This window comes from Nuphar pumila, chromosome 3 (assembly GCF_984573655.1).
Source record: "Nuphar pumila chromosome 3, dmNupPumi1.hap1.1, whole genome shotgun sequence".
Taxonomy (NCBI): Eukaryota; Viridiplantae; Streptophyta; class Magnoliopsida; order Nymphaeales; family Nymphaeaceae; genus Nuphar; species Nuphar pumila.
This window is the reverse complement of record NC_143251.1, coordinates 25339276-25411364: the sequence shown is the minus strand read 5'-3', so window position 1 is coordinate 25411364 and position 72089 is coordinate 25339276. Positions and strand designations below refer to the sequence as shown.

The 72089-nt window shown below is 36.5% G+C and overlaps 2 protein-coding genes across 4 annotated transcripts; one reads left to right on the top strand and one right to left on the bottom strand.

Annotated features, from left to right (window-relative positions):
* Nucleotides 1-22849: 22849 nt before the first annotated feature.
* On the bottom strand, nt 22850-35056 carry LOC149842340 (uncharacterized). 3 transcript variants are annotated; one of them, XM_090001394.1, is made up of 5 exons: nt 34750-35056; nt 33828-33948; nt 33611-33714; nt 25487-25596; nt 22850-23440 (listed from the first exon to the last, which is right to left on the bottom strand). In XM_090001394.1, the coding sequence occupies exons 4-5, from the start codon at nt 25584-25586 to the stop codon at nt 23217-23219; spliced, it is 324 nt and encodes a 107-aa protein (XP_089857520.1). In that variant the 5' UTR covers nt 25587-25596; nt 33611-33714; nt 33828-33948; nt 34750-35056; the 3' UTR covers nt 22850-23216. The 3 variants fall into 3 exon arrangements, with proteins under 3 accessions (XP_089857520.1, XP_089857522.1, XP_089857521.1); XM_090001396.1 differs by having other exon boundaries at nt 33851-33948; XM_090001395.1 differs by having other exon boundaries at nt 33828-33922.
* A 23832-nt stretch (nt 35057-58888) lies between these two features.
* LOC149842339 (alpha-galactosidase-like) lies at nt 58889-70381 on the top strand. The gene is made up of 15 exons (XM_090000640.1): nt 58889-59046; nt 61676-61734; nt 62469-62525; nt 62649-62683; nt 64182-64285; nt 66377-66452; nt 67116-67174; nt 67305-67370; nt 67718-67801; nt 68237-68301; nt 68808-68890; nt 68993-69083; nt 69203-69252; nt 69899-70039; nt 70134-70381. Exons 1-15 carry the CDS (start codon nt 58889-58891, stop codon nt 70227-70229), a joined length of 1224 nt encoding a protein of 407 aa, XP_089856766.1. The 3' UTR covers nt 70230-70381.
* The last annotated feature ends 1708 nt before the right edge of the window (nt 70382-72089 follow it).

Sequence of the window (72089 nt, the reverse complement as noted above, 5' to 3'; positions counted from 1 at the left end):
TGGCCAGAATCTGCCTTTCCCCCCTTTTCTGTTTCTATAGATTGGTCATCTATGCAGATCTTTTTCGCAGACTTGGTTGTCTTGGCCCTACAAGTTTTTGCAAATCATTTTCATAGACTTGGTCGTCTTGGCCCTGCGATCTCATTACAGACTTGGTCGTTCAAGCCCTACAAGTTTGTTGTAGAGTGGGTCGTCCAGGTCCTACAGCCCTTCACTCTTTGGTCATCCAAGGCCTTTTTATGTTTTAGTTGTTCGGCTCTATTTAGTCGTCTGGCATAGTTTGGCCATCCGGCACTGTTGGTCGTTTGTCTCTATTTGGTCATTCGGGACCCATTATCCTGAACTTTGATTTCATTTAGTTTTTTTTAATATATATATATATATATATATATATATATATATATATATATATATATATATATATATATATTAGTTTCATGCATAAATATTAGGTTTAGGCTTTTATCACATTTTTAGATACCATTGCTGGAGAAATTGCATGACATTTAAAAATTAGGAAAACATAACCTCCAACCATTTTAGGATATTGTGTGAAAACCTTGTCTTTTAATTGTGTGCTTCCTGTTTTTTTCTATTCTCTCTCTTTTAGTATTAAAGATATCCTTTTGTTTTGCATTTTCAACTATCTTCTATCCTACAATTTGGATCTTCGGATCCTCCACCCGTACTTTAAAGTTGTTAGCTTGGGTATATTGGTGGTGGTACCATTCAGAGCCATAACATCCATAATGGTGGTCTTAAATTATTAGCTGGTGTACATCAGGTATTGGATCTAGAAGGGAACCCCTATCCTAAAATCTGAAGAAACCACATAGATACGTGGAGTGGTTTTTCAGGAGACTTAAGATACCTTTCAAATTTGAAAATCTCTCTTTATTTATTTGGGCTTCTTTCAATCACTTGTTTGGGGTATTATGAATACCTGATCTCGGACCAAGAAGACCAATCGCCTATCTATTCTGAAGGAACCACCTAAAAAAAATCTCACTCATGGGATGTCATATCATATGTTTAAACCCATGTATAGGATATCACAAAAGATGTTGTCAAATGCTACCTACGATGTGGATCCAGATGAAGAGACCCACACTGATGTCCCTAGAGAGCTCAAAAATGCTCGAAGAAAAGGAAAGGGTCTAGTAAAACCAGAATCCAGATCTCGTCAGTAGTCCTGAGTTTCTTGTAACATTCCTCCAACGAATTACTAGACTGACGGCTCTAGCATAGACAAGTCAGTTATGAGATGAGTCCCCAGAACTCCCTCGAGTTAGATCACCCATGTGAACATAGACCAAAGGGGGTATTCTATGGAGGACTTCTTACCTTAAGGGTATGTTAAAGACAATGAAGCTCCTCCTAAGTTTTTGAAATTCGGATGGAAAGGTGACCCGATAACTCACCTACCACTATTTATAAAAATCATGGCCAAATATCAAAATAACGATAAGAGGTTGATCAGGCATTGGATTGGTTTACCATCCTAAATCTCCAGAACATCCGAGAATTCAAGTAAATTATTAGCATGTTCATAGAGCAGTTTCGTTTTAACGTAGAGGCTCTGACCCCATCAACCAATTGTATGACCTCAAGCAGAAGGAGGAGGAGGGTGCCCATATAAACCGATGGAGGTCTATGGCTAGCAAGATGAAGGAGTCGATCTCAGACTCGCATGCGTTGGTTATAATAATGGACAATTTCTCCAAACCTCTAAGGAGCCTGATCAGCATAGCTTAAGTGGAGACTTATGTCGAGCCCATCAAGAAGGCGGTAGGCATTAGAAGGGAAATGTATGATGGGTTCCTGAAGAGCAACAAAGACAATAATGTCTATTAAAAATCAGACCCATCCAAAGCCCAAGTCAATGTCGTTTGAACCTCTAGACAAGGTCAGAAACAAGGTCATTAGTGTAACATCTGTGATTTTGCTTTAGTTTAACTTTTAAATTAAGGTCAAAATCATTTTTAAATTTAGGCGAAATTCGAGAGTCTAAGTTAATCAGGTTGTGTTTGGGACTCAAACTACGATCCATGAGAGGCTTAGAGGTGTCACGCCCAGTCCAGTGGGGTGCCTGGTACGATTAAGGTGGCTCATAGGGGTTTAAGGGTGACTCAAGGTTATATAGATCTTGGATGGGTTAGGTTCAGATCCAAACCTAAGTTTGGATCCAATGTTGATTTGGATCTGAACCCAAGTGGGATCCACTCCAGGTTCTGGAGACCTCATTATGAGGGTCTTTAAAACCCTAGATGACTCTAGAGAGGGTGGGATTCCCCCCTAGTGGACCCCATAACTAATTTGGCTAATTAATAATTAATTATGATAAAATATTAGTTAATTAAATTAGTTACTTAATTAATTAAGTAGTTAGTTCATATATTTTTAGAATAGGACTCTTAGGGATTAGCTTAGTTAGTTTGATATTGGTTTTGGACTCTAGGGAAGGGACCCCCCCCCCCCCTCCCCCACCCACCCACCTTTGGTGGTTTTTCTAATATAAAAAGGAAAAAAAATAAGTCACTCTTATCTATTCCTATTCCTATTCCTATTCTTCTTCTTTTTCTTCTTCTTCCTCTTCTTTTTTTCTTCTTTCTTAGAGCTTTTCCAACAACTATTGAAGTTCCTTTAAGGTTTGAAGACGAAAGATGAAAGTCAATCTATGTTTGAAAACTCGATTAAGGTAGGTACATCAATCGCATAGACATAGATTTTAAAAAAAAATACATGGATTATGCGTGAGACGATTTTCAGATCTAAACTAATGAGGATCAGACCTTGAAACACCTCTCTAAGATTGATTTTCAATCCAAAGAACACATTTTTATTGATTCATGTTACCATGGAATAAAAAATAAAAATGATTTTTGAAACATGATGATTTTCAGGCTTCTAATGTGAAAAATGATTTTGGGAAAGTTAGTTTCTAGCTACTTTCTAGATCTTAGTTGTTTCAACATGTTTAAGATATTATTATTAGGTTATACTGATGAAATATAAGTTCTATAATTCTTAAAATTTGATATATGCTTGAATCCATGTTCTTGTATGCAAAAAATTATTTTAAAGAAGGTTTTGGGAAAAACATTTTTAGGGTTTTGATGTTTTTGATAAAAAAAAGTTGATCTAAGCATATAGGGCAGATTATTTCATGTTTAGCATGATTAAACAATATGTTATTGCATAAAGAAAGCAAGTTTTATTTGTTTAGGATTCTTATGATTCTTGCATAGAAAAAATTATATTTGAGATATTCTATGAAGGTTTTGTGATTCTTGGATGATGTATATTAATGTTTTACCAAGATTAACATGAATATGATCAAATATGTGTTATATGATAATATAAATATGTTTAGAGCATCAAAAATTATGATTGTATAGATTTTTACCTTGAATCTTTTTCTTGCTTAATGGATCTTGCATGAGTTTGAATCTTGACTTTTCTGTCTTCATTTTTTATCCTGACCTATTTCAGAAAAAAAAAATATCTTTATGAAAACAAAGTCAATAATTTAAAATAAAAATACTAAAGTGTTCTAAACATCTTGGGCTTGAATTTAGAATCTTGTTTCATTCCGTTTGAATCTGTTTTGAGGTTAAACGTCCATTATAATAGAACACATGTTTTCTGTCTTGTCTACAGAATTATTCCGACCAACAATTTTGATGGTTCTAAAGACCCAACCAAAACTAATCAAAATAAATTATAAAAAATATGAATAAAATTTAATATGTATAAGAAGATCTTGTAAAAAGGGTTTTGTCAAAATATGTCTTTGTAGGTTTGAAAAAATTCCCCAAACCGGGATGAATTTCTGCAGTTGATAGGATTTGTCTTATATCTTTCCTGAACAAGGTTTAGTCCCAGATTTTTTTTTATTTTATTATAATAAATTTTCAGTTTGATTTTTTGGATTGTGTTCCTAAGAGATGGGGGCAATCCTAGTAAAATTGAAAGAGTGTAATTTGGTCCCTGTAATTTGTGGTGGGTTTTCCAAAACTGGGTTAATAGGGATCCAAATTTGCACATTATGACATGTATGGATGACTAATTATATTTTACTTTATACAACATGGTTATGGATGTTTATCTTAAAATTTGAGCTGATATGCATGTGAACTGAATGTATTACATGTTAAATTTTATTTATAGCCATTCATATGACATGCATGTTAATAAATCATTGTACATCATAAGGCATGATCAGTGTAAAGTAAATTGTTACACATGTTGTTTGTTTGTTTAAACATGATCATGATTGCATGTGATTACAACCTTTATGTATGCATGTGGGCATATGACATGGTGATAATGATGTGTGATATGAGCATGTGTGTGGCTCGGGTATGAACCTGGGTTCGATGAAACCTATGGGTGCTTGTGGTGCAACAGGGAAAGAAAAGATATCCATGTACATAATTACATAATTGCCTCATGGAGGTCAGGCTCATAGTGTGAACTATGGGTATTTGAATGGATTAAAACAGACTTGCTTATGGAATCTCCAGTGGAGAGATTGGGCTTGTGAGTCAAGGTGTGTGTTGTGAGCACATATAATTTTAATTGTTGAGTCTAATAATTAAATAACACTCATGCATTTAGACCAGGTTCATTGGACCGGGGACCACTTTGGAGAGAGTGGAGGTACACACTACCCGTTGACCGTTGTTTAGTTTTGGAGGGTAATGGTGTCTCTCTAATCTCCAATCTTCGATCGTAGGGGTATCAGACTACCAAGTGTCTTAAGTGGTTTGTTCAAAAATTTTGTAGAATAGAAATCGATTTTGTGTTGGACTGCTAAGAATTTGTCTCAGTCACAGACTGCTCCAGTGGAACCTCAGTGTGAGGTTGTAGATTCTTCAATTCAATGAGGTTAATAAAATACATGGCATAATAAACCTCTCATTGGATTGGTTGAATTGAAGTTAAGAACCTAGGAGTATACCTTCGGGAGGAACGAAAAGTGAAACATAAAAAATCATAATAAAATCATTACAATATTTCAGTTTGTGCATAAATTATTATTTTATTAGCATGATGCATTATAGCATATTTATTTTTGTAATATGAATACAAGCATAATTAGTTGTATAAATGTAAATTATGTTTAATTATTATATGTTATGTTGTCTGTGTTAGATGTTATCTAAAAAAGTGTCCATTGTTTATTTCTGTGATTGGAATATTTGTGTTCACGTGTTTTGGTAATTACCTACTAAGGTTGTGGATTTATGTCTTATTTCTGTGATTAGAATATTTGTGTTCACATGTTGTGGATTTATGCCTCTACTTATAATATTTTAGGTAATGAGTGAGCTGGAGAGTGATGACAGTAGGCTCAGGGTGGCGCCAAGAGGGTCACAGTTCTTTAAGGTTTTTGAGAAAACTTGATACATTTTGTTATTATTTGATTTGTTTAAGTTCTGTAAACTCTGATAATGGTTAAGACTAGTGTTTGATTTATTTTAGTGCAAACTATGATTTGATTTAGATATTCTAGTCTTACACGTGTGTGTGTGTTGTATATGTAACCCACCCAAGGCTTGAACCGTATTTAAAAAAAGAGGTTTTCATTGTGTTTTTGAAAATCATGTAAAGGAGTTTTAAAAAAAACCAAAAAATTCGGTTTTAAAAATTGGGGCATTACAATTAGGGCCAGAAGCAAGGTCACCAAGACTAGAGGCAGGGCCACCAGGTCCAGAGGGGAGCTAACCAGAGGTGCCCCTAACTAATAGAACGAGATGGAAAGTAGGTACGGTGGAAATCCAAAGTGGACCAGGGATAGGAGGTTTACAAGGTTCAAACCAACCCGATCACAAGTTTTGGATTTGTTGTTGTAGGATGGTTTGATTAAATTGCTCAAAATATCAAGCCCCCCGCAGATGAAGGGTAAGGACCCATCTAAGTATTGTTGGTTTCACAAGGTGGTGGGCCATGACACTAAAGAGTGTTATGTCCTCAAGCACATCATTGAGGATAATATTGAGAGTGGCGAGTTATTGGCTGATGAGAAACCACAAAACTAGAGCAACAATGACCTCGACATTTTTTAAGAGCCTTTTTTAAATCACAATTCAGAAGAGGAGGTCCAAGCCTGTGAACAAACGAAGAATTGGCTCCCATAAAAGGATATAAAGCAAAGACCATCTACCAACTCAGTGATTTACATTCTTCGGGTCCTCACATGCAATGTTAGTCCTCTGCAACTGCCTATAACTCAACAAATGTGTTACCTAGGAGGGGTGAGAGTACAAGAAAGGCAGATTTCAAGGAAGAAAAAAGAAATATAATGAAAGTCCATTCAGATAAGTGCAATTCACTTGGACCCTCCAGATAACAATTACACCAAGGTTCCTCCCTTAGTGTCCTATCACAGAGACACTCACATAAAAAGGGATAGTCTCCCTGCACTCATTCTTAGGAAGAGTCAACCAAAAAATGATGTGAGTCAAACCACACGTCTAGGGAAGACTTATCAGTCGAAAGTCATGGAGAAAGTATGGCACTTTATGCCTCACTAAATTGCCTCTCAATATAAATTTGGTAAGAAAAAGGCAACCTCATTCCCAAGCTAAGTGACGAATAGGTCATCATCCAGTTCAAGCCAAGCATCAATTGTAGACCCCTCTAAAAGGCCTAAGGACTTCAAGCACAGAGGAAAGATAGATTATTCTCACCTGAAGCATCACTCCTTATTCCTGCATGTATGAAAATGTGGCAATGGATGAAAAATTGCCATGCACATGGGGTACTAACCTTTTCAAGGACTGAGAAAAACTAGGAGGGCATAAGAGAGCAAGGTCCATAAAGGACCTGAACAGAAAATGGGTAAAACGAAAAAGCTCTCACGGGTCTTAAAGAATCACTTCAGAAAGGAGTCAACCATTATCAGCTCAGTAGAGAGTCAGATTGCTTCAGAGAATATAGGTTGGCACTTCCTTTGCATCAACTTTTGGACTCACAGAAGTCAAGTAGCCACTCGAGCTCCTCTTCCCCTTTTTCTGAAAAAGGTTGGCATGCACAGAAAAAGGCAACTACAAGTCAGCGTAGAACTACAATGGTATGGAGGAGAAAAGATCTCTTGCATGGATTGTCATCCCACGACCCTAGGTAAGTCTTCAAAAACCTCAATTTTGTAAAATAGTATTTTAAAAAAACAAAAAACCAAAAATTTCAAAATTCAAAAAAATAAAATATTCCAAAAATCCAAAAAAATGAGAAAAGCCAAGAAAATCCAAAAATATTTTCTTCTCTCGGGATCCAAGCTATCCTCCTCGTTGCAGGAGCATGTTATTCCTCTTGATGAGACTAAGAAAATTATTGTTGGACCATTTATCAATGATGCTTTCTCACAAAATCATGTGGGGGTAAGTCAAAGGAGTCTGAACTTATCCAGAACTCAGAGATAGGGTATTGCAAAGTCATCCAAAGTTCAAACCTCTCAGAAAAGAAGGAACCTCTATCATCCTAGTATCCAAACATCTAATCTCAAACCGACTCGACCTTGTTCGATGAGACTCAGATGGTCTTAAAAGCCTAGTTTACCTCTAGATACTGGCTCGACCTTGTTTAGCGAGACCTGATCATGCATATATTTTACATTTTATTCATACTATCTTATGCATGATCCATAGAAAAATTGCATTAAAAAACCATTTTTATCATTAGTTTGGAGAAATTGCTTTAAAATATAAAATACAGAAAAATCACACAGTTTAAAGCTTGCCCTGCATTTTTTAGTGTTTTGGTTAGTTTAGGATTTTTTTAACTTGTAGTTTAATTAGATTAGGAGTAATTAATTAATTTTAGTTAGTTTAAAAGTTTTACTTTTTGAAAAACACATTTTCTAGAGGAGACTCCTTTTAGAATTTTTGAAAATTATCTGAACTTCCATAAAATCATGTAAACCTAATATTTTCAATATAAATAGTATGTTTTCAACCAGATCACACATTTTTGCCTCTAAGAAAAATGCCCCCTCCTCTGCCTCTCTCTCTTCTTTCTTCTCCCTTTATTCTCTCTTCCTACCGGTTCCTTTCTTCTTTCTCTTCTTCTAAACCCTTTTATCACCGGTATTTTCATTCTTTATTCATCGAGGAGGCATCTGCAGCTCGAGGAAAAGCCATATTTTTTTTCTCAACCCATTCGTCAGAGGTAAATCACAAGGTTTGCTTCTTCTCTCCCATTTTCTCTGTAGTTTCGTAGATTTGTGTTTTTGCATATCATAAATCATATCACTGCATGTAGTTTTGTTGATTATTGTATATTTGTCATATTTAGATTACATTAGTTTAGATTTAGCATCTAAAAATATTAATATATATATAATAGTTTAGTTTAGCAATTTTTCTTCATTTACGTGTAGGATAATAATAGTTTATTCTAATCAATAGTTTTAACATAGAGTTTTCTTATATTTGCTTGAGTTTTAATTCAGATTGTGTTAGATCTAGGTTTAGATCAAGTTTAGCTTAATTTAAAATTGATTTTTAGTATTCCATTTTGCATAGTTTTAATTAATAGAGGTAAGTCAATAAATCATTTTAGTTTTCTTTTATTCAGCCAACTAGAATAGAGTTAATTATTGTTTTTGTTGATTAGTTAATATTAGTTTTAATTCCAGAATTTTTAATTTCAATACCTAGATTAGAAAATAGTTGTTTAGTGTTAAATGTCGTTCTTTCAATTAATTATTTAATGGTTAGCCACATTTAGTCGATTGGCAATTCGGTCTTTACTCATTAATTTTTTTTACGTCAGTTTATGTTTTCAAGTTAGTTAGATCAGTACTACTTTTAGTTTAAACACATTAGAACGTGAATTAGATCGTTTAGTTATTTTCTAAAATATATTATCTAAATTATTTTTAGCCAAATTTGTTCTCTTGATTAATTATTGGTTTTCCTTTTCTTTAATAGAATAGTTAATTTTTAGAACAATCGTATTTGTTGTAGTCACTTCTAGTTTAACCCTTTAGTTAAAGTTATTCAGTCATTGATGTTAATTTAGCTTAGATTTAATTTTAATCTATATTTACTTGTGCCAAATAGACATAGTTTGATAATCAACTAATAGCCGATTTCCTGTTCAATGTTAATTAAATAAATTAGTTAGATTAGATTTTTTTATTTTATGGTTCCAGATTAATGTAGTTCAATTCATTAGATAACTTAGGCTTAGGTTATTCAGTGGTCTAAGTAGTTTAATCTTAACCTTGAAAGTAGTTTAGACTAGAAATAATTAATCAGCCAAATCTTGTTTCTTGAATTAGATCAATCGATTCTTGTTATTTCAGCTAGTACTCTTGTGATTAGTTTAGATTATATAGTATAGTTAGTTTGTTTCAGATTTTGTTAATTATTTAGTTTGGATTTTCGTATAGCAACTTGTTAAAATTACTTATTTTGTTGGTTAGTTAGTTAGCATGTTTCTTTAGTCATTAGTTTGTTACATGAATTAGTTTCTTGATTGATTCTTAGTTAGTTTTGCTATTTTGTCTTTTAGCACTTTAGTTTGTTATAAGTTAGTTCATAGTTATTACATGTTAGATTAATTCATAATTTTGTGATTTTCGGCTAAAACTAACATTGAATTTCTGTGAGTTTTTGTGTTTTGTTTTGTGTTTCATCTTTTGATTCTTGCAAAGAAGTGTTTAGACGTGCGGTGAGCCCTCAAAAGTACCTCAAAAGAGTCCTCTTAGGACCCTAAAAGGTTCCCCCAAAAGGCCTGTAAGGCCCCTCAGAGCCCCTCAATGAGCCCTTCAAGAAATAAAAAAGAGATTGGTGAAGAAAAAGAAGAGAGATCATAACCACCGAACGACAAAGAAAGGACAAGAAGCTCAAGCACTGAAGACCATTTTTCATTTTTTTTTAGTTTAGGCTTTTAGTTTATTTAATTCAATTCAATTCAATTTGAGTTTATAATAAGGCACTTTATTTTTATTTATTTAAGCCCTTCGCAGGGGGTCGCACTATTACTTAATTAATTAATTATTTTTATTTTCAAGGCAATAAAGAGTAATTTAGCTTTTCTGTAGAATACAAAGTATTTTTTTCATTCCCTAAGATCGACCTGGACTCACCACTCGTGCAAGCAAGTTTTTAGTATTTGATGTCTGACTTTCATACTGTTTTTATTAAAAATATTATTTTAAAAAATCTATTTCATAAAACTTACACCAAGACCCAAATGATCTCCACATCCTAGTTGTCTTGGACACTGGCCCAACCTTGTTCGAAAAGACCTACAACGGTCTTGGTAGTTTAGTTCACCTTGACTCTAACAATCATAGGAAGAGGATAAAACTTCATCATAATGCTAGGCATACCATTGCATCAATCATTAAAGGTCAGGGATCTTCTCCCAAAATGGATTCAGCCCTCATCAAAACAGTCATTCGCTCAAGTAGATCCTTACACCTGAGAGTCTAGCACATAAAGCATCCAATTCTTAGGGTAAGATAGGAAGTGACACAGTGAGGCCAAGGTATTTTTAATTCAATAATTTTAGCTCATGAGTCTATAAGGATGAATTATAGGGGCATGTGATTATTATCAATGCATAAATGTAAAACCTTTGAAAGCTTACCTAAGTGACCAACTCTCCAAGAAAAGAGTAGGGTAATGAATACCTTCAATGTTGATCTGCCTCATAGGTTGGTCCCAGAGAGGCTTTTCCTTCTATCTCAATAGAAAAATATTGAAAAAGCATACACAAAAAAGAACAGTGCATTTAGGCTACTACTTACCCTTGGGACCATGGCATGGTGGTAGGCTTCGATCATGAAATGGCCTTCGGGATAGGGTTTGAAAATAAAAGTGTGTACTAGGATAAATCCAATACTTACCTTTGAAACTTATGACAAGGAAGTTGACTCCGGTCAGGTGTTCTTGGAGACAAAGGTTGGATAGATAGAGGCATCTCTCCTGGATTGGATAGTCATGAAACCCATGATTGTCGGATCTCAGTTCGAGGGATGGAATAAGTAAGGAATAAACCTCTTACGAGATAAAAGCCGACGCTAAAATGAGACTTACCTAAGGACAGAATCTATATTGGAGCATATTATCAACTGAACTCTAGTATTTCAAAGTTCAAGCCTTAGTGAAAACCATTAAACCCAACAGAAATGTCTTGAGACCTAATCTCATGTTCCTATAACTAGTTGCTTGAAACCAATGTGGAAGTAAAGAAGAAACCAGTAAATCCAAGTGTCGCTACCTTATACCAACCTAAGAGGAGAAAAGTCTAAAGTTTAGAAATCTCACGTGCATGAATCAACTTGTTAGGGAGGTTCTAATTTTTTTAAAAAGCGCAAAAAAAAATTATGACCTTATATGATCAATCATTCATAATTGTTATAGGCTACTCATCTATTACAAATGCATGAGTCTCACTGCATAAAAGTTCATTGCATATATAAAAGAGTCTAACCATAGATATCTTGAGTCTAAAAAGTATACAGAAAGATCTGACCTCTTATCATCATTACCAAACCAAAGTATGTCTGACTTTCCTCATTGGGGTAGAAAATCTTTGCTTACTGAGGTAACTTCATCCTATCCATGAACTCATAAGAAGTGTAGGACTCCTGAAAATTGTCCCCACAAATTTTCAAAAGAAAATTGTTCACATAGGCATCAAAAATCAAAATGGTCTAAAAGGCATGAAAGAGAATCACATTCCTCTTGTGTTACCCCAACCTAAAGCCCAACATTTCCTCTCTTTATTACAAATAAAGTCTTTTTGGCACTGACACCAACCTTACTCGGCAAGACTACCAAATGGTCTTGGCAATCTAGTTGTCCATGCACTGGCATCAACCTTGCTCGATAAGACTAAAAAATGGTCTTGGCAATCTAGTTATCCTTGGACTGATCCGACCTCACTCGATGAGACCCATAATGTTCTTAATAGTCCAACCCCACTTCAGATGTTGGCACCGACCTCATTCGACGAGACCAATCACGGTCTCAATAATCCAACTTTTCTTTGAACACTAGTCTGGCCTCGTTCAGTAGGACTAAATTCAGTCCCAACAACCTAGTATTTCAAACCTTGAGTATCGACTTCTTTGTCATAAACCAAATCACATCGATTAATGACAAAGAAGGGCATCTATAGACACTCAATTTTTTCAAAGATGCGTAAAATACTAACATCTTTGGAAGAATTAAGTTGCAGGTTGGAGTTCACAAAGAAGACAACACGAGAAAAACTAGAGGATCAAGTGGATGGTTATCTTAGTTTAGCAGTCTGACACCAGATGGCTATCTCAGTTTAGCCGTCCGACACTGGACGGCTATCTCAGTTTAGCGATCTGACTCAGGAAGGCTACTCTAGTTCAACAGTTCAGCCGCCTTGTCCTTCCTGAATGGCTATCTTAATTCAGCTGTCCAGTCAATCCAACATTTGGTTTATCCTCTCTAGTGGATGACTAAGCATGTTTAGCCATCCATAGTGGGACGGAAAAACCAGTTTAGTCATTCAATCAGTTCGAGCAAATGAAGCACATTTGCCTCATCTCCAACTATTTTTGCACGATTCTAAGGAAATATTTTTTTCGGATAAAACCTCATTTCTTATTCGACGTGAACACAGATCTATTTGGACCAAATTCGAACTTGGAAAGTCCCATGATCTGCATCTGTTCTGAATGCCTACAAATAGAGACTCACCCCTAAGGTTGGAGGATCCGAAATTTACACGTCTGAATGTTGGCCTTGAAGAGAAAGAACCATAGCATTGTCATACTTGTGTAGTGTAAAACCTGAAACTTTTCTTTGGCAATTAAAATGAATAAATGATGAACTTTATGTGCATATGTGACATGAGTGTAATTTCTTGGTTTTCTTGAAATTCTTGAAATTCTAGATTTTCTTGGTTTTTTTATTTTGAATTATTATGAAATTAAGTCTCAAAAACATTGCAAAATTAATTAAACAATTTAAAATATGTGGACTAAACAAGAAAGTAAATGATTTATATATTTTTAGATTATGGATATTAGATTTGGATCTAAATCCTAGTATTCAAGTCAAATATGGAATTGGATCTTAAATTAGGTAGTGGATTTAACTAATGGTATTTGGATCCAACCCAATTAAATTAGATATAATTCATGACATTTGGATCTAATTAGGGATTGATTGAATTGGATATAACTCAGGATATTTGGATCTAATCGCATTGGATCTGACCCATAGGGTAGGACGCTCTGAACAATCTCATTATTGTTTCGACAAAAATTTTGATAGATTAGTGACTCACCTATCAAATTGGATTCAACCTTGACATTTCACATTTCAAGAAAATCAAAATTGACTATCTATATGTCTAAATTGGTGTTGATTTGAGCATTTTATCATCTATCGAAGTTTATGCCTAATTGTAGGTCCAAAATCAAAGTTTTTTGGTGTTGACTAAATTTGTTTTGCCAATATGTGTGAATATGATTAAATATAAGACCACCATGACGATGTACGTTTTGAGGGCTATCGAATCGACTATTTAAATGTCAAATTCTATTAAGTCTTTGGGTCTGTAGGCCTCTCAAAAGGTTATCATGTCATTAGAGCCAAAGTCAGGGTAAGAAGTCCACACTTTTTTTTTAGCTTAATTAATTTTGAAATCTAATGAGTTAAGACCCATAATTTATTTTTTTGTTTTATTAATAAAAAAATTAATAGATATTAACCTCTTATATTAGAGATATGACTCTTGTCTAAGCTCATCTATAAATAGAAGTCCTTATGAGGAAGATTAATAAGGTTAGTTATCCCTCACTTTCTCATTCTCATTAGAGTTCTCTAATCTCTCTCTCTCTCTCTTTCATCTTCTTCATCCTTCTTTCTTCTTATTAGAGCTTTTACAACAGCCATTGAAGCTTTTCCAAGGTCTAAAGATGGGAGATGAAGGTCATTCTTCATTTGAGAACTCGATTTTCATTCAGTTTAACAAATCTATCGATTTTTCAGGTATGATTTATGTAGTAGATACTTTGTACATATATCGAGCATGCATATATATATATATATATATATATATATATATATATAATATTATTTCATATGTGTATTTACATGTTTAGATCAGTTATACACATTTTTCTTTATGAAAAAATTGTTATTTGGATTTGCAAAGTGTGAATCATGGATTTTTCCTCAAAACGATTTTGAAAAGCATGTCTAAATAGGGTTTCATGTTTGATTCGGGTTAGATTCAGTCATAACGTGTTTATGTTTTATGATATTAATAAGTTAACCCTTATTAGATCAGGTTAAATCTAAAATACTGAGATTTTAAAGGATTTATTGTCTCAAGAAGATTTTTAGTAAAAACGTTTTTTGAGAAACCTAAGTTTGAGATGACTGATATATTATTCTCGACTAGTTTCAAAAATAATTCAATATATCATCGAATATCAGTCCAAAAAATCTAAATAAAAATATTGGGTTAATCTACTCATCTTGAGACTTGATTTTTTAATCTTGTTTTACCTTATTTGGAATCATATTTAGAAAAAAATGCCCATCCTACCAAAACTCCAGTTTCAAACTTTGGTTACAGGGTTGTCTCGACCTATCTCTGAAGAAAGTTATAAACGCTAAAGCAAATTCACTTTGAATATTTTATAAAAAAAATGGGTAAAGTCTAACATATAATAAAAGACTGTGTAAAAATGGTTTTATTAAAAATGTTTTATATAAATTCCAAAAAAAATATTAATCTAATAAAAAATCTTGCAGTTTACAGATTTTGTATTTAAACTCTGTCAGAACAGGGTTCCGTAAAAGATTTTTAATTTTTTGTCTACTCATTATTTTTTAGATCGGTTTATTGAGTTGTATTTTTGATAGGTACAGGCAGCCACAGTAAACATATGATGATTTTATATGCAATCTGTTATTTTTTGGTATATTTTGTAAAAATGGGTTATCGGGGATCAAATTTTTTCTGACAATTTGTCTTTGAGATTAGATAATACCATGTAAAAATGAGTTTTTTGTCTACCTTAGAGAGGGTAGGAGGTATGAAACTCTCTGGGCCTTTTCTTTTTTATTATGCTATGAGAGGCAATACCTCGACGGTCCCCCAACCTAGAGAATTTAGGAAGACCAGAATTGCCTCTTTGTCCTAGGTGGGTACGTCCATGCGTCTTCTGCAAAAGTGTGTGATCATGATCACCGTATGGCACAAAGCCATTCTCCCAGATAGATTCTTTCAGTGCATGCCATTATGTCTCATGGCCTGACTCCGCTCTTAGAGAGATGACTTAGCCAGTTACATAAGAAATTAAAATAATAGCATAATAAACACCAAGTAGTGTAGTTTGTTTGGTAAAAGGCTTACGCATACCCAATAGGCTTTTTAGTAATCAAGTAGAACTTAAAATACAAGATCACTTTACTTTTTTGCACTTTTATATATGCTCGTATGATAATGTGGATTCATGTATATGGTTAAATGTTTTGATTTGAATTATACTGGTGTTGTGCATGCCTGAAATTATGATATCATGATTGTGCAAATCTTGAGAATTATGAATTCATGAACTTTACTATTTAGTCATTTATCTTCATATTAAATGTTGAATTTTGTATAATGTGATTGATATATGTTATACAAGCTTAGTGTGTTGTATATTTGTATTATCTGTGTGAATTTTACTAAGACTCTTCAAAGTCTCATGCTTTCAAAATAAAATATTTTTCAGGTAACATGGGATCTATGGAGCGAATGTAGGATGTTGTGAGGGGGCTGTGAGTGACTGATGTTTTCGAGATCCCAGGGGCTACTTGTTTGATTTTAATTTGATACTCATTTGACTATTTAATTGTCTATTTTTTAACAAATACTTGAATGTTTTGATATTTAATTGGATTGTTCTATATTTCAATTAATTTCTTTTATGGGTGGTTGAATGATAGTTTTTTAAATATAATGTGTCCAGAAGGTTTAACAAAAAAATCAACATATTAAATTGATTTCAAATCAATATTTTTCGCTATGTTTGCTCACATAAAGTAATGGTATAAAGATTTTGTCATTTTTTATGCCTTTATCTTGAACTTTGTTCTAAGGAGCTATTAAACGCCGGTGCATACGCAGGCTGACTCCTTAGAGCTTAATTCGATTAAGGCAATGTCAATGATGAAATACTTAAATTAATAAAAAAAATTATGTAGTAGTTCAATTGGATTTGTTAATGGTGGTTCTGTACTGGATCTGGTACTAAGAGGCTAAGACACGCTCTCGCTTGCGCTCAGGCAGACCATCTAGTACTTGATATAGTTGGAACGTGTTCGTTGGTAAGACTGTTGTATTATTACATATTAGAAAAAAAAAAGTAAACATGTTACCTTTGAAAAAAATAAAAATATTTCTAGTATTTTTGGGTTAAAATATATCGGGCCATTATACGCAGAGGTGATTTTGAAGTCATTATCAATCCTATCATACCTGTGTGGAGGTGTTGTCGGACTAATTGAACCTAAAAGCTAAACAGACCCTCGAGTCTGAAAAAAGTATATTTTTTTATCAATTTCCTTGTTTTATTTTGGCTTTTATATTTGATTCATTCAAAGATACTTATATATTCTATTTTATTTGATTGCATAAAATTGTTTGGTGCATTTCGAGCTACGAGAGTTAGAAAAACATATCTTGGCTTTACCTTCCCTTTGGAGAAGGATGGCAGAGACTTGAACAACATCTCCACATCTTTTAAAAAGGAATTTTTAGCAATTTAAAAAGTAAGTCTCAAATTTTTTATCAACACATGGCAATATCTCTGAAGAGGATGACCAAGGTAGAGAGAAATCTCTTGATGTATCACATTAGAGAAATTAAGAAGAAAATAAATATAGGATTCAACACATTGTGGGATTACAAGATACATTTTACAAAACATTGTTACAACTTCCTAAAAAATAGATATACTTTCCTAATAAACCTTCACGGATGATGAGCCTTATCTCCTCTAAATGTCGACCTTATCGACATCTCAACACTCCCCCTCAAACTCGAGAGTGGATATCCAGAACTCCCAGTTTGAAGAGATAAGCAAGCAATTTGGTCTTTTAACTGAACAAATTTTGTTTGGATAACTCTTTTGATAATCTTTTTTCGAACAAGATGATAGTTGATATCAATGTTTTTGTCCTTTCATGAAATACTGGATTAGCAGCAATGTGAATTGTTGCCTGATTATCACACATCAAACAGCAAAAAATGATAAATCAACTTGAAGATATTTAAATAGAAACGTCAACCAGGTTATTTCACAGGTAGTGTTTGCCATAGCATGATATTTGGTTTTTGCAGATGATCATGAAATAGTGATTTGCTTCTCAGTTTTCTATGACATTGGACTTTTTCCCAAAAAAATGCAATAGCTTGCGATAGATTTTCTAGACTTAGAACATCATGCCCAATCTAAGTCGTGATACCCTTTAATGTGTAGTTCTGATGTAGCGGACAATAGAAATCCTTGACCAGGGCTTTTTTTCAAGTAATGTATTATATGCAACGCTGCCTCTAGATGATGTTTTCTTGGTGACTGCATAAATAATGTAAGGACATATGATTGTCAAATATATCAAATGTCCAACTAATCTTTTGTATGTCAACATCAATAGAGGTTAACATCAACCTTTGTTCCATTGGAAACTCGACTAGCTTAGCTCCTAACATTCCTGTTTTATCCAAAATATCTAAGGAATACTTCCTTTGAGTTAGACATATTCCAGCTTTAGACCTTGACACTTCAATTCCCAAAAAATATTTTTGAGGGCCTAAATCTTTCATATGAAAAATTTGACAGATATTTTTTTAACTTTGTGATGGTTGTGTCATCATTTCCTGCTATCACAAGATCAACATAAACCATAATGGCTATAAAGAAAGTATCTTTGAAAAACATGAACAAGGAATAATCAGTCTTCGATTGTGAAAAATCATATTGGATAAGTGTAGTGGAGAACTTTAAAAACTAATTTTTAGGTGCTTGCTTGAGTCCATATAATGACTTATTTAGTTTGCAAACAGAAATTTTCTCATGTTTGGCAATCACTAGGGGCAGTTCTATGTAGACATCTTCATCAAGATCTTTGTGCAGAAAAGCATTGTGAATGTCCATCTGATGGAGTGTCTAATTTTTTAGTGCAGCTATGGCAAGAAGACATCTGACGAAATTAATTTAGCTAAAAGAGTAAATGTCTCATGATAATCTAGCCCTTATTGTTGAAAGTAACCCTTTTCCACTAGCCTGAACTTATAGCGTTCAATGTACCCATTAGACTTATATTTTACCTTGTATATCCATTTACACCCTACAGGTCTTACTCCTTCTGGGAGAAACGTGATGGATTAGGTGTTGTTATCTTATAGAGCTTGTATTTCCACACTCAAGGCATCACACCAGCCAGCTTATTGAATAGTTTGTTGAAATTAAGTGAGTTCATCAATCGCAGATATGGTTAACAAAAATTTCTAATGAGAAGATAAGAATTTTTTGGACACAATTTATTAAGAGAAATTGTGTACCTTTTGTTTATTTGCTCGAAGTGAGAATTAAAGTAGACTTGGATTGAGTGGATGTACAGTAAAAATCTCTTAGAATAACAGGCGGTCCTTTTTTTTTCAATAGATCTTCAAAGATTACTCTCGGTAATGGGGGGATCAGGTAAATAAGGCTGGTTTTCATTTTCAAGATTAGGGCTATCAAGGATAAGCACAGGAGTTTGATGGTTTTCATATTATTGCTCAATAGAAGATTCATACATAGGTGCAGGGATTGAAAACACATCATTGTCACCATCATTTATCGTATGATAAAGAAAAATAGACTCATGAAACATAACATCGCGACTAGGAGAAAACCAAGTTAGAGTCTAAATCATATACTTTATAAGCCTTTTGACCAAATGGATAACCAATACACACATCTTTTAGCTCTTAGATCAAATTTGAATTTGATTTGATCTATGTTAACAGCATAACACAGACATCCAAAAACTTTGAGATGATTATATGTTGGTTTTCGATTGAATAAAAAATTGTAGAGAGTTTTTTCACCAAGGTGAGAAGTAGGAGTCTTATTTATGAGGTAAGTTGCAGTCAAAACACATTCTCCCTAAAACTTAAATGGTGGATTGGCTTGAAACATGAGAGCCTTTGCTACTTCCAATAAATGCCTATATTTTTGTTCAATCACACCACTTTGTTGAGGAGTGGACACACAACTATACTGATGGTGAACTCACTTATCTTCAAAGAATCATTAGATTTCATGAGAAAAAAATTATGATCCATTGTCAGACCTAATGAATTTAACATGACATTGAAATTGATTTTAGACCATATGAAAAAAAATTGCAGAAGATATTTAGCTTGTTTTTTTGTGACACATCAAATAAATCTAAACACATGGAGAAAAATCATCTAGCATAGTAAGTGAGCCCCACATTGAGTGTAGGGTCCCTAAATATCAACATTCAAAAATTTTATTGGTAGTAATCTCACTAGATCCAAATGACAATCTGGATTGCTTAGCACGATGACAAACATCATAATGTCATAATTTTTTTGCAAAAATTTTAGAGTCATATTTAAAAAAAAGTTTCATACGACCAGATGAGGGATGACCAAGACGTTGATGTCAAATGTCAGGTTGAGTCACAAGTGAGGTCAAAGAAGCAACGAGATTTGAGACTTTTAACATGTACAACCCATCTCGCTCCTCACTGGTCCAATCTTCATCTTTGATGCTCACATTTGAGACTTCTTCAGCTCCTGGAAGCTCTCTCCATACTACTGAGTCTAAACAAACTTGATTCCTTTACGAAACAACTTCGTCATTGGAGTCACGATCTTTGAGAAGTCTTGAATAAATCTTCGATAGTATCCTACAAGTCCAAGAAAACTACGAATATATGATACGCTCTTAGGTTATTTTTCATTTTAAGACTGCTTTCACCTAGATCCAAACATAAGATTCAACAAATCAAAATAAAGATCCAAACAATTTTCCCCAAACATAGTTGTCAAGGTGTAATACCTTAGCAGGGTCTACTAACACCGTCTTTAGAGATCACGTGTCCCAAAAACATGACATACTTTAGCCAAAATTTGCACTTTGAGTACATAAAATACAATTGATATTGTTGAAGTGTCTCGAGAACAATTCTCAAGTGTTCTCTGTGGTCTTCCTCACTCTCTGAGTAGATCAAAATATCGTCTATGAACACGATCATGAATAGATCCAGGTAAAGTTGAAGGCTCTGGTTCACCAGATCCATAAACGTTGTTGGAGCATTGGTTAGCCCGAAGGGCATTATCGAGAACTCGTAATGGTCATACCGCATCCTGAAAGCTATCTTTTGCACATCTAACTCTTTGATCCTCAATTGGTGATAACCCGATCAAAGATCTATCTTGGAGAAGACCTTGGCATCACGAAGTTGATCGAACAAGTTATCGATCCGTAAAAAAGGGTACTTGTTCTTGATTGTCACCTAATTCAACATGTGATAGTCAATGCACAGGGGCATCGACCCGTCCTTCTTCTTGACAAACAAGACTGAAAAACCTGGTGGTGATATGCACGACCGTATAAAGTCTTTATCTATCAATTCTTGCAGCTGCTTTTTTAGTTTCTCCAACTTCGCTAGGGTCATAGGATAAGGAGCTCTTGATATTGGGGTCGTATCGAGCACCAACTCTATGGCAAAAATGACCGCTCTTGCAAGCGATATGCCTAGCAAGTTGTCTGGGAATACGTCTGTGAACTCATGAACCACGTCCAAGTCCTCCATCGAGGTCGTGCTGGATCTATCAAAGACACACTGGCCAAGAAGGCCTCACAACCCTTTTCCATGTATCGTTGCGACTTTATCACTGAAATTATATGTCCTTTACTTTCCTTTTTACTCGCCTTGTACTCAAGTACAGGCTTATATGGGCGAGTAAACCGGATACATCGCTCATAACATATCATACAAGTATAGTTTTCGTACATCCAGTCTATGCCGAGAATGATATCGTAGCTCACCATGTCCCCAATAAAATTAGATTGGCATAGAGGTTCTACCCTAAAATTATGACTTCTATATTATGTAGAAAGGTATAAGCGATAGAGTTACCGCTTGATGGTATGATAATCTCCAAAATATAACTCAATGTGATTGGTGTGATGTCAAGTAACTTAGCAAATCACATAGATACAAAGGAATGTGTAGCGTCAATATCAAACAACACCTTGTCATCAAACTTTGTGATAGAAATAGTACATTCAATTACGTTCGCATCCTCTTGCACCTTCTCTGTAGAAGTCGCAAAAAAAACATGACATTCAGCTCTCCTTTGTCCCTAAGCTTGGGATTGTTATTGGCCCTGATGTTGGGCCGTTGGGGTCATTGTTGTTGTTGTGGCTGCCCTCAAGGTGTAGTGGTTGCTTCATCCTGAGTCAACTTCTTAGGGCAGTCTTTGATGAAGTGCCCAATCTCGTCACATCTTAGGCAAGCTTCCATTGACCTATGGCACACTCCTGTGTGAGTCTTCTTACAGTACGAACATACTTCAACCATTTGTTGTGGTCGAGTATCACTTGTTGCACTATGGCCTTCTTTGCTGGCGGCGTTCTACTTATCTCGGCAGCAGGTCTAGAGCCTCTGTTTACATTGCCCTTTGACCTGTCAAAGCTCTTTAGCTAAGTCTTTTCAAAAGACTCACTGTCATTTTGCGACACGAAAATCGTTGTTACTATCTATTTGGGAGTTGTCCTTTGATAATAAAAGGATCAAGTTTTTATTTTTCCACCTGAAGTACAGTGGTCATCCCGATGGCCTGATTGAGGTTCTGAAGACGACTAGTAAGTACGCAAGTCCTCAATTCATCTTGCAATCTATAGATGTACTTCTTTGCCCACACCTCATCAGTAATGTATGTGTACCGATAATACTTCTCCAAGTGTTAGAATCATGTGGTGCACTCCACCACCTTCATGCAATCATGCATCTTGCAATTTCGAGTGTACTAAAGAAAGTAGGTGTCCAGGAACACCTTAGAGAACTCCTCTCAGGTCAGTGCATGTCACTCCTCTGGTGTATAGCACACCTCTCAAGTAGTCTCACAAATTCTTGGCATCAACCTGGAACCAATAGGTAGCCAAGGCAACCTGCCTATCAACAGAGGCCTCAAGAATCCTACAGATCTTGATGATGGTACAAACCCACTCCACTGTTGCGTCTGGATCCTTTTCAGCGAAGGCTGAAAGACTCAATTCAATGAAACATTTGCAGGACACTCCATAGGTCGCAGCAGTGGGTGCTGCATGGCCATCAAGCTTATGGACATTTTCATTGTCATTCCCCCATTATTGGTGAAGTCCTAACCGGTGGCAGTCAAAGTCGCAAGAGCTTCCGGGAGGATTTTGTATAATATATATATACACTAAAGGTGGTCAAATGAAACCCCTTTTCATCAAATGAAAGTAAGACGTGCAGCGCACATCCTGTTTTTTTTTTTTTAAGGTTTTTAGCTACAGTCAAGACCACAGCTAAAATTATAATTTTGGCAAACCTTTTGCCCCGCTGATCAAGCGATGTATGATACACCCTACTATATAAATAGTAGTAAATCAATCACGCTGAATACAAGAATTTAAAAAAAAAAAACTAAAATCAAATAGAATGTTTAGCAAGTTTCCATATATATAAAGAAACTATACAACGTTAGAAAAGTGTTACTGTCACGTTAATATCATGATATAAATCAGGGTTTTTCAAATATCATTGATAGTTTGAGGGTATCACATTTTTTGGTATTTTATCAGCTTTTGAAAATGCCACCACAGAATCAATTTTTTCAGAATATCACTGATATTTATGACTATGGCTATTGGCATCACCACATGTTAAACAGATATGGGGATTATATCACCTTCTCCAATGGCTACAGCAGGAGGAAGGAAAAGAAATGCTAGCTATTCAAATGAAATGAAAATTTAAAAGGAAAAACATCAAGTTATTGGCTTTGGAACAGAACTTTAGACCTTCTTAGCTTCAAGATAGAGAATGGATTAGAACAAGCGTGAAACTTGTTACACCTGTGAACAAGAACAGCAAACGTACATTCTTGCTGACATAGCAACGTTTGCACATATGCATTTACGTACAGTCTTGAACATGAGTACCCTTTCAATCTTCTTTGTCAGAGACCTGAGAATGAGATCTATTTTCTGCAGGGGACTGGTTAATGCTGGCCTTGGCCTGAGCAAGAAAGGCTGCATCCGGCCTATGCTCGTGGTGCAAAGGTTCCTTCATTGCCATGAAAATATAAATTCCAATGACAAAATTCACGGATATGACAGCGAGAAATCCACTTAGTAGTGTTTGTGAGGTGGCAGATAAATGGGATATACCTTGCAGGAAAAAATCATGGTTCCATGAGTAAAAATTATACTTTAACACCATAGAGAACGAAACTATGGACTAGAATTCTATATTTTTTTTCCATCAGGAAAAGAAAGCCCCACTAAGCACCCGTTTGCATGCTGTGGAAAGATGGGGCTTTACAGGGAAACGTACAACATTGGATGTGTTCCCGGAGGGGCCCACAGCAGTAACGCAAACATGAGGCTCCCTTTCTGCAAGGAAAGGGAGCCCCAAAATCAACGTCAGGGCAAAAAGCAATGCAAACGTGGGGCTCCTTTTCCGTTGTTTTGCTTTCCGCGGAATATTCATAGAAGCATAGAACCTGTCACATAGACAAGGGCAGGCATGTTAATTAGATGAGACATGAATACAAAATCTTTTTGAAGACTAGGAGAGGAGTTGAGACAAATTCATTCATTGTTTGATAAAGAATATATTATTATTTTAAATATATAAGATATATTTGTTATTTAAAATATTATTAAAATTACAAATTAATGTTTGGATATGTGAAAGCATGCTGTATGGCATGTCCACGTGTCATGTTGTGTCTAGGGTAAACAAGCCGAATGAGCCAAGCTTGGCTCATTCTTGTGGCAAGCTAAATAAACTTCGAGCTCATACCAAGCCTGAGCTAAACGAGCCAAATTCAAGCTGGTTTATTTACAGAGAAAATTTATTATTTCACAACTGGAAATAATAGGACTACAAAAATTACATTGTTTCAGAGCTAAAAGCAATATACAATGTCATCATTCCTGACTGGGATCCTCCACAATTTAACCATTGAAAATTTAGAAGTGCCTTAACCTTTCAATGCCCACTATTATGAGCACAATGACGGTTGAATGCATCATAGATATCAGATCTGCTAAACATCCAACGAAACAATGACAATATGAAATATTTTCAGTGCTTTCAATTAGGGCTGGAAAATGGGCGGGTAAGGTCAGCCCGGCCCGTTTACTGAACGGACTTGATCAACCCATTGACCAACCTGGTTGGGGCTAGGCCCGGTTTGGGTCTGGCCCGGGTCTAATAGAAAACCCATGGCCTGCCCGTTAAGCCCACGAGCCTAATTCGGACCAGCTTGCAAGTCATCGTATATTCACAATATTTGACTATTTGTCACTCAATTTCATGAATTCATAGATTCTTTTAACAAAAATAAAAAAAACGCAAAAGAAAAAATAGAATCCAATATGGATTCATTTTTTGAATCTTATACTTCACCCAATTTCAATATATATATATATATATATATATATATATATATATATATATATATATATATATATATATCACGCGGGCAGCCTGTTAGCCTGTGGGCTTGCCAAAAACTAAGCCCAGGCCCGACCCATTCAGGCTGGGCCAGGGGCCACCCAGCCTGTTGTCCAGCTCTATTTTCAATAACTGAAGAGGAACGCATCTATCCTATAACACAATATTCAAAGAGAAAATCACTCAGATAAGTTGACATGATTTTACTGAACAAAATACACAGGTGCTCCAATAAACCAGATTTCATCGTATCGTCAAACTCTTAGCACTTTTTCACTAGTCCGTAAAGATGATCATAACTTTCTAATTGCAAGACGTCATAAAAAGGGATAACTGATCCGTCATGAAAATGATAAAATCAATAGTCACAAACATTCCATTCATCATCCACAAATAAGGATACATCATCACATCACATTTCATGTCCAGGAACTAGCCCATACATAGTACAAGATTTTATGGGGTGTTTGTTCAGACCCTCATTTAAGTTAAAATGCATCTAAAATTAGCCATGTTTTGAAAGTTTTATTCGTTTGCTAAGTTCTTGCTGCTCACGCACGTTTGACTTGGCATGTCAGCACAATGTGAATGGGCCAAATTTAGGATAGGTTTTATCTAATTCCATACAATATGTTTTCTATCCAAAACTATTCCTCCAAATGTGCAACCAAACACCCCCTTAACATTTGCAGACTAAATTCATGTGAGAAAGAACAAAGAAAAGCAAAGCTGCAAGCAATGAACAAACTTACCAGGGAATATCTTATGGTTAAACGCATATAAGATAAGAAGAGGAGTAACCCACATGAACATAGATGTCAAGAAGAATTTTTGGATTACTCCTACCATCATGAATACTTGTCTGTAATCAACATAAACAAAAAGTCAATGATTAATCACAGGAATTCCTGTTTGCTAAAAAGTAAACACAACCAAAATTAATTCAACAGATAGGACAAACTCATCAAACTGATAATAGCTGATTAACTAACCAATATATGGGGCAATCTAGGAGTAAAACAAGCTCTAAAATAATAGTGGATACCCAACTTAGATTTCAACTAAGTAGTTACATCTCAATTAACTAACTAAATAAATAAATAAATAAGAAACAGCATTACCCTAGCTAAAATTAAAATAGGATAGCATACGAGAATGCACAAAACTATGGCATACATGTGTTTGTGTCTGAGTCTGTGACTGCATGTCTCTTCTACGTATGCATGTGTATCTCTGTGTGGAACTTCTACAACAAAATTACCAACCCCTTCATGAAGACCATCCATAAAGCGAAAATTTATGACCACCTGGAGAAAAGTGTTCATGTGCAACATATATTGTGCACATTCTTGTACCCAATCCACAGCACAACACATTTCTCAGATTTACTCAGCTATGTAGCTCTAAAAGGAATAATTGAACTGGAAACATGCTGGTTTTTTTTTGTATTCACACGTGGATTTATACATACATATTATTATTTTATATTTCTGCTTCCAAACTTTATATGGAAGCCACAGTAGTTGTAATTTATTGTGTTCGTGATGGAACAAAAAAGAAGAGGCTAAGATCATTTATCAGTTGCACAAAGAACAGTACCATTATTGAAGTAAGTTTTTGTCTACTTCATGCACTCTCTAGTCTAGCTAGAGCATGAACTTTTCCTGAACTACATGACTGAGATTTGAAAATGAGATCATCAACCTAAATCGAAAAGTAACATTGCAAATGGTATAAGGCCACCAGATGATGGATTGGATTGACAATGATCCACATCAAGAATTAGCACCTAATGATTGAAATGCCAAGTGGAAAATGGATCTCTCTCTCTCTCTCTCTCTCTCTCTCTCTCTCTCTCTCTATATATATATATATATATATATATATATATATATATATATATATATATATATATAACCACAACCACACTATCACAAAAAGGGATACAGGGTATATGTGGTCAAACAAGACGAGCATTCAAATCAAGCTCATCAATCACATATGCTTAATCAAGGTGGGAGAAAGAATGAAGCATTCATTCCCTGGATGCAAGTAATCCAACACTTCACTTTTTAAGGATTGAATTGCATTGAAAAGATAAACTAAAAAAACTTCTCTAGATTTGCTAACAAGCTATGTCACATGGACACTTAGCATGTGTATCTTGTCAACATGACACAACACTCCGATATTCGTGGACAAGACAATTCATGGACATAGTCAAACCAGTTTCACACATAGTCAACATTGTGTCATTAACTTTATCTATTTTCTTTTATGATCAATTTTGGTATTCACTCGAGTTCTTTTTCTTTTAAAATTTGTTATCAATATATATATATATACAATTTAACACAGACATACTCCTGATTCCTGACGACATGTTAGGTGTGATTTGGGAAACGCAAGTTGCATGATATGGATATAATGAAGCACCAAAACTCACTAGACATTCATCTCAAAGAACAAAAATTGCATAACTTCTTCACCTCAAAGAACAGAAAGTTCATAACTTCCAACTTCAGGAAGGATAATGGAAATGATAAAAAGAACACAACCTGATGAATTCCAATAAGTGTTTGATGCCTCAAAGAGAAATCTCTTTTATTGGCTATATATATGCCCATGTTTAAAAAAAATGAGATATTGGTGTATGTGAATTCCAAGAAGTGTTTGATGCCTCAAAGAGAAGTCTCTTCTATAGACTATATATATGCCCATGTTTAAAAAAAAATGAGATATTCTGCATCTACCTCATGGCTAGGCAGCAGTCATGGTTTGTTGGGACTACCATAGAACGTCACTTATAGAACATCATTCTGATTCCTTATGGTTGACCTCTTGTCACCAAGTGGTCACTCTCTTTAGCTGTCTCTTTGTTTGCACTTTCGGTTTTCATTCAATAAAATCTTTTACTTAAGAGAGACAGAGAAACTGTCTTATCATCCAAAACTAATTTGAGTATAAACACAAGCAAAAGGACATCCTAATCTAGAAAAAAACAGTAACATCAAAGATGTTTCTATTTTTTGTCATGACAATGCAAAAATAGTCATGGAGAATGCATCCATCAACTCCCCGCAAACATAAAATAAGGTATTAAACGATGGGGATTGCACTTCCCAGAGAAGTTTTAAAAAATAAAATAAAATAAAAAGAGCATAAATGGAAAGGCATGAAAGCATTGAAACCACAATAGAAAGCTGAAAACTGATTAACCCAGCAAAGATGAGTTTGTCCTTGTGAAGAGAAAGCAGTAAAGAGAAGAAGAGGACATTGGATGCTAATCTCTTTCATACATTATTATGTGTCCTAGCAGTTTTTTGCAGTTTCAAGACAAAAAAATCCACTTTTCATCGACAGTATCTTGGTCGTGTATCCACTAAATTATTTTATACGATTGGAAGCATTTGATAGTATGGCTAGTAAATACATACTTGAAGTTGGCTAACAGTTTTAGGGCAACTATGTCAGCATGAAAGGATTTCACGGTTTATTTTATTCACAAGCAGGACCAAAAGGCCTTTAAGTTGGTTGTGTTAGTAGAGCAGGAACCTATCTACATTAAAAAGCCCAAGGTTAAATGGTCAATATAGTTTGGGCAGTGAACTGCAAACCATGACATGGTGTTCCAAATGCACTGGCCACAACCAATGAAACAATGTCTTTCCAGCTTTCCACATGACACATTCTTTGGGGGCATGAGGTTAGCAAATAATGGTCACAAAAAGGTTAGTAATCTAGCATATGTACATAGATGACAAGCATGAATGTTTCAGATTAGAACCCGAAAAGTACATTTTGGAGTCAGAGCATAATCCATGGAAATAGGAGGGTAAATGGTACTCAGGACTGATCAGAGCACTCTGCTAAGCAACTGAATGCTGTCCAGGAATGGGCTCCAAATAGCCTAGTTGGTTCATTGTACAAAATCCAATGAGCATGGATGTGGCTTCAGGTAACCTACAGCAGTTAAACCACAGAAGATACACTAGTCAAACTTTTATATGATCTAAGCATACCTTATGGGCAAGATTTTGGGATTCACAGTTGAAGATGCAGCTCAATATGCAAGCCGCACAGCAGTGGCTGCAAGCAACCTAACCCTTAACGTGCAGCCAGTGGGGAATGGGCATTATTGGAGAAGTTGCAGACCTAGTGCTAGGGGGGATTAAATATCACTATTCTTCAGAATTGAATGAATGCATTCAAATCTTCAAATCTTTAAGGAAATTGGGATTGTGATCTTGCCAAGTTGGAAGTGCTATCTGCTTATGAAAATTTATTCATAAGTGCATCCTATGTTGCTCAAGGGAGAACCCGAGAAAACAATGAAGGAACATGTTTTACTGCCAATCACCAGAAAACCACATCATCTTTACCATCTTCCTTTGCTGTTGCTGTCGTTACAACAACAACAACGAATGAAGATTACGATGATGATAGTGGTAGTGGGGCAGACCATCGTTATCCTAACAATTAACCAACCATAATCCCAACCCAATTCAAGAAAAAGAACCCTAGTAATTTTTAAATAGACATCTTAATATTCTCGTCTGAAATTCCAGCAAAAACCATAAAGTCGAATGAAAAACATTCCATGAAAGATGGCAGAAAGCTCTGTGGTCAATGATGTTCTAGAAGTGAAGTTCTATGGTAGTCCCAACAAACCATGGCTGCTGCCTAGCCATGAGGTTGATGCAGAATATCTCATTTTTTTTAAACATGGACATATATATAGTCTATAGAAGAGACTTCTCTTTGATGCATCAAACACTTCTTGGAATTCACATACACCAGTATCTCATTTTTTTAATACGGGCATATATATAGTTATTAAAAGAGACTTCTCTTTGAGGCATCAAACACTTCTTGGAATTCATGAGGATTATGTGTTTTTTTATTCATTTCCATTATCCTTCCTGAGGTTGGAAGTTATGAACTTTCTGTTCTTTGAGGTGAAGAAGTTATGCAATTTTTGTTCTTTGAGATGAATGTCTAGTGAGTTTTGGCGCTTCATTATATCCATATCATGCAACTTGCGTTACACAAATCACACCTAACATAACGTCAGGAATCAGGAGTATGTCTTTGTGTTAATTTGCATATATATAAAGCTGTATATATATTTATGTATATACAATATAGTATACATATTTATGTACATATATAAAAATATATAATTTTATATTCCTTTTTATTTTTTCTTTCTTTCTTTCTTTTTTGACTTGGACAACCTAAGTTGACTAGGACCCAACGGCTAAGTTTCTACCTGTTGGGGAGGTCCCTCCCTCTCTTTCCTTTTACTCTCTCTCTCACTCTCTTAACCCCCTCTTGTATCCCTCTTGTGTATATAAATAGGGGTCTTACCCTCTTGTAAAGGTATGCTTTTTGCATACTTATGATGTTCAATAAAATATTATTCTTTTATATTGTGAGTAGTCTTGTGTGCACCCGTTTGTGGGTTTTGTGAATGTGTTCCTTAGAAAACACTTGTATGTTGTTCACTTGATATTGGTGGACACTTAGGTTCGTGATTGAAGGCTATTTGGTTCTTCACATTGTGTTCCAAGCATAATCTTTATGTAGCATTCCAGTTGAGATGAGATAGTTGTCTAATATACATGAAGTTTTAACTCCTTTATGCTATGTGTTTGAACATTCATAGATTTAGGGTTTTGTTGAGAACTCATGAGAGAGAAACCTCTTTGTATTTAAGTCACCTATCAAAAGAGAGCCCAGTCTGCATATATATGTCGACCCTCACAACATTACAAATAAAGGTAACAATAAAAAGAAGAAAAGTCTAAACTACCCCTTTACAACATTATAATGTGCAAAAGAACTAAAGAAAGAATGGTAATATACATATATTACATAAGTTTCAACACTCAACTTTAAACTTGGGATGATATAATGGAATCATTCCCAGTTTGGAAAGAAAATAATTGAAATGAGATGGAATAAGACCCTTTGTAAACACAGATTCTTTGAGCTCATGCTCTAAAGCAATAATTTCATATTCATAAGCCTTCCTTGTATAATATCAATATATTTCAATGTGTTTAGTTTGCTCATGAAATTTTGGATTCCTTGCAATATGAATGGCACTCGTATTGTCACAATATAACTGAGTCTTGTCCACACTGGAGATTCCCAACTCTTCCAATAACGATCGTATCCAAATGAACTCAAGAATGACTTGAGCCATTGCTCTGTATTTTTCTTCTATTGTGGATAGAACAACCCTCAGTTGTTTCACGCTTTTGCATGAAATGAAATCATAAAGCTTCCAAGAAAAATACATAAGTCAGTATTAGAAAGCCTATCTTGAGTAGAGCCTCTAAAATTAGCATCACAAAAGGCTCTTAACACGGTGTCATACGGGGATGAGAAGAACATACCATAGGGTATTGAGTCTCTCACGTACCTGATGATCCTGAGTACAATGACTAAGTGAACTGTCCTGGACTTATAAATTGACTGACTACATAAACTGCATAGGTGATATCTGGCCTGGATATGATCAAGTAATTGCATGTATACTACAAAATCTTCTAACTCAATACCATCTGCAACTCTCATCTTTAAATTTGTTTTCATGAGAGAATCGACTTTTTTTAAATCATCTACTAGTCTTGCCTTTACCACCAAATCTTCAGCATACTTATGTTGTAACGACCCCAACTCATCCCTATTGAAAAGTGAATTTTTTTCTTTTAAATAATTGCGGAAACCATACACAGAGATCCAGGGCATTACAAACATAACACAATCCAAACCACAAGAGATCTTACATTAACCTAATAATCAACTAATTAACTTTACTCATCAATAATTAAAGTTTAAGAACATAATCAAATAAATGTCAATAATAATGGAGTCACACTGTCCCAAAGAAAGTATCAGAGAGTAGTCATGCAGCCTCGTAAACCCATATAGCATGCGCCCTCATCACTCAGTTTCAGGGCTTGTGAAAAAATATAAAAGGTATAGGGTCATAATCAAAGATCCTGCGTACAAATTTCTCTAAAGATCCAAATAGGCAAAAAAAGCATAAATCAAATCCATGCAATATTTTTAGAGGAACGTAACCACAACAATCTCACAACTCAATAGATATTCAGGCATTAAAGATTAAATATCATGCATTGGTAATAGCTAACAAGGAAATAAACAAGTAAAATTGCATTAACTAATGCAGAACAGTAAATATGCATGATATCAATACACATATATGAGTAACTTATTAAATTCTTATCATAGTTTTCTTTTGTATGCATGTACCTATTAAATGCATACAATTTTTAGTGCAACTTTTTATTAAAACCCACGGATACTCAAAACGGCCACAACAATTCGTGAAGATCAAGATAGGTTCCCAATTGTAGATTAACACATAATTTGTATTTTATTGTTGTGTTTTACACTTAGCTCTTGACCAATATCAGGAATCAACACCATCCATCAAAACATTAAAAATCAATATCTAATGTCGGGACACCAGGAAAATCAACATCCATTGATGTCACTTTCTTGGTATACAAATAACAACGGTTGTGTCTACACATCACCCCCAGGCAAAGTGGCACAAACTCTCTAAAACAGCCAGGAGGTGAACCACCATATCGGGTTCAGGGGCACACGATTTTTCAAAACCGTCATGCTGGATTCCCCCAGCCATCTCAGAGAGTCCGGCCTTACCGACGCCTCAAATGGACCCATGGTCCGGGGTTATCTTTATTATTAAGTCATAGGTCAAATCAAAGCATTATAATCTCACAAGATAGCTCTCTCATACCCTCATGCATGAATTCAAAAGTCTATACCACTTGTATAACTTAAACTTGCATGCTCTCATGCATGATATCGAAGTTCATGTTACTTGCATAATTCAAACTTACATGCTCTCATGCATGATATCAAAGTCTATGCCACTTGCATAATTCAAATTTATATGCTCCCATGCATGTTCATAACAAATTTGTAATTACTTTCAAGAATGATCCTATCATGTCAACTGTATATGCTCACATGCATGATTCATTTTTATCATGCTTTCATGCATGATTTGATCTGAACATGCTTAATGCAAGATGCTCTCACATGAGGTATTATGTATGCATAGGTAATTCAACATTTTCATGCGCAAAACACAACACATCATAATTGCACAATGAATAGAATATGCAATAAAATGCATGCATATTTACAAGCATGATACATTCATTTTAGGCATACTTTCATGATAAAAATTTTACATGCAAGGCATACTTCATTCGAATATAATTTCATGAGAGCATTTAATACAATCATTTCAAACACATCAATTCATACAACCATACATTTGACAAGGCATAATAAAACATGTACCAACAACAAATACACTCCATATCCCGCTAACTAAAATCATGACAAGCATGATCTCCAACGACAAAATAAAATCATTTCTATTCTCATACATTCAAATCATACTCAGCATGATCTCCGAACTACAATTGTCAACAGTCTTAAATATCCACAACTAAGTGAGTGTGTAAGCAGGAGAGTGTTGCATTCAAGAAAGTAAATAACTTGTGATGTTCTTGCACCACTTACTTACCACGGGTGTTTACCCGATTTGCATACTTTTGTATTTGCATTTCTTTTTATCTTTGCATGGCATTTCTAACCGCATGCGATGCTTAGCATTAAGCATTGCGCAATTTGCTCAGCTACTCACCTGCAACGCACATTTATATTGACAATACAATACAATTCTAAACATTTTCTAACAATATGATTGTGCTATGAATTCAGTGTACGTGCACACTAACTTTTAGATTTCTATCATACGACATGAATTATATTATAAAATTTTAGTTTAGGAATCCTACCTTTGCAATGCGACGAAAAGTAAAGTGGAACTCGAAAGTCTGAAAGTCCAACGCAACCGCCACACGAATAATCTAGTCCCTCTCACAATGAGAGATCACTACAGCTGCACACACAACGATAAACTTATCTAAATCCGTTCACGCGTATCAGCAACCAAAAATTAAAACACAAATCGGTAACCCATTGGCGAAGAAAATCAAGAAGTAATCCACTGACAAGTCCAAACAAGATTGAACAACCGTGTCGAGTAACTCCACAAGCTGCACGCTGCCCAGTGCATCACCCCAGTGATGGCACAAACATCGAGGTACCTGATTCCAACAAAATTTTTATATACCTATGGGAAACAAAATCCAGAATAAGTAAACCATACCAGGGAAGAGTTATCAGAGTGAAGAGTACCCCTGCTGTTATGTGACAGCAACGGCACACAAAATGAGGTAACAACAAACATAGAAATCGGTAAACAATACATAATCCATGGTTGAAAATTAAAGGATGCACATAGTTATTATTTTAAGCAAAACAATTCAGCCCCGAACGATTTAACTTGACACTCAAATCTGATTTATGTCTCAACCGAAACGTGAACACCTCGCTTGATTAATCACAGGAAAACCCCAATTTCCGGATAGTCAAGAAAAATATAAGGACTTACTTTCAATAAAAATCAGGTCCATGATTTCAGGAAAGTGAAGAAAAAGAGGAAAGAGCAAGGTGTGCTGGTCACGCAGTCGATGACCCAGGCAACACCGAGCATAGACCGAGAAAAAAAATACTACACGGCAGAAAAGGGTGGACGTCCCTATCTCAGCGATATCCAGTGCCCACATAGCGCAAGACAGAATGTCGAGACAAAAAAATTTGCAGCAAATATAAAGCATGCCTACGATTACAGATGGAATGATTCAACAAGATGAACTTCGTAAATTGATTGTAGAGAACCACCCTGGTTCTCAGAAATCGAAGAGGAAAAAGGGGCTTCGTTTCCCCAATGCGCAAACCCCACCAGTAGCATAGAGAGAGAGGGAGAGAGGAAGAGTCGGGTGTTTCGGTGATGGTGGAAACAAAAGGAATAAGGGAATACAGGATACAAAACGAAAAACAACACGAAAGAAAAAAAAAACAGAGGCCATACCCTTTCTGCGTTGGTGAATCGTTCAGAAATGGCGGAGAAATGGACGGTCGGAGGTGATTGGGGTTCCCGATGGTGTGGCAGCAGCGTCGGGGTCGCAGCACCGGCTGGCTTCCGGCGAACAGGAGGAGGACGGCGGCGGCACGACGGGGTTTCCGGTCGGCACCCGAACGGGGGAAAGAAAAAGAGAAAGGAAGGGGAAGAAAGGGGAAAAGAGGAAGAGGAGGAGGAGGTCGTGACGGCGGACGGCGGTGGCGCAGGGGAGCTGGAGAAAAAGAGGGAAGAAGGAGGGGAAGGAGGCGTCGGCTCAGGTTTGGGGAAAAGAGAGAGGAATAAACGAGAGAGGGTTTAAGGTTAAGACTTCTATGCGCATGGTGTTGGGTCCGGTTCGGTCCCAACCCAAAACCCTAATAAGTAATAAAAAAAGAAAAAATATAATGGAGGAATAAAATCTAAACCTACTCAACGAATGAAATATATTTTTAGACAAAAAATTGGGTTCTAAAACAATAGTTTATTTAATTAAAATATTTTGTGTAGTTAGTTTTATGACTAAAATACCCTTTTTACGAAATTATTTGGAGAACCATCAAAATGTGTCATGTTAAGTTCAAAAATACACTTAAATGTGTTCATGACTCTTATGATTAAATTCCATGATAATTCAATATTTTAATAACATTTTATTTACCACAATTATTGAAATAACTATTTTACTCGTCTTTGTCAGAAAAATATAATTAAGCATATAAACCCACAAAATTTACAATAACATATAAAACATGAATTATAAAATAAGGCAATTACTTTATTTATTTTCTTTTAAAAAATGTATAGGTTTTACAAGAAGGCACATTTAGGAAGAAAATATTAATTACACTATTTTATTTCTTTTATCTTTTTATCAAAAGACATATTCTTTACACAAGATTCGTTTTTCAATTCAACATGCAAAACACAACATGGGACCTTGGCCCGTTATAAAATTTAACAGTGTAATTAATTCAGAAATCAATGGTTTCAAATGAATTTTTTCAATGCATAAAATAAAACTTAGAGCAACACCTGCTCGTGACCCTCATGGCCTACAGTGGTTCACATCGGACCACTTATGCATCTCATGCAAAAATCACAAAGAACATGTAACTACTCAATAACTCATGTCAACAATTACGTATTCATTTTGAAACAATATGAATGTACATATAAAACAATTTACGTATGCATGTGAACACCCGCTTGCAACATACATCATGTCTCATGATTCATCTCATGTATAATATGCCAAAAAAATGCACATGATCATGTGAATACAACAACAATATAACTTCAGAATTCAAGTTTTCATAACATTCATATCTATGCCAACATAATATTAAATTTTATGAGCATACATGACAAATAAATCTTCTTACCAAATGCAGGCATGCTTGGGTTCCAAAACATAACCACTGAGCCAACGCTATGCTGCCCCCGTACTTAGATGAGCATGAGCATACTATTGACAACATGTTTCTCGTGCTTAAACATGCAGCAAAATAATTTTGGACATCAGGCAATGCTGCACCAAAAAGTGCAGCGTTGGTTCACCTCACAGCAACCCAACAAAAGCCGAACGATCATGCGATTTAATACATCTACATATATAGGAAAATGACATGCTAGAATACTATGCAGATGCATCTTTGTGCAAGGAAATTTCATGTATGCATACATCTATACAATACAGTTACTAAAGATGACATCATTATATGCAAAACTAGATCAACATATATTTGGGTCTATTCTGTACCCAATACAACATGTATTCGGGTTTGACCAGCCCCTTGAAAACAACAATTTATCAGGTCTAATCAGCACCCGATACTATTCGTATCAGGGTCTGACAGCCACCTAATTTGTCATGTTATCGGATCCATTATCATGCTAAGATTACATCCAGCCCAAAGTGTATATGATAGTACTAGATCAGAAAAAAAGAAGATTACGTACACAAGCACATATATTTATTCGAATTGAACTAGACCTGAACTATACTCACATTCACATCTTACTCTAAAAATCTAAATCCAGAAGTTACAAGTTAAGCTCGGGTTGGATATCCGATTATATCCGATCCATTTGCAACCGCAATATCCAATGTTGCAAGTGGGTAAGCTTAGAGCAGTATTGGTAATTGGCAAACAAAATCAATTACACTGTCATTTCAAATCAGTAACCATATGTACAGGTGAATAATTTTTCATTTTTGATTCGAGAATTGTGTTATGCAAGTTAAAAGCCATATGACAAATATGAACAGCAAAACCCTTTGGTTTCAGTTTCTCATATGTAATAGATAGTGACAATATGATATAAAATGTGTAGACCTACCGATGTTTGTACCCAAGTCAAACGAAATATGCATAGACTGATTGCAACTCTCAAATATTTATAAGTAAGACTGTCAATACAAGTTTCCATTAGGCCCTACATAATTTCAATGCATCCAGGAGGCTCAAAATGTTATATTATTAGATATAAACGAAAATTCATAAGCTTAATTGGTTACTCTCTCAAAGAAATTGCAAACAAAGTATATAAATTATGTTTTTGTACCGAAGACTATTTGAAGGAAAAATCTGCATAAGTGTTTCCTCACTTGACATATCTAATTCAAGTCGGTTGTGCTTGAACACTGTATGGTCAGATTCACATAAAAAAATAATCTTAGCGGATCTGGACCAGATCTTTGCACTCCCTCAAAATTGGCAGAGTGCTCAGAGATCAACAACCTGTATAATCTATTCTGAAATTTATTTCATATATATATATACATTCTAAATCGGATTCTCATTTATTTATATGGGACTCTATTTCCAGCCCTCCCTTCTTAATCTCTTTGTTGACTTTTTCTACTTTTTACTTCTTTTTTTTTTTGTTTACTCAACCAAATTGGGCTCTTCTAGAGACCCCACTATTTGGTAACTACCACTGAAATTCTGAATTTAATTATTTTTAATATTAATTAATAAATATTCAAAAAATTTCAAAGGGTGCCTTATCCCTCTAAGAGTCTGTTTAACTTTAAATTTCCTTAAATTAAACCTTTATACTAAATTTAAAGCTTTATTTTTGTTGGACCTGGATTTTGAATATGGATCCTGATCCGGATCTAAAATCCAAATCCATATTCAATACCATATGGATCTTGAACTTAATATCCTAAAACTATATTTACACACATATATAATTTTAGATTTGAATATCCTAGAACTATATTTACACACAAGGTTAGAGTGTGCCTTACCTCCACCAAAATCATTGGAATCAAGCACCTTAAGAAGAAAAAAATGTTAAAATCCAACTCCCTCCAAAAATGTTAAAATCGAGCTCCCCAAAATCATTGGAGTGGAGTTTTTAAGTCATCAATATCGAGCTCACATCCACGACTGCACCACCAAGGTGTCTTCTCCAAGGCATGAGCGAGAGGGATAGAGATTGAGAGAGAATGAAAGAGACATTGAGAGAGAGATGGGAGGCGTGAATTGATTAAGAGAAATGAGAGAGATGAGGGAGGGGAGGGCATGAAAAAGAAAATGAGAGAGAGAGGGTGGCTGCTAGAGAGGGAGTGAAAGCATGAGAGAGGCTTTCATACTATCATCTTTCTCATCTTTTTGGGTTTTCCTAGGTGTGGGCCCCATTTCTCATAACCTCTCACTTGAGCCCCTCCCTACTTGGATTTTCATTTCAAATAGATAAAAATCCAAATCCAAATGGGGTGTCTCCAACTTGGGTCCCCACTGGGTCCAATTACCATAGTAGACCCAATTTAGTTCAAATGGTTATTCCAACCTAAATAAAAAATTTAAATATGATTTAAATACTATTTAAAATTTTAAACAACATTTGAGACTTGTATTTTATTTTATTTATTTAATAATTATAAAAAAATTATAGGTATTATATCCTTCTCCCCTTAATAAATTTTTCTTCTCAAAATTTGATACAAGGACTACTCAAACAAACTGGGTATTTTTTCATCATACTACCCTTAGGTTTTTATGTATATTTTTCAATATTATGGTGTTGCCAACACACTTTGATGAGAGAGATAATGTTTGATCTCAACACTTATTCTTGTTGGTCCATGATCTCCACTGGCTTCTCCTCTATAGTCAAGTGTTCTCAAATATCTACATCCTCATATTGAATGACATGTAGCAAATCATAGACTTATTTTCTTAACATAGATACATGAAAGACATTATAAATTTGTGCATACTGAGGAGGTAGCACCACACGGTATGCTGCTTCGCCAATCCACTCTAGGATTTCAAATGGACTAACAAATGTATGACTCAATTTCTCTTTCTTTTTGAATCAGAACACTTTCTTGGTAGGAGATACCTTAAAAAAGACCAAATCTTCCACAATAAAAGTGAGTTTCTTACATCATTGGTCTGCATAGTTCTTCGGCTGATTCTGAAACATATATTGTCTATCCTGAATCATTTGTACATGCTAAGTATAATGCTGCAACACCATTGGCGAATCAATCGTTTGCTCACCAATCTTATCCCAATATAAAGGTGATCGACATGGCCTTCCATATAAAACCTTATAAAGAGTCATTCCGATGCTAGCATGATAATTGTTGTTATAAGCAAATTCGTCAAGTACGACGTGCATATCCCAATCACATTACCAATCCAACATGCAGGCTCGTTGGTGTGAGTTTTATGAAAATATTTTTTAAAATAATATTTTTAAGAAAAACAAGTGTGAAAGCGAGACACCAAATACTAAAAACTGGTTCGCTCGAGTGGTGGAGTCCGGGTTGATCTCAGAGAATGAAAAATACTTTGTATTCAATCACACAATCTAAACTACTTTTTATTGCCAAAAAGAAAATAATAATAATTAAATAAAAGAATACTAAAAGAGTACCGCCCTACGCAGATGGCTTAAACAAATAATTGAGTGGCTTATTACAGACCCCAAATGAATTGAAATGAATAAAATAAAGCCTATTCTAAAAATAAAAGAAAATGTCTTCAATGCTCTAAGTCCTTGTGTCCCTTTGTCCTTCCCTCTTTGTGTATCTTCTTATCGTATGCCTTTGATTAATGGCTTTCTGAGGGCTCCTTGAGGGCACTTTTGAGGCCTTGAAGTGACCTTCGAGGGCACTTCTAGAGCACAAAAAATGATCTACCACATGTTCGAGCATTCCCTGCACAAAACAAAGATACAGAGCACAATAGTACGGATAGACTTAAAACAAATCTAAGCTTAAGAACAGTAAAAACAAGATCTAAACTACTCTAACAAACTACTACAAGACGTATAACTAACTAACAGACTATGAATAGGAAAGACTCACCGTGTAACACTAAAAACTAATTATGAATCCAACTTAAACAACTATAATGTCATGAGTCATCTAGTAACTAAGAAAATGTTAACTTAGAGACACAACTTAATAAAAATCTCAAAACACTAATAATCTAAACTAATAAAATCTGACTGTAATATGAGCAAGAGATTTAAACTAGAATGCAATGTAAGAGACGTTATCCTATTAATCTAAACAGGTTAATCTAACTATGGTGCAAATTAGACCCAGTCTAAGAAAAACAAAACCGAACTATGCAGGCTGGCGACAGCGAGTTATGCCCGGATCTGGAAACAAATCTGACTGACTGGTTTAGTGCAATCGGATTTACGTTAAATACCAGATGCAGACCCAGCTGATTCTAAAATATGATTGTCTAGGGCTCGGTCTGATGCAGTCTGTTTCCGATCTAAACTGGAGTATGAAACACGCAGAGCTATATCTTCAGCCTTTTTTTTTTCTTTTTTAAAACAGATCAAACCAGTTTGATCACGAATGACTGACAGCGTGATGCATAGATCTGGCTATTACGATGAGCCTGTATGCCAAATATAAATCAAAACACCTGGTAACCGAATAGAATAATGCAGTTCACTGAAAACACGTCTAATGCTGAAAGACTCAACCCACTGAAAAACTAAAAACGCTAATTGAAAACATAAAAAAATTGTTGCTGGACTGATATATAAAACAACTAACCTACATATAAAAAGAACACATGACCTAACATATACGAAAAGCTATTAACCTGCTGAATGCTTTAAATGAAAGCTAATGACTAAAAAGATTTGAAACAGAACTCCATGCAGTAGGCAAACTGACTAAAAGAATCACTGAAAAAAAAAACTAACGAACGTTATATGCAAAAACCGACTATTAAGAAAACTAACACGTTGCCGAAACAACTAACACTAACATGATATTGAAAATAAACTGTAATGAATCAACTCTACTTGACGTAAAAGAAAGATTCAAAACGACTATGCAAGAAACAAAAAACGGTTAAAAAAAATGACAGATCTAATTATCACTACCTAATACCAAACCGAACATGATCTGAAACGATTCCAACCTAGATCTAACCTAAAACTAACCCAGATCTAATCACGACTCACGAAAATATGTAAAACCCTACGTTAGAATCGATGATCTACTCGACTTCAACGCTTAAAACGTGAAACAATTACTCTATAAAAAAATGACATGTTTTTATTTTCTTTTTCTTTATTTTCAGATGCAAATTTAAAACTAAGTATGCATATCTAAATCAAATATGCAAATCATGATAAAGAAAATCAAATGATGCTATGCTTCATGCCATGCAAACTAAACTACGGTGAGAGAGACAGAAAAAGAGGCAAACCGTGATTTGCTTCCGGTGGAGGGATTGGGAAGAAGAGGTTGGTGATTCCAACTGAGTGCACACGATCCCGACGAAAAAGAAGAGGCTGCCCATGAAGAGAGGATCCGAAGCTTGATGAAAAGAAGGGAGAAGAAGAAAAAGAGAAGATGGGAGAAGGAGAAATCGGCTTTCAGAGGGAGAAGGCAAGGGAGATAGAGAAGTGGGAGGCAAGATGGAGAGGGCTTGTTTCCCTAGGCTGAAAAAACGTCTCCTCCATCTCTAATAAGTCTATTTATAGTTAAACACTAGGTTAAACACAAATTTTTCAAATTAGGTCTAGGTATTTTTTTAAATTTCCAAAGAGCACCCCTTTTGAAAAACGTGTTTGCTAAATCACATTTCTCACTAATTAAAGCTCAAATGATAAAAACCTAATCTAATAAAGTTTAAACAAGTCCTAAACTAATGAAAAATGCAGGGAAAAACATTGGAATATGCGATTTTTCTGATAATTTCATTTCCAATGCAATTTCTCGAAACTAACGATAAAATTGGGTTTTTAAAACAATTTTACCTGGATCATGCATAAAATAAGATGCATAAATGTATGCATGATCACTCATAATATATCCTCTAGAGTTTGTATAGTCCTCTCTAACTTACCATCAGTTTGGAGTTGAAACACCATACTGAATTTCAACTTTGTGCTTTAAGGCCTACTCCAACTGTCTCCAAATTTGAGAGGTAAAACCAGGATTGTGGTATGATATAATCAAAGCATGTACTTTATGCAGTCAAACTATCTTTCTAACGTGCAAGTCAGCTAGGCTTTCAAAAGATTGACTAATCCGAATAGGCAAAAAATATGTTGACTTGGTAAGTCTGTCGACAATTACCCAAATAGCATCGTTGCCTACGAGTTCTAGATAAACCCACAACAAGATCCATGGTAATGTCCTCCCATTTTCACTGTAGAATCTCCATTTGTTGCATTATTCTACCAGGACTCTGATGCTTAATCTTGATTTGTTGGTAAGTCAAACACTTCGAGACATACCTTGTGACTTTCTGCTTCGTATCATTTTACTAATACCTTTGCTCCAAGTTCTTAAATATTTTTGTACTCTCTGGGTGAATGATATATTTAGTCTTATGAGTCTCATGTAGTAGTTCTTCCCTCAACTTAGAGTAATTGGGCACCCAAAATTGCGCCTTTATCCAAATACTTCTACCCTCTTTAAGTCAAAAGAAGTATTTTCTGGATAACATGATAGTACCATGATCATCCGCAAAGGGTCTCCAATCAACAAAATTTGTCTACTATAACATTTGCCTTTCTTGGATGATAAGAAATAGCAAACTCGTAGTCCTTTATAAAATCTAACCATAGATTTGCCATATATTTAACTCTTTTTGTGAGAATAAGTACTTGAGGCTTTTGTGATTCGTAAACACTAGGCACTATTCTCCATATAAGTAGTGTTGCCATATTTTCAAGGTAAATACAACAACCAACTCCAGGTCATGGGTCAGATAATTTTGCTCATGAGTCTTCAATAACCATGATGTCTGGCGATAACCTTTCCATTCAACATCAAGACACAACCTAGGCCTGTACTTGAGACATTTGTATATACCACAAAACCACCTTTATCGGATGACAAGGTCAATACAGGGGAAATTGTGAGCTTCTTAAAACTTTCTTCACACTTATTAGTTCTCTCAAATTTGACTTCCTTTCTTAGGTGCTTTGTCACAAGCAAGGCAATTCATGAAAAATCCTGTATGAATCGCTAGTAATAACCTACCAAACCAAAGAAGCTACTGATATCACTCACGTTCTTTGGTTGCACCCAATTCAACATAACATCCACACCTTAGTAGGGTCCACTAATACTTCATCCACTAAGATCACATGACCTAAGAATATGACCTCAAAACAAAATTTACATTTTGAAAGCTTAACAAATAACAATTGTTCTCTAAGAATGCCGAACACAGTTCTCAAGTGATTCTGATAATGCTCTACACTCTCAAAATACACCAAATTGTCATCAATGAAGACAATCACAAATGAGTCCAAATATGGTCGAAATACCCGATTCATTAGGTCTATACACTACAAGAAAATTGTTAATTAGCGACGGAAATTAGCGACGGATTTTTCCCGTCGCTACTTAGCGACAGATTAGCTAGAGATAGAATCTGTCGCTAATTCGCGACGGATTAGCGAGGAAACGACTTTTATCGCTAATTTGTCGCTACTTAGCGACGGATTAGCGACTGCATGTTTTTGTCGCTACTTTTTATTACAAGAACACCATTTTAGCGACGGATTTAGAGAGGGAACTCTGTCATCGCTAATTAGCGACGGAGTAGCGACAAAATATATTCTGTCGCTTTTTTGGTATTTTGGTTTCGCGACGGCTTAGCGACGGAAAAATTCCGTCGCTAAATGTCGCGTAAATCCCTAATCCCATCCCTCTTTCTCTTTTCCCTGTTTCGCTGTATTGCTCCCTCCCGTCGCCCGTCGGCTCTCGCCACCGTCCGGCCGCCGCCGCTCGCCAGCCGCCGCTCCCCGTCCACCGCTCGCCAGCTGCCGCTACCCGTCAACCTCCCACCACCGTCCGGCGATGCGCAGGTAATATTCTTCTTCTTCTTCTTCTTCTTCTTCTTCTAAACGCAGGAGGTACGCCCCTTCCCTGCCGGAAACGCAGGGGGTTTAACCCCCTGCCGTGCTTTCCGGCAGGGGGGGTCGACGCCCTGCGTTTCCGGCAGGGGGGGTCGACCCCCTGCCGGAAAGGCATGGGGGGTCGACCCCCTGCCGGAAATGCAGGGGGTCGACCCCCCTGCCGTAAAGGCACGGCAGGGGGTCAACCCCCCATGCCGGAACTGCCTTTCCGGCAGGGGGTTTAACCCCCTTCCCTGCCAGAAAGGCAGGGGGTTTAACCCCCTGCCAGAAAGGCAGGGGGTTTAACCCCCTGCCGTGCTTTCCGGCAGGGGGGGTCGACCCCCTGCGTTATGCTGCCTAAGTGACTTGTCAAAAAAAAAATTCTGTTTTTGAATGCTTATGCTGCCTATATGAATCGTTTGAAAAATAAAATCTGTAGTAGGAATAACATGCTGCCGATGTGTATTGCTTTTGAAAAAACAATCTGTTATGAGATATATTATGCTGTCTATGTGAATTGGTTTCAAAAAAATCTGTTTTTTAATGCATATGCTGCCTATGTAAATCAGTTTGAAAAAAAAAATCTTTAGTAGGAATACTATGTTGCCTATGTGTTTGTTTGAAGAAAAAAAATTTGTTATGAGATACCTACGTTGCCTATGTGATCTGTTTTGAAAAGAATTTTTGTTATGGATACCTATGCTGCCCATGTGATCTCTTTTTAAAAAAAAAAAAAGTTATTATGTGATCCCTATGTTGTCCATGTGATTAGCTTGAAAAAAAGTTTGTAATATGTGTATATAAGATGTCCATATGGTTTTAAGTGTAGTTTGCATATATGTTGTCCATATGGATTTTAAGTTGAAATTTTTTTTGTAATGTATATATACAAGTTGTCCATGTTGTTCAATTTGTTAGTTTGTTAATGTCTACTGGTAGTTAGTTTTACTTCAATTTGTTTTCTTGAAATCTGGTTAGTTAGAGTATTTCAATCTATTAGTCTTTTATAATTATATTTTTCTTAGATAGATTGGTATTTAATGTTCTCACAATCAGTTAGTTAGATTAGAGCTATTTGAATTCTTTATGATAGTGGTGGTTAAACGGAGTTCACATCTTTTCTAGTAAACTAATTGATTGATTTACTATTCCTTTGCTAAGTAGTTCAGATTAGAAATTGTCTATGACTTTATGTTAGTCGACTGGTTCAACATGTTATAGCTGGTTTGTTAAATTATCATCTTTTAGTTAGATTTGGCTTAACATATATACTATTTTTCTTTTCTCTTCTTTCAATTAGTTAGAGTTGTTTTAATTTGTTTTAATTTTTTTAGTTAGTGTTTCATCTTGTTTCATGATTAGTTAGTTTGTTACTTAATTTGTTTTGTTTTTGTGCAGATTTTTCAACGGAACCAACTCGTGCTCGGCCACCTGTGGTAAGTAAATGACAAAAATAATGCAAATCGGGTAAATACCCGTGGTGAGTAAGTGATGCAAACGTATCACATGTTATTTAATTTATTGAATACAGCACTTTATTGTTCACACACTCACTTAGTTGTTGATATCTAGGACTGCTTTGTTGGAGTTCGAAGATCATGCTGAGCATGATTTTAATGTAGAAATATAGAAGTGTTCTTATTTTTGGAGTACGGAGTCCATGCTAAGCATGGTAGTAGTTAGTGAGATATTGAAGTGTGTTTGCTGCAGGTACATGTTTGCCATTTATTTGATATGAATGATTATGATGTATTGCAATGTTTGATGTAATTGTATCCATGCTTGCATGTAGTTACTTTCAATTTGATTTTGACTTCCATGTGAAATTTTATAATAAAAGCATGCTTCAAATGATTGTATCATGTCATTAATAGTTTGCACATGAAAATATTAAGTTATCAATGCATGCATCAAAATTCTTGTTATTGTTTGACATAGTATATTGCATGATAAATTTGATATTTTCTTCATCGTAGCATTCTGATTGTTTTTTTCTTAATTCGTTAGGATACTATTCGTAACATCATACGACAGAATGACTGCAAACCGTGAATGGATGTACCGTAGGATAGTGGACAATGAGTTATCGCATGAATATATGGATGGTGTCGATAGTTTTATTGAATTTGCAACGGCGAGTGTCAGTACGGTAGATCCCACAGGTCGGATTAGGTGTCCCTGCAAGATTTGTAAGAATAATCGATTTGTAGAACCTCATGGCGTTAGACATCACCTATACAGGAAGGGTTTTGTGAGTGATTATCAGAACTGGACGTTTCATGGAGAAGAATTTAGAAACGATTTTGATGCACGGGTGAATGTGGTGCACGATAATCCATATACGAATTTGATATTTGATGCTGCAGGAACAGAACTGGGTTCTGCTATGAGTTCTAGTGATGTAAGAACTGCCGTAGATGAAGAATCACCAAACGATGCAGCTAGTAGATTTTATGATTTACTTAAAGATGCTGATGAGCCACTTTGGAATGGTTGTGAGAGTCACACTATCTTGTCTGCAGTTCTTCAACTAATGAATTTGAAGTCCGAGTATAATTTGAGTCAATCATGTTTTGACCGTTTGTGCATGATTGTGAAGAGTATGTTGCCTAAAGATGAGAAATTGCCACAAAATTTCTATCGTGCGAAAGTTATGGTCAACGCTCTAGGTATGGGTTACAAAAAGATTGATGCTTGTCCAAATCATGGCATGTTGTATTTCAAGGAGCAGGAAAACGACATATCATGCCCGTCATGTGGGCATCCTCGGTTCAAGCCAAAGACAAGAGGCAATGGTAGCACGAGATCAAAGGAAGTTTCATACAAGTCGCTCCGCTACTTTCCTATCACTCCTAGATTGTAGCGATTGTATATGTCTTCAAAGACAGCTAAACACATGAGATGGCATGAAAATAAAGTTCGACACGATGAAAACAAGATCACGCATCCTGTTGACGCTGAAGCTTGGAAGCACTTTGATCGTACTCATCAGAACTTCGCAATGGAAGTGCGAAATGTTAGACTCGGTCTATGTACAGATGGATTTAATCCATTTGGGGGTAGATCAACTCCATACTCATGCTGGCCAGTATTTGTAACTCCATACAACCTTCCACCAAGCTTGTGTATGAAACGTCCAAATCTTTTCTTGTCTCTGTTGATCCCTGGTCCGACCTCACCTGGCCAAAATCTTGATGTATATCTAAGGCCATTGATTGATGAATTAAAAGTACTGTGGGATGACGGTGTTACCACGTATGATGCCCACAAAAAACAAAATTTCAACATGAAGGCCGTTGTTCTATGGACAATCAGTGACTTCCCTGCATATGGTATGTTATCTGGTTGGAGCACACATGAGAGGTTGGCTTGTCCGTACTGCATGGAGGATTCCAAAGCTTTTAGATTGAGGCATGGAAGGAAGCCTTGCTGGTTTGATTGCCATCATCGATTTCTACCCAGCGATCATCCGTTCCGACGTCAAAAGAATGCATTTACAGCAGGCACAACTGAAATGGAAGGTCCATCCTCAAGATTGTCTGGCATAGAGATTTTAAGAAGATTGCGATACTTTCCAGATGTATTAACAGATGCCCGCAGTCCTACACCCTTCCGTGGATTTGGGAAGGAACACAATTGGACGAAAAAATCTATTTTTTGGGAACTACCGTATTGGCCGACCCTATTGATACGACATAATTTGGATATGATGCATGTAGAGAAAAATGTGTTTGATAATGTGTTCAATACAGTAATGAATATTAAAGGAAAAATGAAGGATAATCCGAAGGCCCGTATGGATTTAAAATTAATATGTAAAAGACCAGAATTGGAACTCAAAGAGTATAATGGCAAAGTACTGAAACCAAAGGTGAAGTACGTGCTCGGACCTGATCAAATAAAACATGTATGTCAATGGTTGAGACAACTGAGATTTCCAGATGGATATGTCTCTAACATTGCTCGGGCTGTGAAGATTGACGATGGACAGTTATATGGGTTGAAGAGCCATGATTGTCATATCTTTATGCAACGATTGATACCCCTAGCATTCCATGATATGTTAGACAAACCTATATGGGGGGTAATGTCTGAGTTGAGCGGATTTTTCAGAACATTGTGCGCATCGGAGGTCATTGTATCAGATGTAAAGAATCTCGAGGACTCTGTCATCACCACTGTTTGTCTGTTAGAAAAGATATTTATGCCAGCATTTTTCGATGTTATGGAACATTTGATCATACATTTGCCATATGAACTAAGGGTTGGTGGCCCTGTGCAATATCGATGGATGTACCCATTTGAAAGGTATATGTTTTTTTATATTTGTCTCTTTAATGATAGATATTTAAAATTTGAAATGTATATTCTTGTCAGATGCATGTTCGACCTAAAAAAAAAGGTTCGTAATAAAGCAAGAGTAGAAGGCTCTATTTGTGAGGCGTACACTTTAGAAGAGATTTCAAATTTCTCATCTATGTACTTCGAACCTCATATTTCAACACGTTACACATGCCAGTTGATCGCACAAGTCACGACCCACCTACACCAGTTGATCGCACAAGTCAACAGCCAACACAGGAAACAGGGTCTTCTCAGGCTGGCACAAGAAGACTCATTCGAATAGTGTATATCGATAATCGACCGTAAGTATTTTGTTTTCAATTATTGCATATCTTTTAAATATTTTATATTGATATTTACTGTGTAACAATTCATGTGCAGCACGAGGTTTGAGCCACAAGAAGTAGTACGGGAGATTAGGAATTCACTTCTTCAACATCTACCAGGACCAGTTGCTCAATGGAAAGAGTACTCAAAGGAGGTGTTAGACAGATTGTGGTCCTCATTCATGGTATACAGTTGTTCCTCATAGTTAATGTGTTTCATATTTAATTTATTTAAGCAATGTCTACTAACTTTCTGAAAATATTTGTAGGCTTCGAATCGCTTTGCAACTACGGTGGAAGAAAATGATGCAAGGAAGGTGTGGCAGAAGGTGGCTGCCAATCGATTTGCAGACATGCTACACACTATGAAGACTGCAGCAAAAAAAGCATCTGGCGTAGTAGATGATCCATTACTGTGGAAGGGCCATGGTCCTATTACTATCAGGAGAGATTACTGGGATGAAATGTGCGATATGTGGGCGGGAGATGCATTTAAAAATCGCTCTGCGAAGGCTTCACAAAATCGATCGAAGATGCCCGAAGCCCATCTACACATAGGTGGATCTAAGACATTTGGGAGCCACCTAAAGAAAATGGTAACTCATCAATATATAATATTAATTTTATAAGTATTGTTGCAAATTTGTGTACTAAATCTTTTGTCATTTAACTTCGCACGAAGCAGAAAAAGGAGACAGTGTACCATATAAGGATGTGTTTGTAGAAACACATAAACGGAAGACCACGGGAGTCTTCGTATCAGAGAAGGCGAGAACGACAACGGTATGTATTAATTCTATTAATAATCATTGTAATATATATGCAAGTTATCATAATGTTATCATTAATTATTAATGAATACTTTAAACATTATTTTGTAGGAGGCATATGAGCAACAGATGGTAGAGCGATATGGCGAAGACGCTACTCAGCATCCATCATTTGATCCTACAGCATGGGTGACTGCAGCAGGTGAACCCAAAAAAGGTCGCGTGTTCGGGTTTGGGAGTAATATGAACACTTCACCAGTTATTGGTTCTTCCAGTTACGGCTCACCGACTTCTTGCGCCGACATAAGCTCCAAGCAGCCGACTATTCTTTCCGGTGATGATGTACGCGAGATCATTAATGAATCACTGAATAACTACTTCCAATACACCGTCGCCCCCTTTTTCCGAAATGAGATCAAGGCCGCTGTTCAGGATAGGGGATCTTCGATTCCAGGTCCCTCTCAGGTATAATCACATATATAGTTTTTTTGACTGTCTTAAAGCACATCTGAGCATGGTAGAATCACATATAGAGTTTTTCTAGATGCCTTAGAACACATATGAACATGCTATAATCACATATTCAATTTTTTTACTGCCTTAGCACACATATGAGCATGATAGAATCACATATAAAGTTGCTTTGCCTGCCTTAGAGCAATATGAGCATGCTATATTCACATATTCAATTTTTTTACTGCCTTAGCACACATACGAGCATGATCGAATCACATATATAGTTTTTTGCCTGCCTTAAAGCACATCTGAGCATGGTAGAATCACATATAGAGTTTTTTTATATGCCTTAGAACACATATGAACATGCTATAATCACATATTCAATTTTTTGACTGCCTTAGCACACATATGAGCATGATAGAATCACATATATATAGTTAACTTTTTGTCTGTCTTAGAGCACATATGAGCATGATAGAATCACATATAAAGTTTTTTTGATTGCATTAGAACACATAAGCATGCTATAATCACATATTCAGTTTTTTTACTGCCTAAGAACACATATGAGCATATTATAATCACATATTCTGTTTTTTGACTGCCTTAGCACACATATGAGCATGCTATAATAACATATAGAGTTTTTTAACTGCCTTAGAACACATATGAACATGTTATATATCATTTATGATAGAATCACATATAAAATTTTTGGCTTTGCCTGCCTTAGAGCACATATGAGCATGCTATATTCACATATTCAATTTTTTTACTGCCTTAGCACACATACGAGCATGATCGAATCACATATATAGTTTTTTGCCTGCCTTAAAGCACATCTGAGCATGGTAGAATAACATATAGAGTTTTTTTATATGCCTTAGAACACATATGAACATGCTATAATCACATATTCAATTTTTTGACTGCCTTAGCACACATATGAGCATGATAGAATCACATATAGAGTTTTTTTATTGCCTTAGATCACACATGAGCACATGATAGAATCACATATAGTGTGTAATTTATTTCATTATATTTTGTTTATCAATACTGACTGTTCTTTTCTTGTGTAGTCTGCTAGCGATAATCAGGGTAGTGGAGCTGAAGGGACAGATAAAGACAATGAACAAGAAGACGCACAAAATCTTGGCGATGATTAGAGGACTGTGTTGAAGAAGTTCTATTTTTTTTATTTTTCCTAATTGTAATTGTTGAATTGTAAATAATTAAACTTCTTAGTTTTAAGGTGGAACGATTAATTATTATAGATACTTGTTATATGAATTTTTTTGTGTGGTTTGTTTTTTATTTACAGGAAATATAAATTGTACAGGAAATATAAATTGTACAGTTCTCGGTAATTAATTTTTAAATAATTTTTTTTTGATTTTTTTTCGTTTTTGCGACGGATTAGCGACGGATGATTCCGTCGCTATTCATATTAATCTAGCGACGGAATTAAATCCGTTGCCACGCCGTGGTCGCCGTTTAGTACCGGCGGATTGACGACGGAATATAGCGCTCGTTATTCCGTCGCAATTAGCGACGGACTTGGCGACGGAATTATTCCGTCGCCAGTTAGCGTCGAAATATTCGCGATGTAAGCATACTGTCGCCGCGTTGTCGCTAATCTGTCGCTAACATGGTTAGCGACGGATTAGCGACGGAATGTGGTCGTCGCTAATCTACTGCTTTGTTGTAGTGATAATTGCAGCTGGCACATTAGTGAATCTAAAAGACATCACTACGAACTCATAATGCCCATATCTTACCTGAAAAGCTATATTCGGAATGCCATCATCCTTAATTATAAATTGATGGTACCCAAATCTAAGGCCGGTCTTGGAGAATATCTTAGCATTTTGTAATTGATCAAATAAATATTCAATATAGGGTTAGAAATACTTATTCTTAATGGTGGCTTGGTTAAGCATCCTGTAATCAATGCATAACCTCATCGAATCATCCTTCTTCTTTATAAATAATATCGGTGATCTCCATGGTGATATACTCGGTCGAATAAATCTCTGCTCCATTAGTTTCTACAATTGCTTCTTTAGCTCTTTGAGTTGTGCAGGTATCATACAATATGGTGCCTTGAAAATTGATGCAGTTTCATGCATCAAGTCAATGCTAAACTTCACCTCACGATGTGGATAAAGTACTGGCAACTCCTCCGAAAATACATCCAGAAACTCATAGACTATTTTCCAATCTTCAATTGACTGGGTAGTAGGCTCTACCAAAGTTACACTAACCAGGAATGCAGTGCATTCTTTCCTTAAACACCTCTGAGCCTTTAATACAGAAATAACCTGATCCTTCAAAACAAGTCTAGAAATCTTAAATTTCACCTTCAAAACCCCTGATCAAGACAACACAACCTGTTCTTCTTGGCATAAAACACTAGCATAATTCTTATATAACCAGTCCATACCCAATATGACATCATTCTTAGTCATATCAAGTAGGATTAGACTAGCAGGTAGACTTTGTCCATCTAACTCTATGTCTATGTTTGATACATACGTGACACACAATAAATTATAACCAATAGGGTTATACACATCTAATGCATGGTTCAATGACTTAATATGCACCCTCAATTGTTTAACAAAGTTTATAGATATGAAAGAATGAGTTATACTATAATTAAATAGAACAAGAGTCACTTGATCAGCAACTAACATGGTACCTTGTACCAAGTCACCCTTCTACAGTTGATCAGTAGTGATGGCATAGACACGACTTGCCACCTTCTTCTAGATGGCCTCTTTTTGCTATTGTTGATGCCATTGCTACTACTGATGTTGGGGCTGAACTTTCTTGGTTTCCCATTCATCAACCTCCTTGTGACACTCCGAATATAATGGTCTATCTTTCCACAATTAAGATAGGCTCTTATGTCGCGAGGGCACGACTGTCCAATGTGGAAACGACTGTACTTCAGGCATGCCTAAATTTGCCTGTGCTGTGGCCGGGCTACTCCTTGTTGCTTTTGCTTCTTAGTCTATGGGGTGAACTTCTTTTTACCGAAGTTCTTCTTGCTCATGCTCCCTTGGTTATTAGACTGTTTCGTTGGAACTTCTGTCCTGTGACCTAGTCTTTCTCTAATAAGGTCGCTACCTAGATGGCATCATCAAGTGATTTTGGTTTTCAGGTGGTCCTCAAGGTTAGCTTCAATCTGCGGGCGAACTTTATTGTCTTGTCTTCCTTCGTCGTGTACACATTCGAAAAGTAGCATTTCAGACCACAAAACTTGGTGATATAGTCTACCAGGTCATCCCTCATTGTTGCAGGTCCAAAAATTTTTGCGTCTTCTTTTTTCGCTTATGCTTAGCAAAGTACATCTCATAAAATACCTTCAAGAATTGTGCCCAGATCATAGGTCCATTTTGGAACTTGTCCGCATGGATAGTTTTTCACCATTTCTCTGCATGCTCCTTAGGTCGATATGTCCCAAAATTGACCTTGCAGTCATTTGGGACCTTGAGCACGCGAAAAATTCATTCGATCGCATGGATCCAGTTCTCGACACCCTCCTGGTCAGTCTTCCCTACGAATACGGGTGGATCCATGTCCATGTATTTATTGTAATGGATTCCTCTACCTACAACTTGCTTCTCCTGAGCTATTTGTTGCAAGTTATTACCCATAGCTTGAATCACGGTCGTGTGTTGGGTCACAACCCCAATTAGGTTGTACAATGTGTCCATGGTGTTGTTGCATCTTGCCGACCACGACATCTATTCAAATAAAATAATACAAAAAGATTACCATAAATTTCTAAGTCTAGCTCGACAACATGACCATTAGTCATATCTCACTAACCACTTTCTTGGTTCTTGTACACAAATAAATCAATATTAATATCACACATAAATATCATAATCAAATAATAAGGTTGGATCATACCTACTTGTTGACAAAGGATCACTAGACGGGCCATGAAAAAAAAATTAGCTCGCTCTAATACAAAGTCTTAACTTCCCCAAATTTTAACCAAAAAATTTAGTCATTTGTTTAAAGCAATTAATGCGAGGCTTAATATATGACATTGCTCCAACTCGACTAAGTACTAAAGAATCAACTTTGTGCAAGCACTAGCATTTAATAGCCCACTAAAATTAAGTTCGAGAGAGAGACAACCAAAGATAAAAACCTTATCTATAGTATTGTTCTAGCCAAACTAAGTTCTAGGAGGTCAGCTTGTGTGCAAGCACTAACGTTTAATATCTCACTAGAAGTAAGTTCGAGATAGAGAAAACCATTGTCAAAAACCCTTTTATCATAGAAATCAAAATACAATGGAAACATTTATTTTTGTTTTTGTTTAAAAATCTTGGGTAGGTTACAAGTATTTGAACATAGTGTAGAATTGAATCCAAATCCCATTTTAGACTTGGGTCCAACTCCAACTCATAATTTGGTTCCAATTAAAGAATCTGAATTCAAAACATGAAAGATATCATAGAACCCATAAACCATATTTCAAACCATTCATTAAGCAAGTATAACTGTTTTAACTCAAAAATAAAATTAACAGTCTTAATAACATCAAAATAAACTTGACGACCTTAATAACAGTTAAATTCTAAATCAAATCCCGAGATCTAAAAATGATTGGTTCTTGGCATTGTCTGTCTCATTCCACTATCGCTCCAACACAACTACTCGTTACCTGAGTGATTAATATATAGGATTAGACTCATCAAGTCTTAGTAAGAATACACTAACAATTATACATGATTTTACAAAACTAAGAATGCACATAATCCTACCTCCAATCAAAATATATGCATCTCAACATATTAAGGTCATCCCTCCCTGTTGCAGGTCCAGAAATTCCTGCGTCTTCTTGGTCGACTCATGTTTGACAAAGTACATCTCATAAAATACCTCCAAGAATTGTGCCCAGATCATAGGTCCATTTTGGAACTTGTCCTCATGGATAGTTTTTCACAATTTCTCTGCATGCTTCTTAAGTCGATATGTCCTAAAATTGACCTTACAGTCATTTGGGACCTTGAGCACATGGAAAATTCGTTCGATCTCATGGATCAAGTTCTCGACAGCCTTCAGGTCAGCCTTCCCTATGAATGCAGGTGAATTTTTGTCCATGAATTTCTTGTAGGTGATCCCTCCACCTACAACTTGCTTCTTCTGAGCTGTTTGTTGTAGGTTATTCCCCATAGCTTGCATCGTGGCCGTGTGTTGGGTCACAACCCCAATTAAGTTGTTCAACGTGTCCATGATGTTGTTGCATCTTGCCGACCACGCCATCCATTCAAACAAAATAAAATAAAAAGATTACCATAAATTTCTAGGTCTAGCTCAACAACATGACCAATACTCATATCTATCGAGTGATATCCCTAACCACTTTCTAGGTTCTCATACACAAATAAAGCAATATTAATATCACACATAAATATCATAATCAAATAATAAGGTTGGATCATACCTACTTATTGATGAAGGATTGCTAGACGGGCTATGAAAAAAAAATTTAACTCGCTCTTATACAAAGTCTTAATGCCACAAAATTTTGACCAAAAAATTTAGTCATTTGTTTAAAGCAATTAGTGCAAGGCCTAATCTATGACATTGCTCCAACTCAACTAAGTAGTAGGGAATCATCTTTGCGCAAGTGCTAGCATTTAATAACCCACTAAAATTATGTTCGATAGAGAGACAACCAAAGATAAACACCCTATCTATGGTATTGCTCTAACCAAACTAAGTTATAGGGAGTCAGCTAGTGCGCAAGCACTAGTGTTTAATAGCCCACAAGAAGTAAGTTCGAGAAAGAGAAGACCAAGGACAAAAACCTTATCATCATAAAAATCAAAATACAATAGAAACATTTATTTTGGTTTTTGGTTAGAAATCTTGGGCTTGTTACAATTATTTGAATATAGCATAGGATTGTATCTAAATCCTATTTTAGACTTGGCTTCAACTCTAACTCATAATTTGGTTCCAACTAAAGAATCTGAATTCAAAACATGAAAGATATCATACAACCCATAAACCATATTTCAAACCATTCATTAAGCAAGTATAACTGTTTTAACTCAAAAATAAAATTAACAGTCTTAATAACATCAAAATATACTTGACAACCTTAATAACATAGCTAAATTCTAAATCAAATCCTGAGATCTAAAAATGATTGGTTCTTGGCACCGCCTGTTGCATTCCATCATCGCTCTAGCACAACTACTCGTTACATGAATGATCAATATATAGGGTCAGACTCATCGAGTCTCGGTAAGAATACACTAACATTATATGCTTATACAACACTAAGAATACACATAATCCTACTTCAAATTAAAATATATGCATCTCAACATATTAATCATATTACATCAATTAAGCAATTATAACAAATACTCATGCATCAGTTTGCAAAATAAACACATAACTATGATTAAGCATACAAATCATCAGTTGCATGCTTTCAATATATAAGTTGAATATAGATGTATGCAATAACAATTTTAACCAAATTCAATCGATAATCTCACACGTGGCTTTTTGAGCAATTTTATATTTTAATTTAATGTCATGCAATATCTTTCAAAACATGCAAATATTCATGATTGAATGTTTGCATTATTAGCGTTTTTAATACATGTTTAACACAAAACAAATTTGCTCAAGTATAAGGTCTTTGTTTCTCTTACTTACCACTCTCATCAGGTACTCATAGAAAAACATCAAGACAAGAAGATCACTCATGAGTTTATTATGCCATGTATTTTAATTTCACGAGTAACTTACTGAATTAGATCTCTAAGCAGACGGTTCATGATCGAGAGAGACTACGCAAAAACAGCACAAAACAAGATGCATCATATACCATTAATGCAACAATCGTGAGACCTACCACCTAGGACACATTAGTATTCTAGACCTCCTACCACTCGAGGACTGGTAAGATGTCTCGCTCTTACAAAAATATATAACATGGTCACTCAAGGGTTGATAAGCAGAGCACTTGTGGGCTATGAATGACCAGGTTTGAGAATGAAAAACCACACAGAAAAAGGAGAAAAAACCTTGAAAAGACAAGAGCTGAGGCATATTTTGGAAACTACCCAAGCCTTTTCCTCATAGACGCATGTGTGTGAATCATAGCATACATGCGGCGTCGTATCTTCTTGCAGTGGGTGGAATTGTGTCCGTCCTAGTTGGTTCTGCGTTCTCACATAACATTTCTTAATATAAAGACAAAAGAGCCCTGCTGGTCCACACAGCTGTTCCCACAAGAAAATCTAAAAAAAGAGAGTGTAAATTTTTTTGCCAAATTGATTCTTTCTCAGTTTCTCACTTTTACCTCACCAGTAATTCCTCTGCATGTCATAGAAACACCACCTATGCTCATCTACAAAGAAAAAGAAAGAAAGATTTTGGTTTAATTGTGGGAGCTGGAACCACATATCATGGTTAGGTGTTGTCCATTATTTGGTTTAGTTGTGGGCAGTTGAGCCAAATGTTATGTTACCTACTTGTTAATCTTGCTTATTGTTGTACTGCACTACCTGCTCTCAGTCTCAGTGATGTATGTCCAAAATGGTGCACGACATTCGGTGCCATTATGGACTACAGGTTGCATGATAGCTCAGACATGGCACTTAAGGCTCATTGTAAGCACTACTACTCTCTGTACCGATTGCCACCCACCTCAAAGTTTGACGCATCTAAACTTGTTTTCTAGCTGGTTACCTATATATATACATGTCGCCAAAATGTGCCAGCTATTTGGTGAAGGAAATGTTCTTTACTTGTGGAGCTCCCTTTGGGGGCGTCTGACAGCAGGATAAAGTTATCTCCAGAGGTATAAATTTATCTAAGTAAAAAAAAAAAAGTAGCTGGACTCTTCAAAAAAAAATGTATCTTCCCTGTTTGATAGGGTGGGTGGGGGCCCCCACAGTCTCTCCTTTCCATCAAACGCCCTTAATTACCTTTTGGAGATGTTTGATGGAAGCATTAAAGTTTGAAATGTTTAGGAAACATGGGGAAAATCGGGTAAGAAACAACAATTGAACCAAGTACAGAACTAAATAAAAGAATATCATGCACATTTTACAGTAAAAATACAACTTAACACCAACAGGGGCTCCGCGTGGTTGGTAGGAGCTGTCAGTGCAGATTCAAAACCCAATAATACAGTTGAACAACTGCTGGGGTCTGCCTAACCCCAGCTTGCATTTCAAAAAAAAAATACAGCTATAATAAAAAGCACAGTTCTTTTAAGATGAGAAAAACTTTTAAAATATTAAGAAAATACATTTTCACCTTTAGAGAAAAGAGTTTTTCTTTTTTATGGAAGCAAGTTTGACACAGGTCAGAAAACCTTTTAAGCCAAGCCTCAGTTTTGGTTCTGAGTCCAGTCCAACTTGTAACTTTCATTGGACATTCATAAACACAAAGGGTTAATAGTTGCCACAATCGAATCATGCATATAATCTAAGAAGAAAAACCTATTTTTCATCTATTTTTTTTCTTCGTTAAATCTCACATCATAGATGTGATCTTTTTTATTTTAAAGGCAAGCTGGGGTTAGTCAGTCCCCCACCAGTTATTATTCAACGTACCACTGGGTTTTAAACCTGCAACATCCTACCACAAGGTACCAACCACGGGGAGACACTAGGTATCAAGCAAAATGAAAATGTATCAAAGTGGGCCACGTTATCTTGAACAACCAAGAGAAACGTACAAGGGGAGCTCATAAGTCATTTCAAGTCAACAATTTGGTTCACACAGGGCAGTAGGCACTTTTCTATAAAACCCCCACTGGCTTCTCCTTCTCTTCGCTCACTCTAATCAATTCCTATGGCTCGCCTAGCACACCTCGCCAACCTCTCGATCTTGGTCCTCCTCCTCCAAATGCAAGCATTTGCCGGTGCACGTAGAGCGAGAGACGACGATGAGCCCTTTCATTTGAAAAGGAAACTTCTGAAGAATGGCCTCGGCCTAACTCCACAGATGGGGTAACAATCTCTTCTTCGCAAAGTCTTTAATTTTCTCTTGCTTCTGTCATTTGCTCTTGGACTCTGATAGGTGAAGTTTGATTTACAATCCCATGTCGGTTTAGTTCGTATCTGGATTCGCATAATCAGGGTCGGTCAGCAAAAAAACTTCATTCTTCTGAGAATCACCAAAACAGGAACTCATGAAGGGATGCAACTCATAGGCAGTATCATAAGCAATGTCATAGTAGCTAATCACATGTAGAGCTAGGAAACAAGCCGAGCTGCCCATGTCTCGATCGGCTGGTAAGAGCTTATTCAAACTCATAAAATATGCTCGGCCAATTAAATGTGAACATAGGTATTAGGCCCGTTTCAACTTGTAAGAAATATATTTTAGATATATTGTACATGTATTTTTTTCTATTCTTTCAGCAAGAAAATAGTGTATTTTTTTCTATAAACAAACCTGCTCGAACATGGCTCAGTTAACTTGGCTTGGCTCACCACAAGAGTGAGCTTGAATACTTTAAGCTGGTCTCATAAAGCTCGTTTACCAGCCCTAATCACATGGCAGCGATCTTGGTCCTCTTCCTCCAAATCCACCCCGTGTGGTTGGTGTTATGGGTTTGCTAATGAGATTGCTCATGTTTGGATCTTAACTCTCTTTGGGCATGACAAAACACTTTTCTTTATAATTATATATTGGTGTAAACCGGAATGTAAAAAAAAAAAACACATACTGGTAGCTGCCATAGTAAAAATGAATTAATGGAGAGTTGTGCTTGGCTTTCTCCTCAGCCTATCGATGCCCACCATTACTGTCAAGTTGATGATGAGCTGAACCCTAAACCCAAATGAGTGAAAGAGAACACTCGACAAGCAACCATGCCTCAATGTATAGTGGGAAGAGACATGCATATGTGAACCCTTCACATTCAATTAACCCCCTTCCCACTAATGCTTTCATTAAGAGTGCCTTTGTGTCAAACTGGGTTACACATGGTTGGACCCGATCCGAAATATCCAACGTTATAATATTTTAATGCAAAGGTTGGTGGCTAACGTGCTTACAGTGGGAAACACTTTTTGTTGTTTCCGGTGGCCCAATTGATGGGTGGGCTTCGCTTCCAGCTGAGTCCACTGTCTATATCTACAAGTGGATCCCACCCGGGCAGCTGCCATCTTCTATTTGTGGGTGTACGGACAATTGGATATGGGGCATTTCTGCAAGCAATGGAAAATATTAACCAGAATGGATTTTCTAAAAATGCAGTGGTAATCAATCACATACCTTCATGGGAAAATGGGTCGCCCCACATTGCTTTGTTACGGAGGTTCACGTGGGGCCCACGTTTTAGTGCATAAAGTAATGTTTTCGTATGAAAACCTTCCTTAAGGCCTCCCTAGAGAATCTCCTTTCCATGGGAAAATGTGCAGCTCATAGGGGCTCAGTTGTTTCTCGGAGAGGGTGCCTTTCATAGGAAACACACTTCCCTCCCCTCCCCTCCCACTCGACAGCTTCTTTCTTTTGAAAGAGTCACTTTGGAGGAAAGTTCAAGAAACTATTTTTGACAGGAAAAATTACTTGTTTTTGCATTTATTATGTGGTTCCCAGCACATATTTCTCAAGGACACGTTTGTTTAAGGAAGAACCCTGTTTTCTACGAAAGAAACTCTTTCATAAGAAAGGGCATGACCCCCACTCAAGAAATGCCACGTTCCCTTGAAAGAGACATCCAATGGGAAAAGTGTTTTTCCATGAGGTGAGGTGTGAACCCATTTTAACACGAATGATGCTTTCTTGCATTTATAATGTAGACCTCACCGCATATTTCTTAAGGAGATATTGGTTTCAACACGTAAAAAAAAAAAGAGGTTCACTTTTCTATAAAAAGGAGACCACTTCCATAGAAAAAACGCATGCGGCAAATGCAAGTAATTGCGATAAAGTAATCTTTTTTTGAAAAGCAAGTTGGGGTCAGGCAGACCCCACCAACCACGCGGAGCCCCGTCGGCCACGACAAAGGAATCCAACATACCCTAACCACTACAAAACTTCCTGGGGATGTTTGTTAGACAGTATTAACGCTCAAAAGCAGTTTTACATATTAAGTATGGTGCTATTGAAGGCACAGAACTATTTACAAATCACATTTTTTTTAGATTTTTTTTTTGTACATCAAACCTGATGGATGTGATCTAAAAGGTTTGTTTATTAGAAAATGAGTTTTAAATCATGTGATTGTAACATGCAAAAAGGGTTTTTAAGAGTTTAAAAAAATCAACGAACGCACTAAAATTCCGCGTCTCAAAATATCATATTCTTATGTTGTAGGAACATCCAAAGTTTGCTCCTCAGCAAACAAACCATGAACATATCTATGTAGTCAGATTGAGTCGATAAAGCTTGGAACCAATGATTTCCAACTCAATAGTTTCATGCCTTCAATAGCACAAAATATTAACCCTTAAAAATGTTTTCTCATGTTTTCACGTTTGTCAAAATGTGACAATGTAGGGAACTTTCAAATTATAAAAGACGAAGAGAAAATAAACAAAACAAATGTGGAAGCCAGATAATTAGAAACAACCATCCGTGCTCATTTTAAAACCTTCAATGATTTCATCAATTGTTGTTTTTCTGCAGATGGAACAGCTGGAATCATTTTGCTTGTAACATCAACGAGAGCCTCATCCGTCAAACTGGTAATCTAGATTATCTATATTGAACATATTCATGGAGTTAGATTTGATCAACACGGCTTGCTCTTATGAATTTCCACTAGTTGAGACTGTATTTAATATTTTTTCTTATATATATATGTGTGTGTATAGCTTCCAGACCATTTATCTCTCAAATCATCTGTAACTCCTTTATTGCATGTGTTTTTTTGTTTAATCTAAACCCGTAGATGAGAGCTCTAAGCCTTATTTAGTAGAAAACATGTATTGGTTTAAGTAATTTTGATGTTTAGATGTATTTTTGGCTTAATAAAAAAATCAATGGCATTTATTATACCAAAAACTTGATTAACTCAAAATCAAGAATCATTGTTAAATTAATTTGATCCAAAGCATACTTTTTAGTAAATAATCAATGATAAATGCATCTACAACTTTGGATTAAGCAAAAAACTTGCACAAATATGTTTGTTAAATATATATATATATATATATATATATATATATATATATATATATATATCTAGAGAGAGAGAGAGACGAAAGTAATTCAACATTACCACTCATGAAGATCAACAAAATGTTGAACCCATGAACTGAACAAGAGCAAAAGCCAAAACAAATAAAGAAAGCACAAGAGAAAAGAACATCAATCCACATGGTATATAGATTATTATACTACTGCTGGTATTGTTAAGCCCATTTTGTCACCAAGGGGTGGGTGCTTCGACTAATAAGTGATTGGTTTTGAATGTCAGCCGATGGCATGGTCTACACGGGGCTGTCCGCACTTGGCTATCGCTATATAAACTTGGGTGTGCATTTTTCCTTTCTTAATTCAATTCATTTATTTATTTCCTCTGGCATTTCTATAACAAAAGGTTACTGCTTGCATAAACGTCTTCTTTTCTTCTTCTTCTTCTTCTTAATTGCTATAGATGACTGTTGGGCGGAGCTAAACAGAGACTCTCAGGTATGTACGTGATTCAATATGGATCCGGTTGGCTCACTCCCCGTGAGTACCGTAAGGACAAGAACAAAGTCCTCAACTCTAGGGTTTTAGGCCTTCACTTGATAAGAACACAGGCTAGCTCGAGCCAATAAGAGGTGGGTCAGACTATCAGTGGACTCACAAGACATTCCCTCTCTCTAGTCAGGCTCCAGTGGGGCCCGACCAGAGCCAGAATTAATCAACCGGGATGGAATCCACTTGTTCTTTATCTTCATACCTTAATGTCATACACTTTGTACGACTATAAATTGTGGACCCATATGGGTTAATGGGTTTGGGGTTGTATCTGATCAGGTATAATCAGGTTGGCTTTGGGTGTGACTGGAAAAAGTAGACCCATAGAACTTAACAGGTTTGAGTATGATCGGTTCAGGTTTTAACGCGTTTGGGTTTCATCTCGAGTTTTGATATGATTGGTATTCTAGATTTACTTACCAGCCAATAAAAATATGTAAATTAATGGAATCAAACCAAAGGAGAAGTTCCAAATGTATCGTAAGCTTGAGTTCATTTCCTGTCACTTCACATATAAAATGTGTTTGGGTGCATAATTAGCTCGGGTTCAGGTTAGGGATGGCAATGGACCGGGGTGGGGGGACAAGGTCTCCACCCCCGCCCCATTTCAAAATCCGAACCTCCATCCCCGCACGGGGATGGATTTTAACCTCCACCCCCATTTCATGTCCTCCATCCTCGGTCCAAACGGGCGCGAGGTGGGGCGGGGCCCCGTTTCCCCTTTGTCTATAGTCATCCCTCGAAGGATTGGGGATGGGGCAGAGTGGGGCAAGGTGGGGATTGATACGGGGACGGGGCGGGGTGGAGGAAAGCGTAAGTCCATCCCCGCACGGGGATAGATATTAACCTTCATCCCCGCCTCCATCCCCTGTCCAAACGGGGGCGAGGCGGGGCAGGGCCCCGTTCTCCCCCGGTCCACTGCCATCTCTAGTTCACGCACGCATCAAGTTCAGGTTCGATTCTCTTCAAGAATAAAACTATTTCGGGTATATGATCGGGTTGGTTCAGTTTTGCTGTATGGAAAACCATTTGGGTTTAGTATAAAAAATGGGTCAGGTGCAAACAGGTTGGGGTCTTTATTTGCAATACACAAGACCTGACCTGTTTTCATTACGTGTCTTTTTGGAACCCATGAGTGCAGTCAAATTGGATCGAGTCAGGTATAATTGGTTCAGAATGTCAGGTCAGGTCGGGCATATCCAACCCAGTTACACCCCCAGACCTCCCCTTTCCCCATTTCAACTATAACCTCCAAGAGGTTGTACTTGTAGACTGGCATTTAAACAGGCAAAAGAAATTTCTCTCCAATGTTCCAAATCTTGGATTTGGCATTTCGTTGCCATCAATAGGCTCCCAAATGGAGCCTTAATGAAGAGATATCTATGTCAACAATCTTCCAAAAACAAAAGTATTAATGGGTGTCATGTTTTATGGGGGAATACAGGGCAACCTGGTGCCGAAAGCCTCAACATTTCCCTCGGGCATCAAGGCTCTTGCAGATTATGTCCACTCGAAAGGCCTCAAGCTTGGAATTTACTCTGATGCCGGGTATGAGCAGCTCTCTCTCTCTCTCTCCTTAACCACATGGGGATTAAGGCTCAAGAGCTGCTCTTGGCATGGCTCATAAAAGTCTTTTGAAACCCATAAAATAAGCTAGGGTAGGGGTGGGCATTGGGCCGGCCTGATCCATTTACTATTTAAGATGGGTTTTAGCCCGATTCTTAACCGGATCGGATTTGAAGAGAGACCCATGGCCCGGCCCATAATTGGCCCAATGGGCCAATGTGAAGCGGGCCGGGTCTGGGCGGGCCCAAATAAGACGATTCCAACACAAAACAATCCTAGCCAACTGTGTGCGTAATTAATGTGATTTGGTGCAATTAATTATCTTTATTCGGAAATTAGTGCAAATAATAAGGTAATTAAAAGTAATTAACAAGTTTTCATGTACCCAAGTTACTATGTGATTTCTAGTTTTCATAAAAAATTAATTTTACTTTTTTTTTTATAACTCAGACGGGTCAGCCCGGTAGCCTGCAAGTCGGTTCGAGCGCAGCCCGCTAGCCTGCAAGCTGACTCGAGCCCAGCCCGCTAATGGACCGGGATGGGTTTCGGCCCGGTTCCTAATACGCTCGGGCCTAAAATCCTGGCCCATGGTGGGCTGGATCGGCTTGTCCCATCTGGCCGCCCGGCCTTTTGCCCACCCCTAATTGTGTGTGCAATTAATTATATTTCTCCTAAAATTAATTCAATTAATTAGGTAATTAAGAAGTTTTCATGTACCCAAGTTAGTATGTGATTTCTAGTTTTCATAGAAAATTAATTTTACTTTTCTTTATTTTTTATAACTCAGACCCATCGGGCCAGCCTGGTAGCCTGCAAGCTGGCTCGAGCCCATCCTGCTAATGGAGGTGGGCCGGGTCGCCCGGCCCATTGCCCACCCTTAATTGTGTGTGCAATTAATGTGATTTGGTGCAATTAATTATCTTTCTCCTAAAATTAGTGCAATTAATTAGATAATTAAAAGTAATTAACAAGTTTCCATGAAACCAAGTTACTTTCAGGCCCATAGGGCCGGCCCAGTAGCCTGTGGGTTGGCCCCTAGACCGTGCTTTCGGCTCAGTTTTTAATCAGCTTGGGCCTAAAATCCTGGCCCATGTCGGGTCGGGTCGGCTTGGCCCATCGGGCCGCCCGGCCCATTGCCCACCCCTAAGTAGTTGGTGTCAACAGGTCGGGTTGGTTCAGACCAAAGTGAAACCAGATTCAGACCTGATTTGAGATGCTGGTACTGGGTCTGCACTCAGGTCTAAATAAGAGAAACCATACCTGAATCTTATAAGAATTACATGAACCACACCCGAAAAAATAGTATATTTTATCTTTTTTACATTGAAAATTTGTGGATCTTAGTCGAAACTCGGGTCTGGTATGCAATTTCACAAACCATATCTGTCTCCTTTTATTAATCGGACCCTTTGGATCCAACCCAGATTCTAATCGGACCTTCTTATTTATCACTAAACCTTGACACTATAGGGTCTGGTACGGGTTGGATCCGGGCCAAACCTGACCCATTGACACCCTTAGGCACAAGCAGCACTTGAAGCTTACTGAGCCGAGCATGAGCAAAAGGTGTATGTCTCAGCTCATTTTCGCCTTGACTAGGATTGGAGTATTCGGCATGTAAGCAACAAGTTTAGAGTTCGAATCTTACTGTTGGGAGTAAGGTCAAAAGCTCATTTTCTTTCATTTTTTGGAAATGTAAAGGAGCTAGCTTGCTTTCAGCTCGTTTACCTCAAGCTTGCATATGAGCTCAAACCTAAGCTTGAGATAGGGGCTCAGTGGGTTAGGTTACATTGTCGACCGTATTAATAAAGATGTCATTTTCTATGCAGCGGTGCTGCTGCTGATGACCATCTATCTCAAATGGACACCACACCCATATCAAGAAACTCGAGAAATGCTAATATGGGTGACTGTCAAGGGTGGCTACATGCCCACCTTGCAAGGATGCTTCATATAATGTGAAGCCATTAATAAAACTGAAGCATGGCTCCAATGATGCATTTAGATGAAACCAGTTGCACAGAGCATGTTAGCAGTTGCATTAATCTTCTATCTTGTTGATGATGTCATTAGGACGCAGACTTGCAGCAAGACGATGCCAGGATCACTTGGATACGAAGACCAAGACGCTACAACTTTTGCTTCCTGGGTAAGGATCAAACGCTCGTAAGCTCTAACTTTCGACAAAAAAATTGGTAGCATATGATTTTATTTCATCAGGGGGCGTTTAACTGCTTGTCCAAGCTTGGATAGGACAGTGTGTCCAGCACAGACAGCACATAATTCTTATCCAGGACACACTGTCTCGACACCCCCATTTTTATTGGGTGCCTACCGAAGTTACGACCCCACCGCACTGAGAAAGGGGTTTTCGGGGTAGTTTTTGCAAATCTGACTCTGCAGGCATTGTCGATTTGCTATAAAATATCACTTGGATTGTGTTTTTTGAATTAAAAAACTTGATTTTTTAGCTTTAATATTTATAAAAACTTGTACAGTCGATTTTCAAACCTTATATAAACCTACCCATGTTCTGGAATCAGACGATCCAATGGTTCATTGCTATAACACACCTATAATCAGATTTTCACAAAAACATGAAAAAAAAAACCTTCAGAAGCCCAATGGGCTGGCAGCAGGCACGGATCAGATTAGACAGGTACCCCTACTAATTTCTTGGGAAGTGGCATACTTTTTCATTCCAAAAATTTAAGGCACTGGGCTTATATGATTGCTTATTAGGTTTACCAGGGAATCAAGTGATTGTTGTATATCATCCTTGACTTGCTTTCGTTGCAATGGATTTTTTCAGGAAGTAGACTACTTGAAATATGACAATTGCAACAATCAAGGCATCGATATCAAACAAAGGCAAATTTTTTCTTCTTACTTTTCTAACAATATTCAATGATTTTCCTCAAGCTTTTAGTACAATTGCAGAGGCCAAAAGATGAGGAGGTATAGATTTGAACTAATTGGTTACTGTTTTGATGATATACAGGTACACCAAGATGAGTAATGCTCTTCTAAAGAGTGGGAGGCCAATCTTTTTCTCTCTGTGCGAGTGGTAAGAGATACGTCTCTTTGTGCTTCCAATTTTCTTAGAAGATTACGATCCTTCTTTTTATTTTTATTTATGGGATTAACAAGCAGGGGTACTTAGGCAGATATCCCCACAGAAGGGATTTATAATGTTTGACTACAACTCAGAATCCGGAAATAAATGGAAATTCCAAACTTTTATTAGTTAAATTCACATTAGAGCTAGCTAGAATTATGAGAAATTGCAGATCTTTGGTGGCAATTAACACTGTGAAACAGGCCATGGTTACTTTGGATTGACAGAAGCAGCTTTGTTGGATCAAAATGTACTTTGTAACCGACCATTAATTTTTGAAAACATGCTGCATGCAGGGGACAAGAAAACCCGGCCACTTGGGCTGCTGCTATAGGAAATAGCTGGAGAACAACTGGGGACATCCAGGATAGGTGGGAAAGGTAAGATTGATAGTCTTCCGCTCATCAAGAAGCCAACTCTAATTACAGATTGTGCATTTCGTTTGTTATTTTAGTTTACACCATCACTTGGTTCTTCCATGTAGATCAAATGTCACCATTAAGTATAATTAGTTTCATAAATACCAGTTACTGCAAATATATGATCAAAAGGAATGGATCTGTTTGGATGCTGGTCTCTACTGAAATTCAGTTTCAATTTTTTTTTTCTGAAAGAAATAAAATTCAATGAAAACTGGAAAAATTAAGTACAGAAACCAGCACCTGGAACTACAAAAGCACCCTCATTACCCATGTAGCTTTATTGTAAATTTCAGTTTTAAGTTGTATGGATTCTGATATATATGATCCACTTTTAGTTCGCCTGCTGTTGATAATCAATGTTTGATGAAGACATTTTACCTTTCTACTTTTCAGTGTCACCTCTCTGGCTGATCAAAATGATCAGTGGGCGTCCTATGCTGGACCAGGTGGATGGAATGGTAACCTCATTAGACCATGAGAAATCAGTTGTTATTTTTTAATTTTTTTCATTCCGACGGGGAAATCGCCCCAGCGGGGTGCAAACCCGGGCGCACCCCTCAACCCCAGGGACCCACCAGCTTCAGCTTATGCAACAAAGGGGATAATGCCTGCGGGAATCGAACCCCGACTGCCCGTATGACAGTGGAGGCATGTTCCAACTGCGCTAAATTCTCGGGTCTGAGAAATCAGTTGTTTTACCTGAGAGAGAGACCAGATTATTGCAACGTTGCTGAAACCTTGCCCCATAAATTGTAGGAGTGCATGCAATAGCAGTTAAATAATGGTGACCATAAAACTATTCCCTGAATGAATTAGGCACCTGAATGACACTTTAATAATGAACTACCATTTCAAACTTATATTCAGCTCAGCTTTTTGCAACTCATCAAGCATTTATTAATTAGTTGTTTCATCCTAATAATGTGGGGGTTAACATTCGACTGGTTTTGCTTTGTGGAGTAAGATCCGGATATGCTTGAAGTAGGGAACGGTGGCATGACTTTGGAGGAATATAGATCACACTTTAGCATCTGGGCACTAGTGAAGGTAGCCCAAACATTTATCTCCATAATTTCTGTCTCATTTCAAAGATTCTAGTACACCAATTGCTGAATTACATTTTTTGTGGACATCATTGTATTCTTCTAGGCTCCCCTCTTGATCGGCTGCGACCTTAGGTCGATGAGCAATGAAACATTGGGACTCCTAAAGAATAAGGAGGTGATTGCTGTTAATCAAGGTATTGAGCATAGTAATTTGTTTTCTGTTTAATGACTTGTTCTTACAAGGCGATCTTAATGGCGTGTTGGTGTGAGGTTGAATGATTATTGACATGATTTGTTTTACTTAATGCCATAGACAAGCTTGGTGTTCAAGGCAAGAAAGTTAAGAAGTACGGGGATCTAGAGGTATGCATAGCAAGCACCACCTTCGATTGTTTGGCAGATGCCATTTCTAATGTGATGTAAATCCGTCACCAGATTTACATAGAAAACTACCACAAATAAGAAAGATCTAAGAAATTTAAATAACAAGAAAATTTCTCATATCAATATGAACTGCTTAAACCCTAAGCTTTTTCATCTTCTTGTAGATGTGGGTTCCCTAATTATGATCCAACTACCTACCTTTTTCTGATAAATTTTCAATTAAAACAAACTTATTCTAAAGATATGGATAAAAAAGAATGATCTAATACTCATACAAATATCCAAATAATCTAAATTTAAATAAAAAAAAATGGATCCAAAGTTATCCAATGGACCTGGGTCGCTCAGCTTTGCTCCTGCATCTTAAGAGTATTGCAAATTTCATGTGATACATTCATGGCATTAACACTTTAAAAATTTAAAATAAATTTCTATTTCTTATACTCACATATTTTTTTTTTTATTTTCTTTAGATTTTCCACAAAAAACTTTTAATTTATCATGTGAATTTCCTTGTTCGAGAAAATCCAGATATCTTCTTATTTTCAAATTGCAATTGCCTCATTTTCTCACTAGCCTCCATTGATTACTTGTTTATCAAACTGTGATCCTCTCCAAACTGAAGGTATGGGCGGGCCCTTTGAGTCGAGGAAGGGTGGCGCTTGTGCTTTGGAACAGAGGACCTTCCCAATCTTCAATCACTGCAAAATGGGAGGATGTTGGACTGAATCCCACGGTTGTGGTTGATGCGCGGGACTTGTGGATGGTAAGGATATGATCTTTCTCTATGTATTTATTTTTGTACTCCTCTCAATTGAAGTATACGAGTTTACTCATCATGTGCGTGTATGGTGTTGCAGCGCACAACCACAGCATCTGTGAGAGGAGAACTAACTGCCATTGTGGACTCTCATGCATGCAAAATGTATGTGCTCACTCCCCGCCAAACAAAGTGAAAGTGAAGAAATAACAAGAAAAGTGTCACTGAGCAACAAACAGTGGTTGCAATTGCAAGATGGAAAATTTTGCGTGTAAAAGAAAAAGTTGAACTTCTCAACAGTGTTTTTTAAAGAAAAAAATGAGTACCAGTATTTTTGCTAGAGGCCAAACTCGATCGTTGCTCCTGACTTGTACTCATGTGGATGGCGGCAAGACAAGTAGTTGGATTGTCCCTTTGACCAATTACGCTTTTTCTCAGTGATGATATGAGAAAGTAGCAATACAGCACACACGCTTCTCTGCTGTTTGACTATAATTGCTGCTGTGATTTGACTGGTTTCTTAATGAAATATTTTTCTGTCAAAAAAAAAAAAAAACAATATAACACACTTATACATGCACACACATGGTAACATTTCTCATGGAGATGTGACCATCTAAATGAGCTGAAAATTGTAGTTGGAAGTTGCTTGCCCAGGGGTAATGTTTGCTACCCGCATGGGTAAGGAACCTTCTAGTGAAAAAATGCAACATTTTTTATTTTATTTTTTTAGTTTTTTTACACGTGTTACCCTCCAGATTAAATTTAGTAAAAATTGACTTTTGAATCATGTTTTTCTGACATACATGTTGGATTTTACCGGGGTTGAAAAATCAACAGCCTGTAATGTACTAAATTTTTAACCTTCAAAATATATATATTTTTAGGTCAAAAAATTGTGATCCAAGGGTTGATTCCTATCCTGCTGAACACATCCATGAGGTCAGATTTACTCCTCTCCTTATGAGTTTCAACTAAGGGGCTCCCTACCCATGTGGATAGCAAACGCTAACCCGTTTCCCTATTTGAACCTCATAGAAGTATTGAGCAGGGTCCAATTGTTCCGGATCAGCTTTTGAATCATGTTTTCTTAAACAAAAAATACAGTTATATGACCAAAAGCCCGATTCACAAAGGAATAACAAAGTTATGTTACTCCTACATATTATGCTAAAAAAACAAGATCAATGGAAATTAAGCAAATTCTAATGGATAAAATTAAAGCAAATAACAAGTCTCAATCCAATCAACCTCTAACTTAGAAACCCCTATAATAAGTGTTAATAGAAAAACATGAGAAACCCTAAATCTATTTTGGATATAAGATAGATCCATTATATTAAAAAGATCCAAATATAAATAAAAGCCTAAACTAAAACTATATCCAAATGGATCTCTTGGACCCAGGCTGCATGCTGCTCCGCTCCAGCATCATGATTCCAAGCCCATTTGTTTTGTCAGTTTGATGCATAACAAAATCCATAATTTCTTGAACTTTTAAAATTCCTTGTACTAGTGGGAAGTATTCAAGCCTGAACTTTTTTATTTTAATTTGACTTGCAGAGCCAATCCTATGCACCAAAGATTTTGAAATGGATAGTGAATGGTTGTTCACCTTCTCTCCCCACAGAAAAAAGAAAGGAGAAAAAGAAAGAGGGCCAGTTAATGGATTTTCCTGTTGTCAAAATCAGACTTTGAATTGAATCAGTTTTCTCAAAAAAACGTGAATCAGTCTATTAAAAGAACAAGTTAAACAAAATTCAATATATATATAGTTATGCATAACTAAGCATACAAATGGAGGCTGCTCCTTATCACCAAAGCGATTCCAAATACCCTTCCTTGTTCAAGGTGTAATTTGGCAAAGAAACCCCTATTGAAAAGGTTTCATAATTTATGCAAAACCACTTTTTTATAAACATCTAATTAGTCATTAGCGTATGACCTAACTAAGGCATGAGTTTCCAACAAACCATGGTAGATGCAAAGTATGCACAACAGTGTGCATCTATCTTCGAACGAGGGTAGCGCTTTCTCCATAAAAAAGAATAGGTGT

Bases quoted from the DNA above. Each gene is read 5' to 3' on its own strand.
- LOC149842340 (XM_090001394.1), bottom strand. From the start codon at position 25,586: ATGATGGTAGGAGTAATCCAAAAATTCTTCTTGACATCTATGTTCATG. The intron at 23,441-25,486 runs GTAAGTTTGTTC...TTTTCCTGCAAG, and splicing joins TAACCATAAGATATTCCCTG to GTATATCCCATTTATCTGCC.
- LOC149842339 (XM_090000640.1), top strand. From the start codon at position 58,889: ATGGCTCGCCTAGCACACCTCGCCAACCTCTCGATCTTGGTCCTCCTC. The intron at 59,047-61,675 runs GTAACAATCTCT...GTTTTTCTGCAG, and splicing joins GGCCTAACTCCACAGATGGG to ATGGAACAGCTGGAATCATT. The intron at 67,802-68,236 runs GTAAGATTGATA...TCTACTTTTCAG, and splicing joins ATCCAGGATAGGTGGGAAAG to TGTCACCTCTCTGGCTGATC.